Consider the following 65,353-nt stretch of genomic DNA (forward strand, 5'->3'; position numbering starts at 1 on the left):
TTCCTTGTCTGGAGGTAGACGACCCAGGGTACCCGTATGATTTTCCTTGTCTGGAGATCGACGACCCAAGGTACCCGTATGACTTTCCTTGTCTTGAAATCGACAACCCATGGTACCCATATGACTTGCCTTGTCTGGAGATCGATGACCCATGGTACCCGTATGACTTTCCTCGTCGGGAAATCGATGACCCAGGGAACCCGTGTGACTTTCTTCGTCTGGAGATGAACACCCATTGTACCCGTATGACTTTCCTTTTTGGAGGTCGATGACCCTGGGTACCCATATGACTTTCCTTGTCTGGAGATCGATGACCCAGGGAACCCATATGACTTTCCTTGTCTGGAGATCGATGACCCAGGGTACCCATATGACTTTCCTTGTCAGGAGATCGATGACCCATGGTACCCGTATGACTTTCCTTGTCTGGAAATCGATGACCCAGGGTACCCGTATGACTTTCCTCGTCTGGAGGTCGATGACCCAGGGAACCCGTATGACTTTCCTTGTCTGGAGATTGACAACCCAGGGAACCCGTATGACTTTCCTTGTCTGGAGGTAGACGACCCAGGGTACCCGTATGATTTTCCTTGTCTGGAGATCGACGACCCAAGGTACCCGTATGACTTTCCTTGTCTTGAAATCGACAACCCAGGGTACCCGTTTGACTTTCCTTGTCTGGAGGTCGAAGACCCAGGGTACCCATATGACTTTCATAGTCTGGAAATCGATCACCCAGGGTACCCATATGACTTTCCTTGTCTGGAAATTGACAACCCAGGGAACCCGTATGACTTTCCTTGTCTGGAGATCGACAACCCAGGGAACCCGTATGACTTTCCTTGTCTGGAGGTAGACGACCCAGGGTACCCGTATGACTTTCCTTGTCTGGACATCGATGACCCAGGGTACCCGTATGACTTTCCTCGTCTGGAAATCGATGACCCAGGGAACCCGTGTGACTTTCCTTGTCTGGAGATCAACACTCCGCGTACCCGTATGACTTTCCTTGTCTGGAGGTCGATGACCCAGGGAAACCATATGACTTTCCTTGTCTGGAGATCGATGACCCATGGTACCCGTATGACTTTCCTTGTCTGGAGATCGACAACCCAGGGAACTCGTATGACTTTCCTTGTCTTGAGATCGACAACCCAGGGAACTCGTAGCACTTTCCTTGTCTGGACATCGATGACCCAGGGTACCCATATGACATTCCTTGTCTGGAAGTCGATGACCGAGGGAACCCATATGACTTTCCTTGTCTGGAGGTCGACGACCCAGGGTAGCCGTATGACTTTCCTTGTCTGGAGATCGACAACCCATGGTACCCGTATGACTTTCCTTGTCTGGAGATCGATGACCCATGGTACCCGTATGACTTTCCTCGTCTGGAGGTCGATGACCAAGGGAACCCGTATGACTTTCCTTGTCTGGAGATCGACAACCCAGGGAACCCGTATGATTTTCCTTGTCTGGAGGTAGACGACCCAGGGAACCCGTATGACTTTCCTTGTCTGGAGATCGACGACCTAGGGTACCCATATGACTTTCCTTGTCTGGAGATCGACAACCCAGGGTACCCGTATGACTTTCCTTGTCTGGAGATCGATGACCCAGGGTACCCGTATGATTTTCCTTGTCTGGAGATCGACAACCCAGGGAACCCGTATGACTTTCCTTGTCTGGAGATCGATGACCCATGGTACCCATATGACTTTCCTCGTCTGGAAATCGATGACCCAGGGAACCCGTGTGACTTTCCTTGTCTGGAGATGAACACCCATGGTACACGTATGACTTTCCTTGTCTGGAGGTCGATGACCAAGGGTACCCGTATGATTTTCCTTGTCTGGAGATCGACAACCCAGGGAACCCGTATGACTTTCCTTGTCTGGAGATCGATGACCCATGGTACCAGTATGACTTTCCTCGTCTGGAAATCGATGACCCAGGGAACCCGTGTGACTTTCCTTGTCTGGAAATCAACACCCATGGTACCCGTATGACTTTCCTTGTCTGGAGGTAGACGACCCAGGGTACCCGTATTACTTTCCTTGTCTGGAGATCGACCACCCAGGGTACCCGTATGACTTTCCTTGTCTGGAGATCGACAACCCAGGGTAGTCATATGACTTTCTTTGTCTGGAGATCGATGACCCAGGGTACCCGTATGATTTTCCTTGTCTGGAGATCGACAACCCATGGTACCCGTATGACTTTCCTTGTCTGGAGGTCGATGACCCAGGGAACCCGTGTGACTTTTCTTGTCTGGAGATCGACATCCCAGGGTACCCGTATGACTTTCCTTGTCTGGAGATCGATGACCCAGGGTACCCGTATGACTTTCCTTGTCTGGAGATCGATGACCCAGGTAACTCATACCTTCTTCTGGAGTCACGGTTTTAAATTGAACATTTCATGATTTATTCCGTAGTTAAATATTAATATTGTTGAAGTAATAAAAGTATATAAAAAATCTTATGACTACACTGTAGAAAACCAAAAACATTATGGAGCTATTTTCAAAATATATATACTAGTATATCACAAACCGTATGTTAGTGAATCTATTAAGGAATATTAATACAGGTTTTCACTCTTCCCATGAAAGGTAAATCAATAAAATAAATTCATTAACAACGTTATCATTTTTGTAAGGATCCAAAGTTCACTGATCCCTGATATTTAAGAAAAAAAAGTACTTTTTGATGAAGAAATCAAATAAATAATCTAGTTATGAAAATGTTACCAATGGGTGATATATAAATAAATTAAACATATTTCATTAATTAAATTTAAGTGAATTGATTAAATAATTCAAAATTCATATACAGTCAGAATTATGGTGCTACTCAGAGCTCATGTGCATAATTATTTCCAGACAATTACTTTTCAAGGAAAGTATCTCAGCAGAACTGCATGAGTGAGTGAGTCCTTTCACTCGTCGATCTTTCAACCTTGTATTTCTACAAAAGTAACATTGACGTAAACGTCATATGTGATGAAAGCAATCGTCGCATAATGATATACAGTATTGGAATGACAACCCATGTAGGAATGGCTCAGTTTCATGTATTTTTTTATACCTTCATGGATGTACCACCTCCTTCTAGTATAACATGTAATATCAGGATTAGGTGTCTCAGAATCGTAGAGTGCATGCTTTGCTGCACCGTCTACCATTGTATTAAACGATTTCAAAATGGCGGTTTAACCAACAAAAGGAGATTCACTTTAGAGCTTTTAAATTGCATTTGTTTCTTCTTTGAAACTGTAATCTGGTAGCCGAGATGAGATCGTGTTGGATTCACTGACCATCCTTGGGTCCATCTGCGAATATTGATGTGTAACTGTCGTATGTGCTTCACAAGTGAGTATTTCCTGGAATGTATCACCTATGTTAACGATACATGGGCTTCACAAGTGAGTATTTCCTGTAATGTATTACCTATGGTAAGGATACATGGGCTTCACAAGTGAGTATATTTCCTGGAATGTATCACCTATGTTAACGATACATGTGCTTCACAAGTGAGTATTTCCTGTAATGTATCACCTATGTTAACGATACATGTGTTTCACAAGTGAGTATTTCCTGTAATGTATCGTCTATGTTAACGATACATGTGCTTCACAGGTGAGTATTTCCTGTAATGTATCGTCTATCTTAACGGTACATGTGCTTCACAAGTGAGTATTCCCTGTAATGTACCACCTATTCTAATGATACATGTGCTTCACAGGTGAGTATTTCCTGTAATGTATCACCAATGTTAACGGTACATGTGCTTCACTGGTGAGCATTTCCTGTAATGTATCACATATGTTAACGATACATGTGCTTCACAGGTGAGTATTTCCTGTAATGTACCACCTATGTTAACGATACATGTGCTTCACAAGTGAGTATTTCCTGTAATGTACCACCTTTGTTAACGATACATGTGCTTCACAAGTGAGTATTTCCTGTAATGTACCGTCTATGTTAACGGTACATGTGCTTCACAGCTGAGTATTTCCTGTAATGTACCACCTATGTTAACGGTACATGTGCTTCACTGGTGAGCAGTTCCTGTAATGTACCACCTATGTTAAGGATACATGTGCTTCACAGGTGAGTATTTCCTGTAATGTACCACCTATGTTAACGATACATGGGCTTCACAAGTGAGCATTTCCTGTAATGTATCACCTATGTTAAGGATACATGTGCTTCACAGACGAGTATTTCCTGTAATGTATCACCTATGTTAATGATACATGTGCTCCACTGGTGAGCATTTCCTGTAATGTATCACCTATTCTAACGATACATGTGCTTCACAGGTGGGTATTTCCTGTAATGTATCACCTATGTTAAGGATACATGTGCTTCACAAGTGAGTATTTCCTGTAATGTATCACCTATGTTAACGATACATGTGCTTCACAAGTGAGTATTTCCTGTAGTGTACCACCTATGTTAACGATACATGTGCTTCACAAGTGAGTATTTCCTGTAGTGTACCACCTATGTTAACGATACATGTGCTTCACAAGTGAGTATTCCCTGTAATGTATCACCTATGTTAAGGATACATGTGCTTCACAAGTGAGTGTTTCCTGTAATGTACCACCTATGTTAAGGATACATGTGCTTCACAAGTGAGTATTTCCTGTAGTGTATCGTCTATGATAAGGATACATGTGCTTCACAGGTGAGTGTTTCCTGTAATGTACCACCTATGTTAAGGATACATGTGCTTCACAAGTGAGTATTTCCTGTAATGTACCGCCTATTATAACGATACATGTGCTTCACAAGTGAGTATTTCCTGTAATGTACCACCTATTCTAACGATACATGTGCTTCACAGGTGAGTATTTCCTGTAATGTACCACCTATTATAACGATACATGTGCTTCACAAGTGAGTATTTCCTGTAATGTACCACCTTTGTTAACGATACATGTGCTTCACAGGTGAGTATTTCCTGTAATGTACCACCTATGTTAACGGTACATGTGCTTTACTGGTGAGCTTTTTCCTGTAATGTACCGCCTATGCTAACGGTACATGTGCTTCACTGGTGAGCATTTCCTGTAATGTATCACCTGTGTAAACGGTACATGTGCTTTACTGGTGAGCTTTTTCCTGTAATGTACCACCTATTCTAACGATACATGTGGTTCACAAGTGAGTATTTCCTGTAATGTATCACCTATATTAAGGATACATGTGCTTCACAAGTGAGTATTTCCTGTAATGTATCATCTATGTTAACGATACATGTGCTTCACAAGTGAGTATTTCCTGTAATGTATCACCTATGTTAACGATACATGTACTTTGTGCATGTCCCGTCTACCCTGATCTGCTGTCAGTTGGTTGTCGGGAGACAATGTGCTTGACAGGTGAGTATTTCCTGTAATGTATCACCTATGTTAACGATACATGTACTTTGTGCATGTCCCGTCTACCCTGATCTGCTGTCAGTTGGTTGTCGGGAGACAATGTGCTTGACAGGTGAGTATTTCCTGTAATGTATCAGCTATGTTAAGGATACATGTGCTTCACAAGTGAGTATTTCCTGTAATGTATCACCTATGTTAACGATACATGTACTTTGTGCATGTCCCGTCTACCCTGATCTGCTGTCAGCTGGTTGTCGGGAGACAATGTGCTTGACAGGTGAGTATTTCCTGTAGTGTATCAGCTATGTTGACGATACATGTGGTTCACAAGTGAGTATTTCCTGTAATGTATCAGCTATGTTAAGGATACATGTGCTTCACAAGTGAGTATTTCCTGTAATGTATCACCTATGTTAACGATACATGTGCTTCACAAGTGAGTATTTCCTGTAATGTATCACCTATGTTAACGATACATGTACTTTGTGCATGTCCCGTCTACCCTGATCTGCTGTCAGCTGGTTGTCGGGAGACAATGTGCTTGACAGGTGAGTATTTCCTGTAATGTATCACCTATGTTAACGATACATGTGCTTCACAAGTGAGTATTTCCTGTATTGTATCAGCTATGTTAACGATACATGTGCTTGACAGGTGAGTATTTCCTGTAATGTATCAGCTATGTTAAGGATACATGTGCTTCACAAGTGAGTATTTCCTGTAATGTATCACCTATGTTAACGATACATGTACTTTGTGCATGACCCGTCTACCCTGATCTGCTGTCAGCTGGTTGTCGGGAGACAATGTGCTTGACAGGTGAGTATTTCCTGTAATGTATCAGCTATGTTAAGGATACATGTGCTTCACAAGTGAGTATTTCCTGTAATGTATCACCTATGTTAACGATACATGTACTTTGTGCATGTCCCGTCTACCCTGATCTGCTGTCAGTTGGTTGTCGGGAGACAATGTGCTTGACAGGTGAGTATTTCCTGTAATGTATCACCTATGTTAACGATACATGTACTTTGTGCATGTCCCGTCTACCCTGATCTGCTGTCAGTTGGTTGTCGGGAGACAATGTGCTTGACAGGTGAGTATTTCCTGTAATGTATCAGCTATGTTAAGGATACATGTGCTTCACAAGTGAGTATTTCCTGTAATGTATCACCTATGTTAACGATACATGTACTTTGTGCATGTCCCGTCTACCCTGATCTGCTGTCAGCTGGTTGTCGGGAGACAATGTGCTTGACAGGTGAGTATTTCCTGTAATGTATCACCTATGTTAAGGATACATGTGCTTCACAAGGGAGTATTTCCTGTAGTGTATCAGCTATGTTAACGATACATGTGCTTGACAGGTGAGTATTTCCTGTAATGTATCAGCTATGTTAAGGATACATGTGCTTCACAAGTGAGTATTTCCTGTAATGTATCACCTATGTTAACGATACATGTACTTTGTGCATGACCCGTCTACCCTGATCTGCTGTCAGCTGGTTGTCGGGAGACAATGTGCTTGACAGGTGAGTATTTCCTGTAATGTATCAGCTATGTTAAGGATACATGTGCTTCACAAGTGAGTATTTCCTGTAATGTATCACCTATGTTAACGATACATGTACTTTGTGCATGTCCCGTCTACCCTGATCTGCTGTCAGTTGGTTGTCGGGAGACAATGTGCTTGACAGGTGAGTATTTCCTGTAATGTATCACCTATGTTAACGATACATGTACTTTGTGCATGTCCCGTCTACCCTGATCTGCTGTCAGTTGGTTGTCGGGAGACAATGTGCTTGACAGGTGAGTATTTCCTGTAATGTATCAGCTATGTTAAGGATACATGTGCTTCACAAGTGAGTATTTCCTGTAATGTATCACCTATGTTAACGATACATGTACTTTGTGCATGTCCCGTCTACCCTGATCTGCTGTCAGCTGGTTGTCGGGAGAAAACAGCAGGCGGTGAGATATTGCAGCATAAATAAAAGATTATATACTTATTCAAAGACATGGACTAACTGACGACGTTTTCCCGTAAAGGTCCTCGTAAAACGTTTGAAAGCGCAATGGTAAGCTGGATTTGTGTTATGGGAATGTAACTTTGTCATATTACTAAATGATAATGTAATGCGGCGTTGCTTCCACTGTAAATACAAAGTACTGTACACGAAGTTCTGAGGGATTGAGGACATTATCTTATTCCTTGATGGTGAAGTGAAAACACGTCGTTCGTCATCCTCATCTGGATATCACTGAGTCATATCGGTCGGGAAATTCAGGACCTCTGGAGGGTTTATTAATTAGATATCCCAGTCCCCACCAGCGAGGCCTTCGGACACAAAATGCAGCTATGGAAATATTGTTCGGAAAATACCCGAAAACGTGGTGCGAGATGTCCTTTTCAATGGAAATAGGATACACAAATATGGCAAAATATAAGCCATTAGTTGACACCTTATTGTAATATAGCCAGTATTTACTGTTGATGTGAACATCAAATCAAGAACCCGATACAAGCCATAAAAACATATATATTGTGTAAGTTTGATATGTTTTTAATACATACATCCTCAGAACTAAGAACTGTTTTTCAGTATTGAATGGTGTCTGACGTGTGCTGTATGGCTATGTACAGCGATATGTACAGGACGGGCGTCGGTGTGTTCATCTTTCTGCACTCGGAAATGAAGCTGGCTAAACTCGACACAAGATGTCATTTTCTAGCAGATTTCAGGGAAGAGCGAGCATACTTGTACAAGTGATGACTGTTGAATGCTTAGGTTAAAACATATGACGTTAGAACAGAGGTGTTTGGGAAACATTTGGTGTTTAGCAAGATGGGCGTACATGAGTTGTCCCCCTTTAGCTGTAGAACACTGTCGTACAACTGAAAACTTCTGATTATTTGATCGGCATTCTTGGCGAGTCAAAACTGAAGCATACAACGTTTGTGGATGACAACGTTTCGAGGTAGATTCTCATACCGTTATCTAGCTGAACTTTTAGCTTGATAACGGTGTAAGAATCTACATCGAAACGTTGCTCTATGCAGTAAACAAGAAGTTGTCATCATCCATAAACGTAGTTTGTCTCACAGCCCCTGAACCACATTAGTTTCCCTACAGCTTAGCCCTCCCTGCAGTGCTAAATCCCTAAATGAAGCAAGTCTAGATTTCCTCAGGTTCTGAATCTATGGTCTTCAATTTAAATGGGTTTATTTGTTACAATCAAATTTATATATATTCCGAGATTAAGCGTTAGTCTACCACAGACGTTGTATGCTTCATTTTTGTAAACTTCTGTGTTGCGCCACATTAATTACAATTTCTGTCCCTGTGTTATGTGGGAGACTACATCACAAGTGAGGTCAAACAAATTGCCCTGTGTGGTTCTTGCAAGTGTGTAAATAGGTTTATCTGTCATATAATTAACCTTCGATAGTATGATCATGACTATCACGTGTAACAAAATCCGTGGATGAACACAGGGAAATATGGGAAATTCTAAGATGCCTAGCGGTTAGAACAATCGAAAAAAACAAACATTATCAGACTATAAAGGTATAGTTCTTTTGATGACGTAACAATTAAATGACGTTATCCCGTCACTTCGCCATTCTAGTGTGCCCCCTCGTAATCGAACCATTTTACATTACGTCACAATGTAAGCAACGTCACGATGCATGTCAGTGGTCATCGCCTCGTACGGCCTCCTACAGTAAACTACTCCGTTGCATCCCGTTTCTTGTTTTGCAGTTGCTTCACGCAGCTCACATCACTGGTGGAAACATTACGTTTATGTTTTACGACGGTTAAAATGAGTCAATTCGACTCACAAGTTTTCAGCGACACGGTAGCGTTCGCAATGTTTACATTCCCACAATGCAATGGTGGAATGTCGCTTGATTCCTCAGCTTCATCTGAATGTACTGATCTTAACTTACGTTGGTAGTAGAAATGCGACGTTCATATTGCCCCATATGGTTTACGTTAATGACAGATGTAATTAAAATAATTCAGAGAAGATATTTAATCCGAACGTAAACCGTCATCAAGCTGTTATCATTTGGTTTTTTTTCTGGTAACGTTCGTCTTAACGTTGGGGGGCAGACACATCAATAGAACAGCGCAACAGTTAGCCCTGTGCGAGGATTCTTAATTTAGGTCACCGACACCGTCGTTTGTTGTCTGCCTTAAATTAATCGTAATTATCCTTAGAAAGTATTAAATTTGGCATCTTAGAAAAGAAATACAGTTCGCTCTACCACCATGTATAGTGTAATAAAACACACTTTCGCCCTGAACTATTATAACGTTAAAGCACTCGGACGCAAGCGTCCTCGAACTTTTAACGTTATAATAGTTCAGGACGAAAGTGAGTTTTATTACACTATACATGGTGGTAGAGCGAACCGTTTTTCTTAATTTCACTTTGAAGTTCAGATGTGATCGATAAGAATATATAGAACGTTTATGTTGTGTCTGTCGTTCGACCATCTTTCCTTTGAAACCATATCTTCAAATTAATACGTGCTGTAACTTTACATTGACGATCTTAGTATGCAAACCCGCCTGCATTAACACCACGGCATTCTAAACACACTGTCAGTCAGGTTAAACAAACCGTCAAGATCCGGGATAGAACTGGTCTCCAACCAGTACTTGTTGTCAGAGATGATAAGCAGTATCGGGTGGTCAGGCTCGCTGACAGTTGATGTAATGTATCGTGTCCCAATCACCTAGATCGATGCGTGTGATGTCAATCACCGGATTATATGACCCAGATTCAATAACTGGAACATTGATGAGTGTGGCGTTAAACACCAAACTGGTAAACTGAACTAAATCTTCAAATGACCTCATGTCCTTGCGACTTCTGCTCTGAAACTCAGGTGCCTTTATAGAATTTGTTCCAAGAACTTACAATCTAAGTTCAGGAACTGGTTTCGTGTGTATCACGTGTAGCGGTGTTCTCCCAAACTATCACGTGTAGCGGTGTTGTCACATCTATCAGGTGTGCCGGTGTTGTCACAGTTATCATGTGTACCGGTGTTGTCCCAACCTATCACGTGTACCGGTGTTGTCACATCTATCACGCGTACCGGTGTTGTCACATCTATTACGCGTACCGGTGTTGTCACATCTATCACGTTTACCGGTGTTGTCCCAACCTATCACATGTACCGGTGTTGTCCCAACATATCACATGTACCGGTGTTGTCACATTTATCACGTGTACCGGTGTTGTCCCAACCTATCACATGTAACGGTGTTGTCCAAACCTATCACGTGTACCGGTGTTGTCACATCTATCACGTGTACCGGTGTTGTCACATCTATCACGTGTACCAGTGTTGTCACATCTATCACGTGTACCGGTGTTGTCACATCTCTCATGTGTACCGGTGTTGTCACATCTATCACGTGTACCGGTGTTGTCACATCTCTCACGTGTACCGGTGTTGTCCCAACCTATCACGTGTACCGGTGTTGTCACAGCTATCATGTGTACCGGTGTTGTCACATCTATCACGTGTACCGGTGTTGTCACATCTATCACCTACTCCAAGGGGTAGTTGTTAAATACTCTTTCCGAAACTCTGAAGAGAGACAATGGTGTTTCAATTATACTCTCCAAAAGAAGAGAGGATATTCGTAGCAGAGGGTTACATACATACACAGAGGTATCAGGTGATGGTTATGGAATGATAAAAAATGGATTGACATCGTCTAACCTGACAATCGGTGTAATGTTGGGTGCAAACAGCCAAGAACGAACTTTTGAACTGCCTTGGTCAGTAATGGGTCATGGCCCTCCCAAATGACCCACTATCTATTTTGACATGTCCGAATGAATCTTTTAATGTCACTCCTGTTCACTCCTCTTGCAGCGCCTGACCCAGTTCGGGCGTACATGTCTCCCGAGTACATCCTAGGTAGGTTCCATGACGAAGAGAAGATCATGGCTTACGGCTGGCCATTGCATATCCTGGTGGTGTTTGTTACTGGAACCAGCCATGCATGTCCACAGTGGCAGGAGCATCAAGGTCATGGATGATGAAAATGTCCAGCATGTCCCGCAAACAACTATTACGAGTAGTAGTACCCAGCAATCTTTCCATGCATAATACACAGATGCGTCCATACAGTCATCTTGATCCCACCCCTCATTGTTGCCTTACACTGTTTGCACGTTGTTGTGTCTGTCTAGGGAATCAAGACTGCTTTATCAAGCATATCTTAAATCATTTCATCGGCGATTCCCCCAGTTTCTACACTTTAAACGCCATTAGCGTCTGGCTGGAATGTGTCGATTTGTTACCGTTGGTAAAACATGAGGTCGCCAAGCATGCACGTTAGCTGCAGGCAGACGATCTCCTACTCCGTGGGCTGGCACAAGTAAACAGCGATTCTTTCAGCCCTGCTTATGATTAATCGACCCTGGTGTTGTGTTGTTGATCTAAAACGATCTATGTGCTAACTACCATTAACATTGTTTTTGCAGGGACCTTTTCCAAAGTCTACAAAGTCATAGACTGAACACGCTGAAGGTATTGGGTTCTACCAGATTGGAGCATGCCAAGGGCCCTTAGACGTTCATCACATATATAGCACATTCCCAGTCGGATCACAAATACACATTCAACAAAACTGATGACTTGACGACCATTTGACGACCTTTAGGTAAAGTGTCAAAATCAAGAATGACTCTTTATCCACTTGCACTTAAGAATTATTTCATGATGTTTCTTCCGACGATCGATCATAACATTCATATTTATATGTTTTGAGACTATATATGTATGTACCGGCAGTACTGGGTGGCAGGCGAAGATGAGATTTGCCAGTATCTGTAGTGCAAGACCCTCGTCATATTAATGTTTCCCTTTACAACATGAATAACATATATCTAAGTTTTAGCAGCGCAGTAGAACAGGTATACACTTATATAACACACATCTCATTGATAAATGCACTCTTGATGTGCACCATCCTCGGCCTTTTTAAAGGCAACTGATGTGTTTTTCCAAGTTTAGATGTGCGTGATTACAACCCTAGCACGTATGACGATCTATTTAGGTTTCACTGGATTTTATCTTTCAACGCCTTGTTCCTCTGCGTGTCACTTTGATCTGTACCTCATAACTGACCTCCGAGGGTGACCTGAACGCTGCAAGCTGACCCAGGGAAGAATGATGACGTCTGTTGGTCTGCAGGGTAGACAAAAACATGCATGCTCACAAAGTAAAAGTAAGAAAAACAATGGAATAAATACTGATGACAACACATGCACTGAAGTTTCCCTGGAAACATGTTCAAGATGCTGCAGATGTGGTGAGACGTTCAGTGTTCGCCTGCTTGCTTGTGGATATCTCTTTCATGTATACCCTGTTAAAGTTTATCGCGAATTGTCGGTTTTTATCTTGAGATGGCGCGCAGCCTAGGACATGAAGAAACATACGTGAAATGAACCACATGCTGCCCCAAGAATGGTGTTACGACATCGTGCACTGTGTGGTGTCGTCTGCCTGACGTGTTCATCACCACCGGGAGACTGGGTGGAAATATCTCCTACACACTCACGCATCACTACGTAGGTAAAACGGTGGAGAATTGAAGCTATTTCTGTTCGTACCATCCGTACAGAAATGGCTTGGGACAGCCATATATAATCTTTTTTACAGGGCAATGGTATTTACTGCCAAAAACTTTCGTTCCATCTGTTATAATCAAATGTTATATGAAATTAAATAATGCAAACCAACACTTGCACATTAACAGATGCAAATCCTCTATGTAATCCTATCATTTGCTTTACCTTGAGTGAAGGCAGTTGAAAATGACGATAAAGAGACACAGGGCTGTGATGCACGGCCTGATGATGTCATCAGCTCTCACAGAGAGAGCGCTAGAATTTGAATTTGTAAGCAGTTACTGCAGTTTGTTAATACAACATGTCCCATCTCAAAGTTATTGGTAAGATACTAGTTTGAACTTGAATATTCCACTACCCGCATTTTCAGAGCCAAACACTACACCTAAAGACACAAAATGAGTTAGTTTTCAATATAGTCCTTTCCTACGTTGAGTGACGTTTGGATGATGTACGGAGATTATCCTAGTAAAGTACGGAAGAAGTTCAAAGCCACTCTCGTTGATTGTAGGGCAATGACTGACTTGTGCATTCCTGATGGAAAAGAATACCTTTTCTCAGACTTCCGTGTGTAATTTGTATTTCCTCCTGTAATGCATTGCCTAACAGGTGAAGGATGATATGCTACGGTCTAGTCTTTTAAGTAATGGTCTACTATGATTATACCTGTTGTGATTGTTGTTTAGGCTCAAGCTGTAACTGGAGTATGCTGGTTTCAGCCACAGACACAAGTCACTGCAAGAACCTTTCTTGGTCAGCTTCAAACAGCTAGACTTTCATGAGACATGCTGTGCCTACTGAGTTTTTCATCAGATATCAGAAGCTTTTCAACCCGACGATACGCATTGTCAAAGCGTTTGTCATAACGGAATGAACTGACTCCGTGAAGCTTAAACAATACTGACCACCATCACTTTACGGAGGCAAAGGGTGTGGTGTTGTATTTAGGTTGTACAGTGCTGTACCCATAACTTCATGGATGACTATTTCCTGTAAGTATTTGACAGGTGCGCGCTCCTCCATCTTCCAAAGATCACCACGCCCTACATTTTTACTGACTTTTCCCTCCAGTTTTGTGGATACACCAGATCTACGCAGTTCCTTCAACGTGGGCTCAGAATTTCTCAGTCAGCCCTCGTTTATCACGTCGGCTTGTAAACACTCGAGTCAGGGTCAAGACGCCCAGTGGTTGACTCTATGAGGTAGCTACGATGTCCGCCTGCAGCTATCCTCAGTAGTCGTATATGGATAGCACTGCGTACTGGGGGCCTGCTCTGCTCCGAATTACCCTCGGGGTACTATGCATTCAGCAGCCTGTATCTAACATGAAATGCAATCCCACTTGCATGTGAAGATAAGCGTTTAACATGGTGTAAACTCAAGGAGACCCGTGATAGCCAAACCGACAGAGACAGATATAGCTCCTGTGTGAACATTTCTCTGTAAACAGTAATTAAATATCTCGTTAACAGGTCAAACATGCTTTCTGAGACGCATCTGGGATTTGAATCCTGGACCAGCTGATAATGGCAACGTTTTACACACTCCATCATATTGCTGGTGTCTCAAACCGATATGTTTCTGATTCGCTCGTCTCGATGAGGGACGTAGTTCGATTCCTCAATGTGTGAAGTCCATTTCTGTGGTGTTGTTGGAATATTGTTATAAGCAGCGTAAACCAAGTCACTCCTTATTGTTCTGGAGTCACCCGTCATCATTTGTCGCCGTTCCCGTCCAGATTACCTAACCACGTCCTCATGTAGATGGAACAAGCATTGTCACTAAGGTGACATAATTATCAAATCAAACTTAAAAAGTAATGAAAGTGAAGGATGTAGTCTAAGATGAAGTTAAATGTCAACAAAAGCCTGACTAGTCAACCTGCACCTTCCCTAGATGAAGCTTGGTGTCAAATACGAAAACATCCAGTGAATGGGTCTTGAGGTATCTCGCTGACGAGCTTAACATGCAGGTTAACATGCTGAAATCTTCAAAGTGTCGCTGTGACCTTGAAAACTGCATGAAGGTCACCAAAATCGACTGGGACCTGGGTATGGGTTCTTGAGATACCTGGCTGACAAGCTTAACATGCAGGTTTACATGATGAAATCGTCAGAGTGTAGCTGTGACCTTGACAATTAAGTGAATGTCACAAACATCGACTGGGCCCTGGATGAAACTTGGTGTTGAATATGAAGAAAATCCAGGAAGGGTTCTTCAGATATCTCGCTGACAAGGGTAAAACGTTAAAGTCTCCTTGTGACCTTGAAATGAAGGTCAAGAAAACCAAACCTGACTGGGACCTTTTGCATATTGTGATCAACCTAAGACCAAATATGAAAAGAATCAAGTTAACGATATTTAAGATATTCCAATTTGTACGGACGTACGGACGGAGCCTAATACTACTAGTATATCCCCTGCTTCACACTAAACGCCTAATACTACTAGTATATCCCTGCTTCGCGCTAAACGCCTAATACTACTAGCATATCCCTGCTTCGCGCTAAACGCCTAATACTACTAGTATATCCCCTGCTTCGCGCTAAACGCCCAATACTATTAGTATATCCCTGCTTCGCGCTAAACGCCTAATACTACTAGTTTATCCCTGCTTCGCGCTAAACGCCTAATACTACTAGTGTATCCCCTGCTTCGCGCTTAACGCCTAATACTACTAGTATATCCCCTGCTTCGCGCTAAACGCCTAATACTACTAGTATATCACCTGCTTCGCGCTAAACGCCTAATACTTCTAGTATATCCCCTGCTTCGCGCTAAACGCCTAATACTACTAGTATATCCCCTGCTTCGCGCTAAACGCCTAATACTACTAGTATATCCCTGCTTCGCGCTAAACGCCTAATACTTCTAGTGTATCCCCTGCTTCGCGCTAAACGCCAAATACTACTAGTGTATCCCCTGCTTCGCGCTAAACGCCTAATACTACTACTATATCCCTGCTTCGCGCTAAACGCCTAATACTACTAGTATATCCCCTGCTTCGCGCTAAACGCCTAATACTACTAGCATATCCCTGCTTCGCGCTAAACGCCTAATACTAATAGTATATCCCTGCTTCGCGCTAAACGCCTAATACTACTAGTATATCCCTGCTTCGCGCTAAACGCCTAATACTACTAGTATATCCCTGCTTCGCGCTAAACGCCTAATACTACTAGTATACCCCTGCTTCGCGCTTAACGCCTAATACTACTAGTATATCCCCTGCTTCGCGCTAAACGCCTAATACTACTAGTATATCCTATGCTTCGCGCTAAACGCCTAATACTACTAGTATATCCCCTGCTTCGCGCTAAACGCCTAATACTACTAGTATATCCCTGCTTCGCGCTAAACGCCTAATACTACTAGTATACCCCTGCTTCGCGCTTAACGCCTAATACTACTAGTATATCCCCCTGCTTCGCGCTAAACGCCTAATACTACTAGTATATCCCCTGCTTCGCGCTAAACGCCTAATACTACTAGTATATCCCCTGCTTCGCGCTAAACGCCTAATACTACTGAAGTATATCCCTGCTTCGCGCTAAACGCCTAATACTTCTAGTGTATCCCCTGCTTCGCGCTAAACGCCAAATACTACTAGTGTATCCCTGCTTCGCGCTAAACGCCTAATACTACTACTATATCCCTGCTTCGCGCTAAACGCCTAATACTACTAGTAACATATCCCTGCTTCGCGCTAAACGCCTAATACTAATAGTATATCCCTGCTTCGCGCTAAACGCCTAATACTACTAGTATATCCTATGCTTCGCGCTAAACGCCTAATACTACTAGTATATCCCCTGCTTCGCGCTAAACGCCTAATACTACTAGTATATCCCTGCTTCGCGCTAAACGCCTAATACTTCTAGTGTATCCCCTGCTTCGCGCTAAACGCCAAATACTACTAGTGTATCCCCTGCTTCGCGCTAAACGCCTAATACTACTACTATATCCCTGCTTCGCGCTAAACGCCTAATACTACTAGTATATCCCCTGCTTCGCGCTAAACGCCTAATACTACTAGCATATCCCTGCTTCGCGCTAAACGCCTAATACTAATAGTATATCCCTGCTTCGCGCTAAACGCCTAATACTACTAGTATATCCCTGCTTCGCGCTAAACGCCTAATACTACTAGTATATCCCTGCTTCGCGCTAAACGCCTAATACTACTAGTATACCCCTGCTTAACGCCTAATACTACTAGTATATCCCCTGCTTCGCGCTAAACGCCTAATACTACTAGTATATCCCTGCTTCGCGCTAAACGCCTAATACTACTAGTATATCCCCTGCTTCGCGCTAAACGCCTAATACTACTAGTATATCCCCTGCTTCGCGCTAAACGCCTAATACTACTAGTATACCCCTGCTTCGCGCTTAACGCCTAATACTACTAGTATATCCCTGCTTCGCGCTAAACGCCTAATACTACTAGTATATCCCCTGCTTCGCGCTAAACGCCTAATACTACTAGTATATCCCTGCTTCGCGCTAAACGCCTAATACTACTAGTATATCCCTGCTTCGCGCTAAACGCCTAATACTACTAGTATATCCCTGCTTCGCGCTAAACGCCTAATACTTCTAGTGTATCCCCTGCTTCGCGCTAAACGCCAAATACTACTAGTGTATCCCCTGCTTCGCGCTAAACGCCTAATACTACTACTACTATATCCCTGCTTCGCGCTAAACGCCTAATACTACTAGCATATCCCTGCTTCGCGCTAAACGCCTAATACTAATAGTATATCCCTGCTTCGCGCTAAACGCCTAATACTACTAGTATATCCTATGCTTCGCGCTAAACGCCTAATACTACTAGTATATCCCCTGCTTCGCGCTAAACGCCTAATACTACTAGTATATCCCTGCTTCGCGCTAAACGCCTAATACTTCTAGTGTATCCCTGCTTCGCGCTAAACGCCAAATACTACTAGTGTATCCCTGCTTCGCGCTAAACGCCTAATACTACTACTATATCCCTGCTTCGCGCTAAACGCCTAATACTACTAGTATATCCCCTGCTTCGCGCTAAACGCCTAATACTACTAGCATATCCCTGCTTCGCGCTAAACGCCTAATACTAATAGTATATCCCTGCTTCGCGCTAAACGCCTAATACTACTAGTATATCCCTGCTTCGCGCTAAACGCCTAATACTACTAGTATATCCCTGCTTCGCGCTAAACGCCTAATACTACTAGTATACCCCCTGCTTCGCGCTTAACGCCTAATACTACTAGTATATCCCCTGCTTCGCGCTAAACGCCTAATACTACTAGTATATCCTATGCTTCGCGCTAAACGCCTAATACTACTTGTATATCCCCTGCTTCGCGCTAAACGCCTAATACTACTAGTATATCCCCTGCTTCGCGCTAAACGCCTAATACTACTAGTATACCCCTGCTTCGCGCTTAACGCCTAATACTACTAGTATATCCCCTGCTTCGCGCTAAACGCCTAATACTACTAGTATATCCCCTGCTTCGCGCTAAACGCCTAATACTACTAGTATATCCCTGCTTCGCGCTAAACGCCTAATACTACTAGTATATCCCTGCTTCGCGCTAAACGCCTAATACTACTAGTATACCCCCTGCTTCGCGCTTAACGCCTAATACTACTAGTATATCCCCTGCTTCGCGCTAAACGCCTAATACTACTAGTATATCCTATGCTTCGCGCTAAACGCCTAATACTACTAGTATATCCCCTGCTTCGCGCTAAACGCCTAATACTACTAGTATATCCCCTGCTTCGCGCTAAACGCCTAATACTTCTAGTGTATCCCCTGCTTCGCGCTAAACGCCAAATACTACTAGTGTATCCCCTGCTTCGCGCTAAACGCCTAATACTACTACTATATCCCCTGCTTCGCGCTAAACGCCTAATACTACTAGCATATCCCTGCTTCGCGCTAAACGCCTAATACTAATAGTATATCCCTGCTTCGCGCTAAACGCCTAATACTACTAGTATATCCTATGCTTCGCGCTAAACGCCTAATACTACTAGTATATCCCCTGCTTCGCGCTAAACGCCTAATACTACTAGTATATCCCTGCTTCGCGCTAAACGCCTAATACTTCTAGTGTATCCCCTTCGCGCGCTAAACGCCAAATACTACTAGTGTATCCCTGCTTGCGCTAAACGCCTAATACTACTACTATATCCCTGCTTCGCGCTAAACGCCTAATACTACTAGTATATCCCCTGCTTCGCGCTAAACGCCTAATACTACTAGCATATCCCTGCTGCGCTAAACGCCTAATACTAATAGTATATCCCTGCTTCGCGCTAAACGCCTAATACTACTAGTATATCCCTGCTTCGCGCTAAACGCCTAATACTACTAGTATATCCCCTGCTTCGCGCTAAACGCCTAATACTACTAGTATATCCCCTGCTTCGCGCTTAACGCCTAATACTACTAGTATATCCCCTGCTTCGCGCTAAACGCCTAATACTACTAGTATATCCTATGCTTCGCGCTAAACGCCTAATACTACTAGTATATCCCCTGCTTCGCTAAACGCCTAATACTACTAGTATATCCCCTGCTTCGCGCTAAACCCCTAATACTACTAGTATATCCCTGCTTCGCGCTAAACGCCTAATACTACTAGTATATCCCTGCTTCGCGCTAAACGCCTAATACTACTATCCCTGCTTCGCGCTACGTATACTCCCTGCTTCGCGCTAAACGCCTAATACTACTAGTATATCCCCTGCTTCGCGCTAAACGCCTAATACTACTAGTATACCCCTGCTTCGCGCTAAACGCCTAATGCTACTACTACTATTAGATCCCCCTGCTAAACGCCTAAACTACCTATATACTACTAGTAAACGCCTAATACTACTAGTATATCCCCTGCTTCGTGCTAAACGCCTAATACTACTAGTATATCCCCTGCTTCGCGCTAAACGCCTAATACTACTAGTATATCCCCTGCTTCGCACTAAACGCCTAATACTACTAGTATATCCCTGCTTCGCGCTAAACGCGCGGCGGGGGATAATAAAAACAAACAAAACATTACCCGTGGAAACGTTACCAATAATCGGCTTACATGTGATTCCCAAACGTGGGGTTAGGAGTCCAACTAAAGCCTTTCATTATGTAATACAATTTGTAGTTCAAATGATAAATAAAAAAAAGTAGAAGGGATCTTTATTATACAGTGTCAACTCTACAGGTGTCGAGGCCTATTGCGTGGAATTACATTTTTGTTCTAGGTTCAAACGGAAACGTGGCCAGAGAAGGGTAAAAGTATGTATGACCGTATATGTAGCTTGGTTGACATACATCACGGCTTACGGGGAACTGTCTGTCGTATACTTTCTATGTTGAAAGCTGTTTGTCGTCGAAGGCGATTATCAGAATATGATTCAACCGTTATGTAAGGCAATGGACAAGCTTAACATGTTACATAATATTGTATTGATAAATTTACTGTCCGTTTGACCCGTCCCAGCACTTGGGTCAGCTGTGGCGATTCATCACTGTTGATACATAACACATAGGCACGTGTCCCAAGTCACTTACTTTCATATGAAGTCAACAGAACCACTGTCCATAATCATGATTAATAAAAAAATATCACTATTAGGAAAAATGTGACACAACATCGGCATAAAAATGGACAACAGAGGAGCGTTTTGCATGTCGGGCGTTAATTCCCGCCAGGCTACGCTCCAACCCCAGGTAAATCACGTGCCGTCATGCAGAGCAGCAGATCCACTGACCAAGCCCTTGAGTGACCGACTGGGCACATATAGCAGCAGACCACATGAGCAATGGGGTCATCCTGTAGTTATTCTGCCTATTCCTGACTGCGTTGACTGGAACAGACGCATCGGGATGACGTCTACAAAGACGTGGTGTTCCAGGCAATGTCAGCAGCAGCCTTGACGGTCGTCAGTGCGTCACGGTGTTCTGGCAGTTGGCTCATCCGTTGCGCCCATTTCGGCTACAACGAGAAAAATAGTTTCGAATAATCGGGACATATATGAAGTAATGGGTTGTCGACAAATAACAAACAGTGTCCTGCTCCAATACGTAACGTTCAATATGAAACTTACAGTCTAGATCAGCTTGAAGCATTACGACATTGCAACAAAATTAAACTGTAAGTTTGTAACCGCAGTCTGTGAAACTATCAGCTTGTTGCAGAATCAATCTGTGAAACTATCAGTCTTTAACACAATCAATCTGTGAAACTATCAGTCTTTAACACAATCAGTCTATGATATTATCAGTCTTTAACACAATCAGTCTGTGATACCTTCAGTCTTTAACACAATCAATCTGTGAAAGTATCAGTCTTTAACACAATCAGTCTGTGAAAGTATCAGTCTTTAACACAATCAATCTGTGAAACTATCAGTCCTTAACACAATCAGTCTGTTAAAGTATCAGTCTTTAACACAATCAGTCTGTGAAAGTATCAGTCTTTAACACAATCAGTCTGTGAAAGTATCAGTCTATAACACAGTCAATCTGTGAAACTATCAGTCTATAACACAATCAGTCTATGATATTATCAGTCTTTAACACAATCAGTCTGTGATACCTTCAGTCTGTAACACAATCAGTCTGTGATACCTTCAGTCTGTAACACAATCAGTCTGTGATACCTTCAGTCTGTAACACAATCAGTCTGTGATACCTTCAGTCTGTGATACGTTCAGTCTTTAACACAATCAATCTGTGAAACTATCAGTCTATAACACAATCAGTCTATGATATTATCAGTCTTTAACACAATCAGTCTGTGATACCTTCAGTCTGTAACACAATCAGTCTGTGATACCTTCAGTCTGTAACACAATCAGTCTGTGATACCTTCAGTCTGTAACACAATCAGTCTGTGATACCTTCAGTCTGTAACACAATCAGTCTGTGATACCTTCAGTCTGTGATACGTTCAGTCTTTAACACAATCAGTCTGTGATACGTTCAGTCTATAACACAATCAGTCTGTGATACGTACAGTCTTTAACACAATCAGTCTGTGATACGTTCAGTCTTTAACACAATCAGTCTGTGATACGTTCAGTCTATAACACAATCAGTCTATGATACGTTCAGTCTATAACACAATCAGTCTATGGTACGTTCAGTCTGTAACACAATCAGTCTATGATACGTTCAGTCTCTGACATGATCAGTCTGGGCCCTGATCCATAGGCGGATCCAGAGGGGGGCAGGGACAGTCTGTAGCACAATCAGTCCAACACTATCATATTGTAGTACTGCCAGTCTGTAGCACAATCGCTCTGTAACAGAATCAGTCTGTCGTACTACCTGTCTGCAGCGCAGTCCATCAGTCTGTAATCAGCTTGCAGCACTGACGCTATATGTTACATAGGAGTGAAGACCACCATTACAACTAGGTGTTACTTACATGGAGCCCATCCCCACCCACCTTCAACACTACAGCTTCGGCACACACACCCTCCCAGCGTGGTGAAGAATCCGTTCATTGTACCCCCTGAGGGACAGTCCAGGGACACCACGCGGAGGCTTTGCACCTGTCCTACACAACACTTGCATGTCTGGTTGATGTGGGGTGTGGGGGTAGAGGCTGTGGACGACATGTTGGTAGCCGCCAGGACGAGGAGGGGGGTAAACTCGCTGCGGCCGCACGATCCCATGCAGTAGGTGATCTTGACGGGTTGTGATGTCTTGCAACCATACACGCTGTCATATAGGTACTCCTTGCGAATGTGCAACGCGCACTTTGGTTCAAATGGTAATTCCTCGCCTGCAAGGGTAAGGGGAAGGGTTTGTGTGTCAGTGATGTACTTATATACCACTGACTTTCTGGTGTCACTTATATGGACACACAAGTCTACCCTGATTTAGGATTACACGGGATTTCTACTTCTGACCATCAGTGAGATCACAACTGTAAACTTCGTGGTCAAGCTGGCATCTCACGATGTAACAGAAACACTGTTAAAAGCAGTGTTCGATATAGCCACTGGCCCGCAAGCCCGTGGCTAGTAAAAATCCAGTCGGGCCAGTAAATCGCCACAGTCACTGGCCCGACTGGCGAGTGACTTTTCATGGGGTCATTTGTAAATGTATCACTCTCGCCGACTTATTAAGTTAATACACTTTTAAATCATGCAAGATTATGGCCTGATAAAAATGTTCATCATATAAGCAGCTTAATGATGAAACCCATGTCTACATTCAAATTTCGGGCTTGTGAATAATTTTGTGGGCTAGTAACTTTCACGCATAGCTAGGTCGAATGCCTAGCAAATTTTGGAAACTATTTCGCACACTGGTTAAAAGCGACATTAAACTAAACTTACTCACTGGAGAATGTATCATACAAGCACTGTAATACGTCATAATGTATATAGTAGCGTCCCTTGGGCGGGGTATGATTCATTGATCGTGGGTTCGAATCTGACATTTGCACTAGTTATGATCCACGGTTTGTCTGTACCATACGTGCCTCCTCGGTTTCATGGTGAAAGAGGAACAATGTCTGTACTACTTGGGACTTGGTTGATGAGGATACATCTCAAAACAGTATGAAATAGAACTTACTCTCTGGAATCAATGAATACATATCCCTTTCTGAAGAAATGATTATTCAAAGAGTCCATACACTCACACATGGTACATAACACAACTAACATAACCAATGGCACTCAAAAAACATATTTCAAACACACATAAAACAAGGTCTGTTTAACAATTTACCAACAATGACGTAATTTATCGCCTTTATGATCACATCTGCTTCAATCCACAATTGTTATTTGCGCCACCTACGTTTAACTCCGAACTGATTGTGCCTCGACAACAGGCTGATATATAGGTAACCTGGGTACCACCAACCTCCATCGACAGCCCTGATAACCTGGGTACCACCAACCCCTACTGACAGCCCTGATAACCACCAACCCCTACTGACAGCCCTGATAACCACCAACCCCTACTGGCAGCCCTGATAACCTGGGTACCACCAACCCCTACTGACAGCCCTGATAACCTGGGTACCACCAACCCCTACTGACAGCCCTGATAATCTGGGTACCACCAACCCTACTGACAGCCCTGATAACCCGGGTACCACCAACCCCTACTGACAGCCCTGATAACCTGGGTACCACCAACCCCTACTGACAGCCCTGATAACCTGGGGAACCACCAACCCCTACTGACAGCCCTGATAATCTGGGTACCACCAACCCCTACTGACAGCCCTGATAACCTGGGTACCACCAACCCCTACTGACAGCCCTGATAATCTGGGTACCACCAACCCTACTGACAGCCCTGATAACCTGGGTACCACCAACCCCTACTGACAGCCCTGATAACCTGGGTACCACCAACCCCTACTGACAGCCCTGATAACCTGGGGAACCACCAACCCCTACTGACAGCCCTGATAATCTGGGTACCACCAACCCCTCCTGACAGCCCTGATAATCTGGGTACCACCAACCCCTACTGACAGCCCTGATAACCTGGGTACCACCAACCCCTACTGACAGCCCTGATAACCTGGGTACCACCAACCCCTACTGACAGCCCTGATAACCTGGGTACCACCAACCCCTACTGACAGCCCTAATAAACTCAGGCTGCACCCACAAGACAATGGAATCGGGAAGATATATCCATGGGCCCCTCCATATGCCTCAAATCCACAAAGCTGCATGGTAATGTATAAAGTTATGTCTTGGGAATAATGTCCGGTACTGTGTAACTATGTGTGTGACGACTGACAAGGCTGGAATCCGTGTGTATTCAACTTCTGTTTGGGTAACGCACCTTCTCGTATAACATCTAGTTTAGCTGTGAGCTGGCGACTGGACATCTTATTTTTGATGGTACACGTGTATAAGCCGATGTCATCCTTGGTCACTCGGTCAAGCACGAACATCTCGGCACGTCTACTGGCACTAGGTTTCTGAAATATGGAACTTTGATTTCCAAAATGACCTTTCATTTGAGAATATTGCTTAGGTCTAGTTATTGATAATGATATCAAGATAAGCTCATAACACAAAGGTTGCAGTCAATATCCACGATTGCTTAGTTACAAGATCGACAGTGGTGCTTGTTTACATGATCGACACTGGTGCTTGTTTCTACAGTCGAGCCTGTTGCTAATCGTGTGCAATGTAAAGGGTACCTGCAGGATGTCCACCCGAGGACTGTTCCCCTTCTTCCGCGACCACTCTATAGTGGGCCTGGGGAAACTGTCCGTACTGCAGCCGAACACCACCGTGTCTCCTATCTTAGCGGTCTGGTTTCTGGGTCTTTCCTTGACAGTGATCTCAGACATATCGTGGGTCGACCCTGCAACATAAACACGACATATTCAAGTGCCACTGTATAGATGTTCACTATGTGGGGCAGCAACAACTATTGGAGAGATGGTTGTAATCCTAGAAGATTTGTAATACATGAGAGGTTATGGGTTTGAACTTATGTACTTATCATGTTTTTACCAGCTGTACTAGTTGACTATAATGGAGCAGATCCCTTGTGGCGAATGCAATATTCAATAAGAAGTGTTCACCTAATACCCTCAGCGTAAACGTCCCGTTGAGAGATCCGAGTGAGTTGTAGACGATGCACGTGTACTGTCCGGAGTCGGCCATCTGAAGCGAGTTGATGGTCAGGCGGAACGACCTGCGCCGGTACTGGAATACACAGTGCTTAATGGTACACACAGTTCAACACATGTGTTAATACATGTGTGTATATATGTGTTTGTATGCGCGTGTGTGAGCTTGTGTGTCTGCAGGTGTGTGCGTATGTGTGTATACCTGCGTGTATATGTGTCTATGTGGGCGTGAATGTGTGGGTTTGAGTGTGTTTCACAGTGCAGTTCTTGTCCTGCCATCGAGTGTTACAAATATCTTTGTCTTGTCTACAAAGCTAGGCCGCATGCAGTGATCTACCGTATCCTAACTAGTAATTCAGCCAGTATGTTGTTGATATGAATTGTAGCTAAATATTCAGCGTAACGGAACGCCAACGTAGGTGTCAGAGGAGTTGCCCAGTTTGAGACAAAGGTGCGATAACCCACAAATGTCATGTCTACCATAGTTACTTGGTAAAAGGGCGATAACCCACAATTCTCTGTTTGCAGAGATCATTACCCACATGTACACCGTCTTTACTTAGGGACCGTTCATAATGTATGGCTAGGGGTGGGTGGGGGTGGTGATGATGATGATGTTTATGGAGAAGCATGTACAATGTGAAATTTATGCACAAAGTAAGTGACCCCCCCCCCCTGCATGTCATGTACAAAGTCAATGACCCCCTCCTTCATTCCATATTTTTAAATCATAATATTTAAATATTCGTATGTACAAAATTGCTGATCCCCCCTAGAAACATGTGTACAAAATTGCTGACCCCCCCTACCTCCCCAGAACAAAATGGGTGAAACGGCCCCTTAGGAGAAAGGCCACAAGCAACACCTTCTCTACTGAAACTAACTGGATGTTATATCCACATGGTCTCGTCTTACAGGTCATAGCGTACATTGTGTGAAGTCAGTGGGACATACATTGACCAACCTTTTTGGACTTCTTGGTATTAAGAAGGTTGCCGTCTCTGTACCACCTATAGCGAGGTCTGGGATTAGCTCGCGCCTGACACTTTAACACCACCGTGGCCAGCTCTCGCTCCACAAGCACAGTCTCCTTCCTGCGACGTCGCCAGCGAGGGGGCCCTGGGTCGCCAAGATGTAGCAAATAAACAATGAACACTACTGCAAACGTACTTTTGAAAACCAAGTACAGGTGGATGTGCGTTTTACACTTATTATCATTCTTCCTGACAAATTACAAACAGCTCCGGCGACATGGAAATGGGCGTCCTTCCATTATGTGTGAGTTGTATTGGTCGAGGGGTTCGGCATCTTTATCAGTCTTCTAGCGACAACAGTCAAGTCATTAAACCTACTCCCTCTGATGACATCTGATGAAACAATTGGGCCACAAATATACCTGGGAGACAGTTTGGGTAATCACAAAGTTCATATTAACGTTGACGTAGCTCGTAATTACACATATAAATAGCAACTACAAAATGGTTAGATCCGGATTCAGGGTTAGCCGATTGTCTTAACCATGACCAGCAATATTTTGTTGTCTTACCAACTGGTGCCTTTTCACATTTCTTCCCGCCCTTTTTCTTCCTACATTTCCCGTCCGCACTTGCAACAAGCATCACCAGCAGGCAGAGCACCAGCAGTGCGGCCCTAAGGCGCATGCTCACACTTCGGGTCGCCCTTTAACCTTTGACATTAGGCTCGCTAGGTTGAACACGCAACTGAGAACACAATATTGTACACATGTTATATTCATGAACACGGCCGTTCGATTTAGCAATTCACAGAACGCACCAATAAATGCAGTGTGGTAAACAAGACAGTCCTGGACCAATGGTTTGAGAGAAGTCTTCAGTCTACTCACAGCTATCTCAGTCACAACAAAGTCAACGGAAACAGCAGCCAATTTTGGAAGCATAAGAGGGGTAGGCCGAATTAAGAGGCGCTGCATTGACAGTTGACGAACAGATTCAGCCACCCTTTCAATCTATGTCGTGAAAGGCGTCATTAAGACATATCGTAATTTAGGAAAGACCCAAGAAACCGAAGTCCTTCAGCATTTTCACATTCAAGGTTTATTTCCTTACATACACAAGTACACAAACATGCCCTCCAACAAACACTTGGTTTTGCACTTGTTGATATTCCTTGATATTGACACTTAACATAGATGTTGTTGGCATCTGTACATAGAGGAGCGTCCTTCATCAACGTGTCATGCATCACGAATGTGTGATCTGATGCTATCATCATCATCATCATCGTTATTTCTTAAAAACCCACGAACGGTAGTAAATGCAAATGAATACAATAAATACCAAGATAGCAAGGATGTACAAAATGACATCGACGTCATTTATAATAGACATAAAAAGATATATTATAACTAATTGAAAAAGCGTAAATGTTACTAATTAGACTTTTTTTTTATAGCTTTTTGGAAACAATATATTTTGCCTAGTTACGTAAAGTGTTTGTTTTTTGGGATTTGAGAAGGTTCACCATTTTTGAGAGATTCGGCCATTGTAGAAATTGATTTGGGATAAAAATGGATCTTTCGGAAATGAAGGTTTTCACATTTAAAAAATAATGGAACTCATCTGCAACTGCTGTGAGCTGCAGTGAGGGCAAAGTCGCTCTTCTCTGGGAACTCCACTCCAGCGGCCAATCTCAACCGGAAGGTTATGGTTAGATGTTCGGAATATCAAAAGTTGCTGTGATATAGCTTTAGGAAGGTGAACATATATTTCTAAATCAGGGGAGTGTTCGTAGCATCGATAATAAATGCCTTTTGAATAAACTGATCTTTAAGGATTCGTTCAGCATTTGAGACTAACCATGGAGTGGAATACCCAAGTGGATTGTTTAGAACATGACTTAGTCCAAGATTATTTTGGATATGCCTGATTGAATTGAGCCAGGGATAATCGTTACAATTGATATGAGGGTCCAATGTGATAAAATTATAAATTACTTGGGATAATTTTATTACATCATTTGGAAGATTCAAATTATGCCAGAACGCTATCATACGTTTGTATATATATATAACGGTTGTCTTCCAAGTTCGCCATATACCATAAAACATGGCTTAGAGTTTCAAAAACATAGGGGAATCCGTTCAATTAAGTCGAGATTTTCAAAACCCCATACCTCTGATCAATGACTTCCCGGTCAGTGCCAAAGTGTACCGGTGTTAGGCTGTTGCTGTTGCATCTATACATATATTTTATAACTGTCGTCTAAATAAAACATAAGTTTTCATTACACGACGTAAGAGAACAGGCTCAAAACCTACCAACTGAAGTTTCCAACGTCTCATACGTCTCCCTAATTTCGTGTCAAAGTTATGGCGGTTTAATCACTTGCATTTGGGAAAATACATGGTCAGTACAGTACAGTTTCCAATCATAAACTTCAAGGCTCCTACTGCCTCAATATGCATGTTGCGAGTGCTTCCGGTTTAATAAGCTGACTTGCTGCTTGGGAGAAAACGTCGCTAATGCAGTACAGCATCGAAACAGCAATCTCCATGCCCTAGCTACCTTAATGACGAAGTACACACGCAGTTTCAGGTTTAATAAAATCACTTGTGTTTGGGAACAAGTACTGCAGTGCATTTCTGAAACAGAAAAGATGACGCCCATAATTAGCGTTATAACAAAGGTACGATTATATAACATTCACTTGCATTTTGACAAATGGCCAATGTTGGATAACCTTCAAACCTTCAAAAGTTTTCTGTACTTCCGGTTAAATGACATTGACATTCAATTCAGCCGCAAACCGCTTAGAGATGATGCACATTATGTTTGATCAAATAGTCATCATGAATGGTCATGATAAAGTGTACATTGGGCATCTACTTCACACCGACTGACCTTGACCTTCAACATCATCCAGTCACGTGCGTAAGCATTACTTCTTACAAAATACGGTTGTTACAAACAAACAGTCTCCATACCATGCTAACACTTCCGGCTTGAAACAATTTAGAAGCCATCCATTGGTGACTGACCTTTCAATACCAAAACAGAAGCCAGAGGTACAGATACGCTGCGTATCTGCGTAAATTACGAAAATATTTATGTGAAAACTCAATTCCTATTAAACCTATTGCGTACAAGTACGCTTGAAGTTTTGTAAATACTCAATACATTTCATCTTAAATGCGTACACACAAAATGGTCAAATCTTAGCTTGTGTACCGGTGGATAGATAAAATAACTGAGGTATATTGAGAGATTCTATTTTTAAACACATGAACTTGCAGTCTTTCTTATCGTTTCTCATATTACAGATCAAATATATATAACCAACACGTAAACCAACATTTAAACTTCATATTTTTACAATTGATAGAAAATGGCAAAATACCCAATTGAGTTTGAGTGAGGTGGGTATAATTTATTTGGTTACTAAAAGAAAAATTAGGATACGCAATTGAGATGAACACAAGCAAGTACATAATTCAATCACCCAAAAAGTTATCTGTAGGTCTGGAAGCAATCATGACGTAGGATAGGACCTGGTGTTCATTATTCGGAGTCAGTCATAAGTGATTGGAAAATACCCACTAGATTTTACTAGATTAGTTTTATAGCAAGATCACAATGTTCTCGATCTAATACTGAAGTCACTCAAGTGATGTTACGATCGAACCCCTTAGGATTATGACTCCACATCTCACAGGGTGTGATCGATAAAACCCCATCGCGAGGGAGGTGATCGAATTCGAGCACACATCGCACCTTCCAAAGGAAATCCTGCTTAAATATATTAATACTGATGTGAATATTGAAATCCCAGCTGTATATTATCGTGTATATATCGTGATTAAATGTCACTTCTACACTTCTCGTGACGCGCTTACATGAATGTCAACTCTGATACTCCTCTCGTGCATGATTTGCCGATTGTACTCCACTCGTGACATCTACATGCATGATTTGCAGGTTGTACTCCACTCGTGACATCTACATGCATGATTTGCCGGTTGTACTCCACTCGTGACACCTACATGCATGATTTGCCGGTTGTACTCAACTCGTGACACCTACATGCATGATTTGCCGGTTGTACTCCACTCGTGACATCTACATGCATGATTTGCCGGTTGTACTCCACTCGTGACATCTACATGCATGATTTGCCGGTTGTACTCCACTCGTGACATCTACATGCATGATTTCCCGGTTGTACTCCACTCGTGACATCTACATGCATGATTTGCCGGTTGTACTCCACTCGTGACACCTACATGCATGATTTGCCGGTTGTACTCCGCTCGTGACATCTACATGCATGATTTGCCGGTTGTACTCCACTCGTGACATCTACATGCATGATTTGCCGGTTGTACTCCGCTCGTGACACCTACATGCATGATTTGCCGGTTGTACTCCACTCGTGACATCTACATGCATGATTTGCCGGTTGTACTCCACTCGTGACATCTACATGCATGATTTGCCGGTTGTACTCCACTCGTGACATCTACATGCATGATTTCCCGGTTGTACTCCACTCGTGACATCTACATGCATGATTTGGCGGTTGTACTCCACTCGTGACACCTACATGCATGATTTGCCGGTTGTACTCCACTCGTGACACCTACATGCATGATTTGCCGGTTGTACTCCACTCGTGACACCTACATGCATGATTTGCCGGTTGTACTGCACTCGTGACACCTACATGCATGATTTGCCGGTTGTACTCCACTCGTGACACCTACATGCATGATTTGCCGGTTGTACTGCACTCGTGACATCTACATGCATGATTTCCCGGTTGTACTGCACTCGTGACATCTACATGCATGATTTCCCGGTTGTACTCCACTCGTGACATCTACATGCATGATTTGCCGGTTGTACTCCACTCGTGACATCTACATGCATGATTTGCCGGTTGTACTCCACTCGTGACATCTACATGCATGATTTGTCGGTTGTACTCCACTCGTGACATCTACATGCATGATTTGCCGGTTGTACTCCACTCGTGACACCTACATGCATGATTTGCCGGTTGTACTCCACTCGTGACATCTACATGCATGATTTGCCGGTTGTACTCCACTCGTGACATCTACATGCATGATTTGCCGGTTGTACTCCGCTCGTGACACCTACATGCATGATTTGCCGGTTGTACTCCACTCGTGACATCTACATGCATGATTTTGCCGGTTGTACTCCACTCGTGACATCTACATGCATGATTTGCCGGTTGTACTCCACTCGTGACATCTACATGCATGATTTGCCGGTTGTACTCCACTCGTGACATCTACATGCATGATTTGCCGGTTGTACTCCACTCGTGACACCTACATGCATGATTTGCCGGTTGTACTCCACTCGTGACACCTACATGCATGATTTGCCGGTTGTACTCCACTCGTGACACCTACATGCATGATTTGCCGGTTGTACTGCACTCGTGACACCTACATGCATGATTTGCCGGTTGTACTCCACTCGTGACACCTACATGCATGATTTGCCGGTTGTACTGCACTCGTGACATCTACATGCATGATTTCCCGGTTGTACTGCACTCGTGACATCTACATGCATGATTTGGCGGTTGTACTCCACTCGTGACATCTACATGCATGATTTGCCGGTTGTACTCCACTCGTGACATCTACATGCATGATTTGTCGGTTGTACTCCACTCGTGACATCTACATGCATGATTTGCCGGTTGAACTCCACTTCGACATCTGTGACACCTACATGCATGATTTGCCGGTTGTACTCCACTCGTGACACCTACATGCATGATTTGCCGGTTGTACTCCACTCGTGACACCTACATGCATGATTTGCCGGTTGTACTGCACTTGACACCTACATGCATGATTTCCCGGTTGTACTCCACTCGTGACATCTACATGCATGATTTGCCGGTTGTACTCCACTCGTGACATCTACATGCATGATTTGCCGGTTGTACTCTCGTGACATCTACATGCATGATTTGCCGGTTGTACTCCACTCGTGACATCTACATGCATGATTTGCCGGTTGTACTCCACTCGTGACATCTACATGCATGATTTGTCGGTTGTACTCCACTCGTGACATCTACATGCATGATTTGCCGGTTGAACTCCACTCGTGACATCTACATGCATGATTTGGCGGTTGTACTCCACTCGTGACACCTACATGCATGATTTGCCGGTTGTACTGCACTCGTGACACCTACATACATAATTTGCCGGTTGTACTGCACTCGTGACACCTACATGCATGATTTGCCGGTTGTACTCCACTCGTGACACCTACATGCATGATTTGCCGGTTGTACTCCACTCGAGTGTCTATTTTGCATGGTCAGGTAAAGCAGCTTGCAGGACAAATATGTTACAGGGATAAGACGTTTCCCCGATCCACCCACCGCGATATATACCAGCTGTTACGTGGACATGAACAATATCAGTTCCGTTCTTTCACAGTATGTCTTTAGTTAAAATACTTGTAACTGTTTTAGTTTTATCACTTAAACTGATAACTGTTGTCTTATTTCATTCTTCTCATTTCTAAGCAACCCAAATCCATTCCATCCTATTCTAAGATAAACGAAGCTCAAAAAGAGAATGCTTACAAATGCAGCAGTCAGACAACACCTTGCAGCGCCGACAGTCCACAGCTCCATGTGTTCAAGTACATCAGCTAAATGTCAACAGGGTCAATACTGATGATCAGCAGGGTTTCAAACTCTCTCAAATGTACAGTGAATTCTTAGACTAACGCTTAGTCTCTGACTATATATAATTTTGATAGCAACAAACAAACCCATTTAAATTGAAAAGGAGCCCTAGGGAGACCAGAGATTCACAACCCGAGGAAATCTAATTGTCTGATCGGCATTCTAGAAGTTGGTGACTCAAAAATGAAACATACAACTGTATGGATGACAAGTTCGTATTTATTGCAAAGAGCGACGTTCGATGTAGATTCTTACATCGCTATCAAGTTGTCATCCATAAAGTTGTATGTTTCATTTCTGAGGAAATCTAGCCTTGCTTCTTTTAGGACTTAACCTTTGCAGAGAGGGCTAGGCTGTAGGCAAAATAATAAGGTTCAGGGACTGTGACACAGACTGAATGAATTATGTGAGAGTAGTTTTACATAAGCAAACATGAAAAATACTGAAAACTATATTAGTTTCGCTTATTGGATGTAGCATAATACTGAAAGGTAAGACAACCTCGTGTTTCACACGGCTTTTACAGCGATACGATGTTGGATCTGACGACATGTACTGTAACATATGTTATATTTGGGAGTACAAATTCTAGTACTTTTAAAAAAAATATTTTTACTGTAGTTTGTTATTTAGCCCATCTGACACTTGCAGCATATGATTTGGATACTGGACATATTGTCCACAAAACACTGCAACTTTGTAACCATAACGTTTGATAATTTGTACAAAATTGTCATTGAACTGACGTATTGTCCATTATGATGTTTCATCGTAACGTTATACCTGTTGATAGAATTTAGACGCGTGGTCGAGTGCAATTGTCAACATTCAAATGTTTATCAAAAACAACCACGGAGCATATCCTTTACAGAATATTCAAAGAACATTCCATTACACTACGAACATGAAATGGTGATAAAATATTGCTTTTGCTATATAGTTCCCGTGCAGTTATCACACACATTCCACATTAGAAATAAGTTGGAATGGGTTTTGTCACATCTCGAAGTTTGGGGGCATTCTGTCAGAGATTTCCTCACACTCTGCCTCTAACCCTGCATCCACTTGCCTCTAACCCCTGCATCTCACACCTGCCTCTCACACTTGCCTCTAACCCCTGCATCTAACACTCTGCCTCTAACCCCTGCATCTCACACTCTTGCCTCTAACCCCCTGCATCTCACACTTGCCTCTAACCCCTGCATCTCACACCTGCCTCTAACCCCTGCATCTCACACCTGCCTCTAACCCCTGCATCTCACACTGCTGCCTCTAACCCCTGCATCTCATCACTCTGCCTCTAACCCTGCATCTCCACACTTGCCTCTAACCCCTGCATCTCACACTCTGCCTCTAACCCCTGCATTTCTACACTTGCCTCTAACCCCTGCATTTAACACACACCTGCCTCTAACCCCTGCATCTCACACTTGCCTCTAACCCCTGCATCTCACACTTGCCTCTAACCCCCCTGCATCTCTCACACTTGCCTCTAACCCTCTAACCCCTGCATCACACTCTGCCTCTAACCCCCTGCATCTAACACTTGCCTCTAACCCCTGCATCTCACCTGCCTCTAACCCCTGCATCTCACACTCTCTCACACTTGCCTCTAACCCCTGCATCTAACACTCCTGCCTCTAACCCCTGCATCTCACACCTGCCTCTAACCCTCTGCATCCTCACACTTCTCTCACACTCTGCCTCTAACCCCTGCATCTTCACACTTGCCTCTAACCCCTGTATCTCACACTCTGCCTCTAATCCCCCCTGCATTCTAACACTTGCCTCTAACCCCTGCATCTCTCACACCTGCCTCTCTAACCCCCTGCATCTCTAACACTCCTGCCTCTAACCCCCTGCATCTCACACTCTGCCTCTAACCCCTGCATCCACACACCTGCCTCTAACCCCTGCATCTCACACTCTGCCTCTAACCCCCTGCATCTCACACCTGCCTCTAACCCCTGCATCTCACACTCCTGCCTCTAACCCCTGCATTTCACACTGCCTCTAACCCCTGCCTCTAACCCCTGCATCTCACACTTGCCTCTAACCCCTGCATCTCACACCTGCCTCTAACCCCTGCATTTAACACTTGCCTCTAACCCCTGCATCTCACACCTGCCTCTAACCCCTGCATCTCACACCTGCCTCTAACCCCTGCATCTCACACCTGCCTCTAACCCCTGCATCTCACACCTGCCTCTAACCCCTGTATCTCACACTTGCCTCTAACCCCTGCATTTAACACCTGCCTCTAACCCCTGCATCTCACACTTGCCTCTAACCCCTGCATCTCACACCTGCCTCTAACCCCTGCATCTCACACCTGCCTCTAACCCTGCATCTCACACTTGCCTCTAACCCCTGTATCTCACACTTGCCTCTAACCCCTGCATCTCACACTTGCCTCTAACCCCTGCATCTAACACTTGCCTCTAACCCCTGCATCTCACACTTGCCTCTAACCCCTGCATCTCACACACTTGCCTCTAACCCTGCATTTCACACCTGCCTCTAACCCCTGCCTGTATCTCAACTTGCCTCTAACCCCTGCATCTCACATTTTGCCTGTAACCCTGCATCTCTCACCCTGTCCTCTAACCCTGCATCTCACACTTGCCTCTAACCCTTGTCTCACACCTGCCCTCTAACCCCTGCATTTCACTCCTCTTGCTCTAGTCCTCAACCCTGTGTCTCACACCTGTCCCTCACCCTTGTCCCTCACTCTTGTCCCTCACCCCCTGTCCTCACACCTGTCTCTAACCCCTGTCCTCACACTTGTCTCTCACCCTTGTCCCTCACTCTTGTCCTCACACCCCCTCCTAACCCCTGCATCTCACACTTGCCTTGTCCCCTCACACCCCTAACCCTCCCCTGTCTAATCACCCTTGTCCCTCACACCTTGTCTCTAACCCCTGTCCCTCCTCATTGTCACACCCTCCCTCACCCTTGTCCCCACCTTGTCCCTCACCCTCTTGTCCCTCACCCCTGTCCCTCATCTCTCACCCTGCCCCTCACTCTCCTCATCCCTGCACTCTTGTCCCTCACCTGCTCCCTCACCCCTGTCCCTCACCCTGCCCCTCACCCCTGTCCCTCACCCCTGTCATTCTCACACCTGCCTCCTCACCCCTGTCCCTCACCCTTGTCACTCACCCCTGTCCCTCACCCCCCCTGCACCCCAGTCACCCCTTCCCATTGTCCTCACCCCTGTCCCTCACCCCTGTCCCCTCACCCTTGCTTGCCCCCTCACTCTTGTCCCTCACACCTTGTCCCTCAACCTTGTCCCTCACCCTTAACCCCTAACCCTCACCCTTGCGTCATCCCTCACTCACCCTTGTCCCTCACCCCTTGTCCCTCACTCTTGTCCCCAATCCACCCTCGCTCCCCCGCCCCTGCCTCTAACCCTTGTCCCTGCATTTGTCCCTCCTCGTCCCTCACCCCTGTCCCCCACCCCCCTGTCCCTCAACCTTGTCCCTCACCTCACCCTTGTCCCTCAATCTTGTCCCTCACCCTTGTCCCTCACCCCTGTCCCTCACCCTTGTCCCTCACTGTTGTCCCTCACTCTTGTCCCTCACCCCTGCCCCTCACTCCTACTTCTAATCCCGAATATCAACTGGTCTGTCCCATACTGTAAATAAGATCGGTAAGGTAAGACATCGCAGATAAACACGTCGGACATGTTTCCTCTATGTAATCTCACAGAATTAAGGTGTTTACAAGTAATCAGTATTGATGAAATCACATAATTTATTAGCTATGATCTTGAAACGAACCCCATCCGTATTTGAAGTCGTACAAGTTGCCTTGTACCGTTCTTGCCTGGTGTGTATTCACATTGAACAACCAAGCAGCTAACATCTGAAGAAGAACTCATATATATCAACATCTGTAGTCAGAAATGATTGAGAATTTTAGGAATATGTTTAATCGGATTTTTAGTATAAACAACCTTGACCAGCTATCAAGTGCTTGGTTTCATTCAAGAGAGACAACTCCGTTAAAACTTTTTCATCAGATTGTGAAGAGTTATCCCCCTTTGTTTACTTGCTAGAACACGACATTTTCAGTGATCCTCAGTATGGATGATTTAGAGAAGAGGAAGTTGATTTTAGAGTATTATAACAAGGACATCAGATCAGCTAAAGTGATTTCAAGTAGAACAGGCATCCCTTTGTCCACTGTTTATCGTGTTTTGAAAAATATTGTAAATGGATATGGCACTGAGCACCAGGGAGGCGCAGGTAGGCCCAGAAAATTGACTGTCGGTGACAGGAGGAGGCTTGGTATTCTTGTTTCTAAAAACAAACGAAGTAGTTTAGAAAACTTAAGGCTGGATATGATTGATAGAGGAACTGTGGCTGTCTGTAAGGAGACAATTGGAACTGAGCTGTATGCAATGGGTTGGCAGAAACGATGAGGAATTCCATCACCGATCATGAAACCTGAACAAAAGGAGCGAAGGTTGAACTGGTGCTTACAGCATAAAAATTGTAACTGGGACCATGTGATTTTCTCAGATGAAAGTTCTGTGTGGCTGTTTCCTAATACACTGAAATTCTGGACCAAACAAACTGAAAAACCTTTGTATCAGCGCCCAAAGTACAGTCCGAAATTTAACGTGTGGGGTGCCATATCTGTGTTAGGGGCAACGCCCGTCTGTGTATTTGAAGGGAATATGAACAGTAAGCGATACACAGATATTCTCGAGGGACATTTACTTCCATCTGCTCACGTGTTCTATGGAAAGTTTTGGATATTCCAGCAGGACAACGACCCAAAACATCGTTCAAAGCATTCACAGGCCTGGTTTCGGACCCAAAATATGACATTATTAGATTGGCCAAGCTATAGTCCTGACCTAAATCCAATAGAAAATGTTTGGGGACTTACGAAAGAAAGTGTCAATAAGAAAAATGTGACAAATATTGCTGAAATGAAAGAAGAGGTGGTCCGATATTGGGACAGCATGGACCACGACTTTGATCAGTAGTATGCCCTGCCGCATTTAAGCCTGCATTGCTGCCCATGGTGACTTGACAAAATATTAACTGTTCACCTGTCTTTGAATCTGGAGTTATGTTTTGCTAATATTCACATTCAATACGTGAGTAATAAGTGAAAAAAAATAAATAATACAATCTTAATAATTTCTGGTTGTACTGTAGTCATAAGGCCATATTTCTATTTCTTATCACTTTGTTATCATTCTTCGATCGCATGGATTGTAACATTAGATTAATGACTTTTTGATTAGGATCCGGTATTGTAGCATGAGATTGTGGGACGAGTGGAAAGGAGACGCATGGGGTTGTGGAAGGAGTTTGACGGCGAATGGGAAGGAAACGCACGGAGTTGTGGAAGGAGTTTGGCAGCCAGTGGGAAGGAGACGCATGGAGTTGTGGAAGGAGTTTGGAGACGAGTGGGAAGGAGACGCATGGGGTTGTGGCAGGAGTTTGACGGCCAGTGGGAAGGAGACGCATAGGAGTTTGGAGACGAGTGGGAAGGAGACGCATGGGGTTGTGGCAGGAGTTTGACGGCCAGTGGGAAGGAGACGCATGGAGTTGTGGAAGGAGTTTGGCAGTCAGTGGAAAGGAGACGCATGGGGTTGTGGTAGGAGTTTGACGGCCAGTGGAAAGGAGACGCATGGAGTTGTGGAAGGAGTTTGACGGCGAATGGGAAGGAGACGCACGGAGTTGTGGAAGGAGTTTGGCAACCAGTGGGAAGGAGACGCATGGAGTTGTGGAAGGAGTTTGGAGGCGAGTGGGAAGGAGACGCATGGAGTTGTGGAAGGAGTTTGACGGCGAGTGGGAAGGAGACGCATGGAGTTGTGGAAGGAGTTTGGAGATGAGTGGGAAGGAGACGCATGGAGTTGTGGAAGGAGTTTGACGGCGAGTGGGAAGGAGACGCATGGAGTTGTGGAAGGAGTTTGGAGACGAGCGGGAAGAAGACGCATGGATTTGTGGAAGGAGTTTGACGGCCAGTGGAAAGGAGACGCATGGAGTTGTGGAAGGAGTCTGGAGATGAGTGGGAAGGAGACGCATGGGGTTGTGGCAGGAGTTTGACGGCCAGTGGGAAGGAGACGCATAGGAGTTTGGAGATGAGTGGGAAGGAGACGCATGGAGTTGTGGAAGGAGTTTGACGGCGAGTGGGAAGGAGACGCATGGAGTTGTGGAAGGAGTTTGGAGACGAGCGGGAAGAAGACGCATGGATTTGTGGAAGAAGTTTGACGGCCAGTGGAAAGGAGACGCATGGAGTTGTGGAAGGAGTCTGGAGATGAGTGGGAAGGAGACGCATGGGGTTGTGGCAGGAGTTTGACGGCCAGTGGGAAGGAGACGCATAGGAGTTTGGAGACGAGTGGGAAGGAGACGCATGGGGTTGTGGAAGGAGTTTGACGGCCAACGGGAAGGAGACTCATGGAGTTGTGGAAGGAGTTTGGCAGTCAGTGGAAAGGAGACGCATGGGGTTGTGGTAGGAGTTTGACGGCCAGTGGGAAGGAGACGCATGGAGTTGTGGAAGGAGATTGACGTCGAGTTGGAAGGAGACGCATGGAGTTGTGGATGGAGTTGTGGAAGGAGTTTGGCGGCCAGTGGGAAGGAGACGCATGGAGTTGTGGAAGGAGTTTGACAGCCAGTGGGAAGGAGACACATGGAGTTGTGGAAGGAGTTTGGCGGCCAGTGGGAAGGAGACGCATGGAGTTGTGGAAGGAGTTTGGCAGCCAGTGGGAAGGAGACGCATGAAGTTGTGGAAGGAGTTTGGCAGCCAGTGGGAAGGAGACGCATGAAGTTGTGGAAGGAGTCTGGCAGCCAGTGGGAAGGAGACGCATGGAGTTGTGTAAGGAGTCTGGCAGCCAGTGGGAAGGAGACGCATGGAGTTGTGGGAAGGAGTTTGGCGGCCAGTGGGAAGGAGACGCATGGAGTTGTGGAAGGAGTTTGGCAGCCAGTGGGAAGGAGACGCATGAAGTTGTGGAAGGAGTCTGGCAGCCAGTGGGAAGGAGACGCATGGAGTTGTGGAAGGAGTTTGGCAGCCAGTGGGAAGGAGACGCATGGAGTTGTAGAAGGAGTTTGGCAGCCAGTGGGAAGGAGACGCATGGAGTTGTGGATGGAGTTGTGGAAGGAGTTTGGCGGCCAGTGGGAAGGAGACGCATGGAGTTGTGGAAGGAGTTTGACAGCCAGTGGGAAGGAGACACATGGAGTTGTGGAAGGAGTTTGGCGGCCAGTGGGAAGGAGACGCATGGAGTTGTGGAAGGAGTTTGGCAGCCAGTGGGAAGGAGACGCATGAAGTTGTGGAAGGAGTTTGGCAGCCAGTGGGAAGGAGACGCATGAAGTTGTGGAAGGAGTCTGGCAGCCAGTGGGAAGGAGACGCATGGAGTTGTGTAAGGAGTCTGGCAGCCAGTGGGAAGGAGACGCATGGAGTTGTGGAAGGAGTTTGGCGGCCAGTGGGAAGGAGACGCATGGAGTTGTGGAAGGAGTTTGGCAGCCAGTGGGAAGGAGACGCATGAAGTTGTGGAAGGAGTCTGGCAGCCAGTGGGAAGGAGACGCATGGAGTTGTGGAAGGAGTTTGGCAGCCAGTGGGAAGGAGACGCATGGAGTTGTAGAAGGAGTTTGGCAGCCAGTGGGAAGGAGACGCATGGAGTTGTGGATGGAGTTGTGGAAGGAGTTTGGCGGCCAGTGGGAAGGAGACGCATGGAGTTGTGGAAGGAGTTTGACAGCCAGTGGGAAGGAGACACATGGAGTTGTGGAAGGAGTTTGGCGGCCAGTGGGAAGGAGACGCATGGAGTTGTGGAAGGAGTTTGGCAGCCAGTGGGAAGGAGACGCATGAAGTTGTGGAAGGAGTTTGGCAGCCAGTGGGAAGGAGACGCATGAAGTTGTGGAAGGAGTCTGGCAGCCAGTGGGAAGGAGACGCATGGAGTTGTGTAAGGAGTCTGGCAGCCAGTGGGAAGGAGACGCATGGAGTTGTGGAAGGAGTTTGGCGGCCAGTGGGAAGGAGACGCATGGAGTTGTGGAAGGAGTTTGGCAGCCAGTGGAAGGAGACGCATGAAGTTGTGGAAGGAGTCTGGCAGCCAGTGGGAAGGAGACGCATGGAGTTGTGGAAGGAGTTTGGCAGCCAGTGGGAAGGAGACGCATGGAGTTGTAGAAGGAGTTTGGCAGCCAGTGGGAAGGAGACGCATGGAGTTGTGGAAGGAGTCTGGCAGCCAGTGGGAAGGAGACGCATGAAGTTGTGGAAGGAGTCTGGCAGCCAGTGGGAAGAAGACGCATGGAGTTGTGGAAGGAGTCTGGCAGCCAGTGGGAAGGAGACGCATGGAGTTGTGGAAGGAGTTTGGCGGCCAGTGGGAAGGAGACGCATGGAGTTGTGGAAGGAGTTTGGCAGCCAGTGGGAAGGAGACGCATGAAGTTGTGGAAGGAGTCTGGCAGCCAGTGGGAAGAAGACGCATGAAGTTGTGGAAGGAGTTTGGCGGCCAGTGGGAAGGAGACGCATGGAGTTGTGGAAGGAGTTTGGCAGCCAGTGGGAAGGAGACGCATGAAGTTGTGGAAGGAGTTTGGCGGCCAGTGGGAAGGAGACGCATGGAGTTGTGGAAGGAGTTTGGCGGCCAGTGGGAAGGAGACGCATGGAGTTGTGGAAGGAGTTTGGCAGCCAGTGGGAAGGAGACGCATGAAGTTGTGGAAGGAGTTTGGCAACCAGTGGGAAGGAGACGCATGGAGTTGTAGAAGAAGTTTGGCGGCCAGTGGGAAGGAGACGCATGGAGTTGTGGAAGGAGTTTGGAGGCGAGTGGGAAGGAGACGCATGGGACAAAGTTCTTCACTGCAATCTTGGAAGTTAGATATTCGTGCCGCCCACAACAGAACACAGACCTGCTGTAACCATCGATACCCTTCTGTTTACGAGCCACAATGGAATAGCTTTGGGGCAGATTGATCAATTGATGGACACCGAACAATATCAAATAAACGGGATAGGATTAATATTATGTCAGCTATACAATGCGTTTGTCATAACTTTCAGAGCTGATATTGCAACATAAATTTATAAACGCGCGCTGTCAGATTGTACTCCTGTTTGAAAGCAACATTCTACCTACTTCGCGTGCAAGTTCTGAGCAGGATAACAGTTCGGATTAGAAGGTGGTTCAGTGTCTTGTGAACATTACACGGCCAGTGGGAAGATGCTGCTGCAATAGACAACCACCTCACACCTTTGTTACATAACTTAGTTCAATACACTCCACTTTAATACACATAGACAGCGAAACACACAGAAAAACGCCTTGACATAATCATGACTTTGAGATGTTGCCCACGGCCTTACACCAACAACGTACTGATATGTAGATGGTGTCCACGGCCTTACAGCAACAACGTGCTGATATGTAGATGGTGCCCACGGCCTTACAGCAACAACGTGCTGATATGTAGATGGTGCCCACGGCCTTACAGCAACAACGTGCTGATATGTAGATGGTGCCAACGGCCTTACAGCAACAACGTACTGATATGTAGATGGTGTCCACGGCCTTACAGCAACAACGAACTGATATGTAGATGGTGTCCACGGCCTTACAGCAACAACGTGCTGATATGTAGATGGTGCCCACGGCCTTACAGCAACAACGTGCTGATATGTAGATGGTGCCCACGGGCTTACAGCAACAACGTGCTTATATGTAGATGGTGCCCACAGGCTTAAAGCAACAACGTGCTGATATGTAGTCGGTGCCCACAGGCTTAAAGCAACAACGAACTGATGTGTAGACGGTGCCCTCGGGCTTACAGCAACAACATGCTGATATGTAGACGGTGCCCACGGCCTTACAGCAACAACGTGCTGATATGTAGACGGTGCCCACGGGCTTACAGCCACAACCTGCTGACATGTAGATGGTGCCCACGGGCTTACACCAACAACGTGCTTATATGTAGACGGTGCCCTCGGCCTTACAGCAACAACGTGCTGATATGTAGACGGTGCCCACGGCCTTACAGCAACAACGTGCTGATATGTAGACGGTGCCCACGGGCTTACACCAACAACGTGCTTATATGTAGACGGTGCCCTCGGCCTTACAGCAACAACGTGCTGATATGTAGATGGTGCCCACGGCCTTACAACAACAACGAGCTGATATGTAGATGGTGTCCTCGGCCTTACAGCAACAACGTGCTGATATGTAGATGGTGCCCACGGGCTTACAGCAACAACGTGCTGATATGTAGATGGTGCCCACGGCAATTTACAGAACGACTGGCCACGGGCCGTGCTGAAAGGCCGATCGCTGCCGCGCGAGACTGCGAACATTGTCGAGTTACATGTGAGCGTTTCTTGATTCGATTTAATCCCCCGTACATCCCTTTACATATTTAAAACCACTCTGTGGACTACACAGAGACATAGATAAACATTGTGGTGACTATGAGTGTAATGCCCATCCAAAATACAGAGTCCTCGATAACAAAGAGTGGTCTCCACTACCCTACTTAAACAGGATAATGTTATTTACGAGGAGATCTCTGAAATACTGCTGCAGTTATCACGATATTTTCAAATTAAAATATCAGCAGAAATATAGATAGTAGCGTCAACCATTTTGTTCAGTTGGCAGCCAATCACTACTCATAACATCCGGTGAGACTATCCGAGGATTCGTCTGGTGGAGGCAGAAGGCGAGATACCACTGCGGAGGAACATGATCATCACGGACTTGGCCAAGTCTTTTGGGTTAAGCACATGAAGCGTAGTAAAATCTCACATGCCATAAACGTAAAAAGCAGAGATTTAGGTGAGAGATAAGAAGGGATTTCCAGTAGCAAGTTCTGAGGGGCACATCGCAGTTAAATCGAACAAAACATGTTTTGGATAGGCCACCATTAGTAGGCAAGGGTAGACAGATGTGACGGTGTTTTCTAGTGAGAGCATATCGTCTATAACGTGTGTCAGAAAAAAAACATGACAAGGAAATATATATCGCATTTTGTCATGTAATTCATTACGGATTGTACATGGGCTCTGGTTCAATAACGAATTTATGACTTAGCATTCAAGAGTCAAAAGGAAATGATATATTCACCCGATCTGGTGAAATTTGGAAATGTGGCTGACGTGGACCCCACGTTTGGTTCACTGCCATTCAGTTCAGCGAATCGTTCATGTGTGGTGTGATTAGCCTTTATGAGAACCCATGATGCGACGTGTGACCACCCTTCATAAAAGGCCCTTTACGTGACGTGTGACCATCCTTCATGAGAATTCCTTCATGTAACTATCCTTTATAAGAATTCCTTCTTCTAACTATCCCTTATGAGAAACTCTTCAAGTAACTATCCTTTATGCGAATTCCTTCATGTAACTATCCTCCATGAGAATTCCTTCATGTAACTATCCTTTATGAGAATCCCTTCAAGTAACTATCCTTTATGAGAATTCCTTCACCTGACCATCCTTCATGAGAATTACTTCATGTAACTATCCTTTATCAGAATTCATTCTTGTAACTATCCTTTATGAGAATCCCTTCATGTAACTATCCTCCATGAGAATTCCTTCATGTAACTATCCTTTATGAGAATCCCTTCAAGTAACTATCCTTTATGAGAATTCCTTCACCTGACCATCCTTCATTAAAAATTACTTCATGTAACTATCCTTTATCAAAATTCATTCTTGTAACTATCCTTTATGAGAATCCCTTCATGTAACTATCCTTCATGAGAATTCCTTCATGTAACTATCATTTATGAAAATTCCTTCTTGTAACTATCATTTATGAGAATCCCTTCAAGTAACTATCCTTTATGAGAATTCCTTCAAGTAACTATCCTTTATGAGAATACCTTCATGTAACTATCCTTTATGAGAATCCCTTCAAGTAACTATCCTTTATGAGAATTCCTTCAAGTAACTATCCTGCATGTAACTATCAATGAGAATACCTTCATGTAACTATCCTTTATGAGTATCCCCTCATGTAACTATCATTTATGAGAATTCCTTCATGTAACTATCATTTATGAGAATCCCTTAAAGTAACTATCCTTTATGAGAATTCCTTCATGTAACTATCCTTTATGAGAATCACTTCATGTAACTATCCTTTATGAGAATTCCTTCATGTAACTATCCTTTATGAGTATCCCCTCATGTAACTATCATTTATGAGAATTCCTTCATGTAACTATCCTTTATGAGAATTCCTTCTTGTAACTATCATTTATGAGAATCCCTTAAAGTAACTATCCTTTATGAGAATTCCTTCATGTAACTATCCTTTATGAGAATCCCTTCATGTAACTATTATTTATGAGAATGCCTTCATGTAACTGTCCTTTATGAGAATCCCTTCATGTAACTATCCTTTATGAGAATTCCTTCATGTAACTATCTTTTATGAGAATCCCTTCATGTAACTGTCCTTCATGAGAATTCCTTCATGTAACTATCATTTATGAGAATTCCTTCTTGTAACTATCATTTATGAGAATCCCTTTAGGTAACTATCCTTTATGCTTATTCCTTCAAGTAACTATCCTTTATGAGAATATCTTCATGTAACTATCATTTATGAGAATTCTTTCATGTAACCATCATTTATGAGAATCCCTTCAAGTAACTATCCTTTATGAGAATTCCTTCAAGTAACTATCCTTTATGAGAATCACTTCATGTAACTATCATTTATGAGAATTCCTTCAAGTAACTATCCTTTATGAGAATTCCTTCAAGTAACTATCCTTTATGAGAATACCTTCATGTAACTATCATTTATGAGAATTCTTTCATGTAACCATCATTTATGAGAATCCCTTCATGTAACTGTCCTTTATGAGAATTCCTTCAAGTAACTATCCTTTATGAGAATCACTTCATGTAACTATCATTTATGAGAATTCCTTCATGTAACTATCCTTTATGAGTATCCCCTCATGTAACTATCATTTATGAGAATTCCTTCATGTAACTATCCTTTATGAGAATTCCTTCTTGTAACTATCATTTATGAGAATCCCTTAAAGTAACTATCCTTTATGAGAATTCCTTCAAGTAACTATCCTTTATGACAATCCCTTCATGTAACTATCATTTATGAGAATGCCTTCATGTAACTGTCCTTCATGAGAATCCCTTCATGTAACTATCCTTTATGAGAATTCCTTCATGTAACTATCTTTTATGAGAATCCCTTCATGTAACTATCCTTCATGAGAATTCCTTCATGTAACTATCATTTATGAGAATTCCTTCTTGTAACAATCATTTATGAGAATCCCTTCAAGTAACTATCCTTTATGCGAATTCCTTCAAGTAACTATCCTTTATGAGAATACTTTCATGTAACTATCATTTATGAGAATTCTTTCATGTAACCATCATTTATGAGAATCCCTTCAAGTAACTATCCTTTATGAGAATTCCTTCAAGTAACTATCCTTTATGAGAATCACTTCATGTAACTATCATTTATGAGAATTCCTTCATGTAACTATCCTTGATGAGAATCCCCTCATGTAACTATCCTTTATGAGAATTCCTTCATGTAACTATCCTTTGTGAGAATTCCTTCTTGTAACTATCATTTATGAGAATCCATTCAAGTAACTATCCTTTATGAGAATTCCTTCAAGTAACTATCCTTTATGAGAGTCCCTTCATGTAACTATCATTTATGAGAATTCCTTCATGTAACTATCCTTCATGAGAATCCCTTCATGTAACTATCCTTTATGAGAATTCCTTCATGTAACTATCATTTATGAGAATCCCTTCATGTAACTGTCTTTTATGAGAATTCCTTCATGTAACTATCCTTTATGAGAATTCCTTCATGTAACTATCATTTATGAGAATTCCTTCATGTAACTGTCCTTTATGAGAATTCCTTCATGTAACTATCCTTATGAGAATCCCTTCATGTAACTATCCTTTATGAGAATTCCTTCATGTAACTATCCTTCATGAGAATCCCTTCCTGTAACTATCCTTGATGAGAATTCCTTCATGTAACTATCATTTATGAGAATTCCTTCATGTAACTATCCTTTATGAGAATCCCTTCAAGTAACTATCATTTATGAGAATTCCTTCATGTAACTATCCTTTATGAGAATTCTTTCATGTAACTATCATTTATGAGAATTCCTTCATGTGACTATCCTTTATGAGAATTCCTTCATATAAATATCCTTTATGAGAATCCCTTCAAGTAACTTTCCTTTATGAGAATCCCTTCATGTAACTATCATTTATGAGAGTTCCTTCATGTAACTATCCTTTATGAGAATTCCTTCATGTAACCATAATTTATGAGAATTCCTTCATGTAACTATCCTTTATGAGAATCCCTTCATGTAACTATCCTTTATGAGAATTCCTTCATGTAACTATCCTTTATGAGAATTCCTTCATGTAACTATCCTTTATGAGAATTCCTTCATGTAACTATCCTTTATAAGAATCCCTTCAAGTAACTATGCCTTATGAGAATCCCTTCATGTAACTATCATTGATGAGAATTCCTTCATGTAACTATCTTTCATGATAATTCCTTTAATGTGCCTATCCTTCTTTCAAGTAGCTATCCTCCTTTATGAGAATCCCTTCATGTAACTATCCTTCATGAGAATTTCTTTCATGAAACAATCCTTTATGAGAATTCCTTCATGTGCCTATCTTTCATGAGAATTCATTCATGTAACTATCCTTTATGAGAATTCCTTCATGTAACTATCCTTCATGTAACTATCCTTCATGAGAATCCCTTCTTGTGCCTATCCTCCATGAGAATTCCTTGATGTGACTTATGACTATCATTAATGAGAACCTTTCATGTGACGTGTGCCTATCCATCAACAAAAAGCCATTCATGAAAAACCCTTCATATGACGTGACTATCCACAAGAAGCCCTTCATGGGACGTGACTATGTATAAGAAGCCCTTCCTGTGACGTGACTATCTATGAGAAACCCTTCATGTGACGAGACTATCCACAAGAAGCCCTTCCTGTGACGTGAATATCTATAAGAAGCCCTTCATGTGACGTGACTATCCATGAGAAGCCCTTCATGTGACGTGACTATCCACGAGAAGCCCTTCATGTGACGAGACTATCCACAAGAAGCCCTTCGTGTGACGTGACTATCCATGAGAAGCCCTTCATGTGATGTCACCATCTATGAGAAGCCCTTTATGTGACGTGACTATCCATGAGAAGCCCTTCATGTGACGTGACTATCCACGAGAAGCCCTTCATGTGATGTCACCATCTATGAGAAGCCCTTCATGTGACGTGACTATCCATGAGAAGCCCTTCATGTGACGTGACTATCCACGAGAAGCCCTTCATGTGATGTCACCATCTATGAGAAGCCCTTCATGTGACGTGACTATCCATGAGAAGCCCTTCAAGTGACGAGACTATCCACAAGAAGCCCTTCCTGTGACGTGACTATCCACGAGAAACCCTTCATGTGATGTCACTATCTATGAGAAGCCCTTTATGTGACGTGACTATCCATGAGAAGCCCTTTATGTGACGTGACTATTCATGAGAAGCCCTTCATGTGACGTGACTATCCATGAGAAGCCCTTTATGTGACGTGAGTCTCCAGTGGCCTGTAACTACGCCTGTAACCAACAGTACGAGTCTGACCTATGGAAGGTAATCTAGCGCTCTCGAAACAACGCCATACACAATAGACTGTTATGATATCATATGGCACAATCGGCAGTGGTGCGCACTCAAATAACCCCGGCTGTAGTACACCACTCCCCTCCACCCGTCGCCTCCCCTACCCAGTCACCCACACACTAAACGGGGGCCCAGGAAACAGTTACGAGAGGATACAATAGCTTCAGCCACTATAAGCTAGATCTAGATCCACGCTAAGAGGAAATCAAGGTTTAAAATGTTCCTCAAATTACAAGGTGTGTACTATATAACTGATCACTTAATGCAACAAAAGAGCAGTGGCAACATTATAGTTTCTCCGGCCACCTATGGTGACTTACGACGCTTTGCAGGTGCCACATACTCGACAGTGTTAATCACACCTGCGACAAGCAGTAATAAAAGAATGGTGGTAGGATCGGCAGCAACAGGAACCGCCGTTATGCAGGAATTTATAACCTGCTTATTGATGTCATCAACTATTCAACAAAATCAGCACGTTTCCGCCATCTGCACCAAGCTGCATCACAAACAATTATAACAATTAAATTTGTTTTACGCTGTAGGCTATAAACTTTAGAACTGGATATAAACGCTTTGTGGTGTACAAACACACGGCAGCTCTATCGTACAATAGCTCACACGCACACACAGTAAGTCTACCGACTTTGAGTTGTTACATTAATATAAGTATACGAGACAACAATAGCTATCGACGGTGTATAAAACAGTGCTTGTAACAGGGAGCATGACGAGATGATCCCATGGGGAGCACGGTGAGACGATCTCTACTACTTTACTATAGCAGGGCAGCAAACAGCAGCAGCAGCAGACACAGGTGGTTTTAGCATGAAGAGATCTGTAGAACAAACTCTTACCTGTATGATGACTCACATTATCTACTGGGGGGCTTTTCAGGAACCTCAGAAAATAATCCGGAAATCACAGAACTGAATTTCTTGCCTTGAATGAGCGAAAGACAGAAGTTGTGGTATTGGAGACTTCCGACAATCAGTGTTCCATTGCACGAACTCGTCGGGGCTGTGAAAGCGGGCGAAATTCGCTACCGGTCTGAGTTTCCTACTTATAGTCTGTTTTAACATCTGTTGTGACTGGAACCTGGCTGCTGACACCGTCAAACATCTCCCTCCTGCCACACGGCCCTCCCTCCTGCCACACGGCCCTCCCTCCTACCACACGGATTGTGTATCGATATTCAATGGCAGGCTCCAACAAACAGATACGTTTGGAACATGCCCGAATTACAAGATGGATTATAACTTAACATAATACGTCAGACAGCTCGACATACCACAATATACAACATCACACAATACGTCAGACAGACATACTACAACATATGATATTACACAATACGCCAGACAGACATACTACAATATACAATATCACACAATACGCCAGACAGACATACTGCAATACACAATATCACACAATACGCCAGACAGACATACTGCAATATATAATATCACACAATACGTCAGACAGACATACTGCAATACACAATATCACACAATACGCCAGACAGACATACTGCATTACACAATATCACACAATGCGTCAGACAGACATACTGCAATATACAATATCACACAATACGTTAGACAGACGTACGACAGACATACTGAAATATACAATATCACACAATACGTCAGACAAACATACTGCAATACACAATGTCACACAATACGCCAGACAGACATACTGCAATATACAATATCACACAATACGTCAGACAGACATACTCCAATTTACAATATCACACAATACGTCAGGCAAACACAGTACAATATAAAATATCACACAATACGTCAGACAGACAAACTACAATATACAATATCACATAATACGTCAGACAGACATACTGCAATATACAATATCACACAATACCTCAGACAGACATACTGCAATACACAATGTCACACCAAACGTCAGATAGACATACTGCAATACACAATGTCACACAATACGCTAGACAGACATACTGCAATATACAATATCACACAATACGTCAGACAGACATACTGCAATATACAATATCACACAATACGTCTTACAGACATACTGCAATATACAATGTCACACAATACGTCAGACAGACATACTGCAATATACAATATCACACAATACGTCAGACAGACATACTGCAATATACAATATCACACAATACGTCAGACAGACATACATGCAATATACAATATCACACAATACCTCAGACAGACATAGTGCAATTTACAATATCACTCAATACGCCAGACAGACATACTGCAATATACAATATCACACAATACATCAGACAGACATACTGCAATCACACAATGTCACACATATACACAGCCACAGACATACTGCAATATACAATATCACACAATACGTCAGACAGACATACTGCAATACACAACATCACAATAACGTACAGACAGACATACTGCAATATACAATATCACACAATACGCCAGACAGACATACTGCAATATATAATATCACACAATACGTCAGACAGACATACTGCAATACAACAATATCACACACAATACGCCAGACAGACATACTGCATTACACAATATCACACAATGCGTCAGACAGACATACTGCATCATTACAATATCACACAATGCGTCAGACAGACATACTGCAATATACAATATCACATACAATATAATACGTCAGACAGACATACTCGCAATAATAATATCACACAATACGTCAGACAGACATACTGCAATACACAATATCACACAATGCGTCAGACAATATGCACAATCACACAATGCGTCACAATATATACTGCAATATATAATATCACACAATACGTTAGACAGACGTACTCAATATACATAATATCAATAATACGTCAGACAGACATACTGCAATATACAATATCACACAATATACAATATATCACACAATACGTCAGACAGACATACTGCAATATACAATATCACAAAATACCAGACAGACAGACATACTGCAATATACAATATCACAAAATACACCAGACAGACATCTGACATAACATCACACAATACGTCAGACATACATACTGTCAACACAATACGCCAGACAGACATACTGCAATATACAATATCACACAATAGGTCAGACAGACATACTGCAATTTACAATATGACACAATACGTCAGGCAAACACAGTACAATATAAAATATCACACAATACGTCAGACAGACAAACTACAATATACAATATCACATAATACGTCAGACAGACATACTGCAATATACAATATCACACAATACCTCAGACAGACATACTGCAATACACAATGTCACACCAAACGTCAGATAGACATACTGCAATACACAATATCACACAATACGCTAGACAGACATACTGCAATATACAATATCACACAATACGCCAGACAGACATACTGCATTACACAATATCACACAATGCGTCAGACAGACATACTGCAATATACAATATCACACAATACGTTAGACAGACGTACTCCAATATACAATATCACACAATACGTCAGACAGATGTACTGCAATATACAATATCACACAATACGTCAGACAGACATACTGCAATATACAATATCACAAAATACACCAGACAGACATACTGGAATATACAATATCACACAATACGTCAGACAAACATACTGCAATACACAATGTCACACAATACGCCAGACAGACATACATGCAATATACAATATCACACAATAGGTCAGACAGACATAGTGCAATTTACAATATGACACAATACGTCAGGCAAACACAGTACAATATAAAATATCACACAATACGTCAGACAGACAAACTACAATATACAATATCACATAATACGTCAGACAGACATACTGCAATATACAATATCACACAATACCTCAGACAGACATACTGCAATACACAATGTCACACCAAACGTCAGATAGACATACTGCAATACACAATATCACACAATACGCTAGACAGACATACTGCAATATACAATGTCACACAATACGTCAGACAGACATACTGCAATATACAATATCACACAATACGTCAGACAGACATACTGCAATATACAATATCACACAATACGTCAGACAGACATACTGCAATATACAATGTCACACAATACGTCAGACAGACATAGTGCAATTTACAATATCACTCAATACGCCAGACAGACATACTGCAATATACAATATCACACAATACCTCAGACAGACATACTGCAATACACAATGTCACACAATACGCCAGACAGACATACTGCAATATACAATATCACACAATACGTCAGACAGACATACTGCAATACACAACATCACACAATACGCCAGACAGACATACTGCAATATACAATATCACACAATACGCCAGACAGACATACTGCAATATACAATATCACACAATACGTCAGACAGACATACTGCAACATACAATATCACACAATACGTCAGACAGACATACTGCAATATACAATATCACACAATACGCCAGACAGACATACTGCAATATACAATATCACATAAATACACGCCAGACAGACATGCTGCAATATACAATATCACACAATACGCCAGACAGACATGCTGCAATATACAATATCACACGATACGCCAGACAGACATACTGCAATACACAATATCACACAATACATCAGACAGACATACTGCAATATACAATATCACACAATAGGTCAGACAGACGTACTGCAATATACAATATCACACAATACGTCAGACAGACATACTGCAATATACAATATCACAAAATACACCAGACAGACATACTGGAATATACAATATCACACAATACCTCAGACAAACATACTGCAATACACAATGTCACACAATACGCCAGACAGACATACTGCAATATACAATATCACACAATACGTCAGACAGACATACTGCAATATACAATATCACACAATACGTCAGGCAAACACACTACAATATAAAATATCACACAATACGTCAGACAGAGAAACTACAATATACAATATCACATAATACGTCAGACAGACATACTGCAATATACAATATCACACAATACCTCAGACAGACATACTGCAATACACAATGTCACACCAAACGTCAGATAGACATACTGCAATACACAATGTCACACAATACGCTAGACAGACATACTGCAATATACAATATCACACAATACGTCAGACAGACATACATGCAATATACAATATCACACAATATCTCAGACAGACATAGTGCAATTTACAATATCACTCAATACGCCAGACAGACATACTGCAATATACAATATCACACAATACCTCAGACAGACATACTGCAATACACAATGTCACACCAAACGTCAGATAGACATACTGCAATACACAATGTCACACAATACGCTAGACAGACATACTGAAATATACAATATCACACAATACGTCAGACAGACATACTGCAATATACAATATCACACAATACGTCAGACAGACATATGCAATATACAATATCACACAATACGCCAGACAGACATACTGCAATATACAAACATCACACAATACGTCAGACAGACATACTGCAATATACAATATCACACAATACGTCAGACAGACATACTGCAATATACAATATCACACAATACGTCAGACAGACATACTGCAATATACAATATCACACAATACGTCAGACAGACATACTGCAATATACAATATCACACAATACGTCAGACAGACATACTGCAATATAACAATATCACACAATACGTCAGACAGACATACTGCAATATACAATATCAATATCAATATACGTCAGACAGACATGCAATATACTGCATACGTCAGACAGACATACTGCAATATCAATATCACACAATACGTCAGACAGACATACTGCACAATATCACACAACAATACGTCAGACAGACATACATATGCAATATACAATATCACACAATACGTCAGACAGACATACTGCAATATACAATATCACACAATACGTCAGACAGACATACTGCAATATACAATATCACACAATACGTCAGACAGACATACTGCAATATACAATATCACACAATACGTCAGACAGACATACTGCAATATACAATATCACACAATACGTCAGACAGACATACATGCAATATACAATATCACACAAATGCCAGACAGACAGACATACTGCAATATACAATATCACACAATACGCCAGACAGACATACTGCAATATACAATATCACACAATACGTCAGACAGACATACTGCAATACACAATATCACACAATACATCAGACAGACATACTGCAATATACAATATCACACAATACGTCAGACAGACATACTGCAATATACAATATCATCACACAGACATATGCCAGACAGACATACTGCAATATACAATATCACACAATACGTCAGACACAGACAGACATACTGCAATATACAATATCACACAATACGTCAGACAGACATACTGCAATATACAATATCACACAATACGTCAGACAGACATACTGCAATATACAATATCACACAATACGTCAGACAGACATACTGCAATATACAATATCACACAATACGTCAGACAGACATACTGCAATATACAATATCACACAATACGTCAGACAGACATACTGCAATATACAATATCACACAATACGTCAGACAGACATACTGCAATATACAATATCACACAATACGTCAGACAGACATACTGCAATATACAATATCACAATACGTCAGACAGACATACTGCAATATACAATATCACACAATACACACAGACAGACATACTGCAATATACAATATCACACAATACGTCAGACAGACATACTGCAATATACAATATCACACAATACGTCAGACAGACATACTGCAATATACAATATCACACAATACGTCAGACAGACATACTGCAATATACAATATCACACAATACGTCAGACAGACATACTGCAATATACAATATCACACAATACGTCAGACAGACATACTGCAATATACAATATCACACAATACGTCAGACAGACATACTGCAATATACAATATCACACAATACGTCAGACAGACATACTGCAATATACAATATCACACAATACGTCAGACAGACATACTGCAATATACAATATCACACAATACGTCAGACAGACATACTGCAATATACAATATCACACAATACCTCAGACAGACATACTGCAATACACAATGTCACACAATACGCCAGACAGACATACTGCAATATACAATATCACACAATACGTCAGACAGACATACTGCAATATACAATATCACACAATACGCCAGAGACATACTGCAATATACAATATCACAATACGTCAGACAGACATACTGCAATATACAATATCACACAATACGTCAGACAGACATACACATACTGCAATATACAATATCACACAATACTGCAATATCACAACATCACCAGACAGACATACTGCAATATACAATATCACACAATACGTCAGACAGACATACTGCAATATACAATATCACACAATACGTCGAGACAGACATACTGCAATATACAATATCACACAATACGTCAGACAGACATACTGCAATACACAATATCACACAATACGTCAGACAGACATACTGCAATATACAATATCACACAATACGTCAGACAGACATACTGCAATATACAATATCACACAATACGTCAGACAGACATACTGCAATATACAATATCACACAATACGTCAGACAGACACTGCAATATACAATATCACACAATACGTCAGACAGACATACTGCAATACACAATATCACACAATACGTCAGACAGACATACTGCAATATACAATATCACACAATACGTCAGACAGACATACTGCAATATACAATATCACACAATACGTCAGACAGACATACTGCAATATACAATATCACACAATACGTCAGACAGACATACTGCAATATACAATATCACACAATACGTCAGACAGACATACTGCAATATACAATATCACACAATACGTCAGACAGACATACTGCAATATACAATATCACACAATACGTCAGACAGACATACTGCAATATACAATATCACACAATACGTCAGACAGACATACTGCAATATACAATATCACACAATACGCCAGACAGACATACTGCAATATACAATATCACACAATACGTCAGACAGACATACTGCAATACACAATATCACACAATACGCCAGACAGACATACTGCAATATACAATATCACACAATACGCCAGACAGACATACTGCAATATCACAATATCACACAATACGCTCAGACAGACATACTGCAATATACAATATCACACAATACGTCAGACAGACATACTGCAATATACAATATCACACAATACGTCAGACAGACAGACAATATACAATATCACACAATACGTCAGACAGACATACTGCAATATACAATATCACACAATACGTCAGACAGACATACTGCAATATACAATATCACACAATACGCCAGACAGACATACTGCAATATACAATATCACACAATACGTCAGACAGACATACTGCAATACACAATATCACACAATACGCCAGACAGACATACTGCAATATACAATATCACACAATACGTCAGACAGACATACTGCAATATACAATATCACACAATACGTCAGACAGACATACTGCAATATACAATATCACACAATACGTCAGACAGACATACTGCAATATACAATATCACACAATACGTCAGACAGACATACTGCAATATACAATATCACACAATACGTCAGACAGACATACTGCAATATACAATATCACACAATACGTCAGACAGACATACTGCAATATACAATATCACACAATACGTCAGACAGACATGCTGCAATATACAATATCACACAATACGTCAGACAGACATACTGCAATATACAATATCACACAATACGTCAGACAGACATACTGCAATATACAATATCACACAATACGCCAGACAGACATACTGCAATATACAATATCACACAATACGTCAGACAGACATACTGCAATATACAATATCACACAATACGTCAGACAGACATACTGCAATATACAATATCACACAATACGTCAGACAGACATACTGCAATACACAATGTCACACAATACGCCAGACAGACATACTGCAATATACAATATCACACAATACGCCAGACAGACATACTGCAATACACAATATCACACAATACATCAGACAGACATACTGCAATATACAATATCACACAATACGTCAGACAGACATACTGCAATATACAATATCACACAATACGCCAGACAGACATACTGCAATATACAATATCACACAATACGTCAGACAGACATACTGCAATATACAATATCACACAATACGTCAGACAGACATACTGCAATATACAATATCACACAATACGTCAGACAGACATACTGCAATATACAATATCACACAATACGTCAGACAGACATACTGCAATACACAATGTCACACAATACGTCTAGACAGACATACTGCAATATACAATATCACACAATACGTCAGACAGACATACTGCAATATACAATATCACACAATACGTCAGACAGACATACTGCAATATACAATATCACACAATACGTCAGACAGACATACTGCAATATACAATATCACACAATACGTCAGACAGACATACTGCAATATACAATATCACACAATACGTCAGACAGACATACTGCAATATATAATATCACACAATACGTCAGACAGACATACTGCAATACACAATATCACACAATACGCCAGACAGACATACTGCAATATACAATATCACTCAATACGTCAGACAGACATACTGCAATAAACAACATCACACAATACGCCAGACAGACATACTGCAATATATAATATCAAACAATACCTCAGACAGACATACTGCAATACACAATGTCACACAATACGCCAGACAGACATACAGACAATATACAATATCACACAATACGCCAGACAGACATACTGCAATACACAATATCACACAATACATCAGACAGACATACTGCAATATACAACATCACACAATACGCCAGACAGACATACTGCAATATACAATATCACACAATACGCCAGACAGACATACTGCAATATACAATATCACACAATACGTCAGACAGACATACTGCAATATACAATATCACACAATACGTCAGACAGACATACTGCAATATACAATATCACTCAATACGCCAGACAGACATACTGCAATATACAATATCACACAATACCTCAGACAGACATACTGCAATACACAATGTCACACAATACGTCAGACAGACGTACTCCAATATACAATATCACACAATACGTCAGACAGACATACATGCAATATACAATATCACACAATACGTCAGACAGACATACTGCAATTTACAATATCACACAATACGTCAGACATACATACTGCAATATATAATATCAAACAATACCTCAGACAGACATACTGCAATATACAATATCACACAATACGTCAGACAGACATACTGCAATATACAATATCACACAATACGCCAGACAGACATACTGCAATATACAATATCACACAATACGCCAGACAGACATACTGCAATATACAATATCACACAATACGTCAGACAGACATACTGCAATATACAATATCACACAATACGTCAGACAGACATACTGCAATATACAATATCACACAATACGTCAGACAGACATACTGCAATATACAATATCACACAATACCTCAGACAGACATACTGCAATATACAATGTCACACAATACGTCAGACAGACATACTGCAATATACAATATCACACAATACGCCAGACAGACATGCTGCAATATACAATATCACACAATACGCCAGACAGACATGCTGCAATATACAATATCACACAATACGTCAGACAGACATACTGCAATACACAATATCACACAATACGCCAGACAGACATACTGCAATATACAATATCACACAATAGGTCAGACAGACATACTGCAATATACAATATCACACAATACGTCAGACAGACATACTGCAATATACAATATCACACAATACGTCAGACAGACATACTGCAATATACAATGTCACACAATACGTCAGACAGACATACTGCAATATACAATATCACACAATACGTCAGACAGACATACTGCAATATACAATATCACACGATACGTCAGACAGACATACATGCAATATACAATATCACACAATACCTAAGACAGACATGCTGCAATATACAATATCACTCAATACGCCAGACAGACATACATGCAATATATAATATCACACAATAGCTCAGACAGACATACTGCAATACACAATGTCACACAATACGCCAGACAGACATACTGCAATATACAATATCACACAATACGTCAGACAGACATACTGCAATATACAATATCACACAATACGTCAGACAGACATACTGCAATATATAATATCAAACAATACCTCAGACAGACATACTGCAATACACAATGTCACACAATACGCCAGACAGACATACTACAATATACAATATCACACAATACGCCAGACAGACATACTGCAATACACAATATCACACAATACATCAGACAGACATACTGCAATATACAATATCACACAATACGCCAGACAGACATACTGCAATATACAATATCACACAATACGCCAGACAGACATACTGCAATATACAATATCACACAATATCAGACAGAATATGCAACACACAATATCACACAATACGTCAGACAGACATACTGCAATATACAATATCACACAATACGTCAGACAGACATACTGCAATATACAATATCACACAATACGCCAGACAGACATACTGCAATATACAATATCACACAATACGTCAGACAGACATACTGCAATACACAATGTCACACAATACGTCAGACAGACATACTGCAATATACAATATCACACAATACGTCAGACAGACATACATGCAATATACAATATCACACAATACGTCAGACAGACATACTGCAATATACAATATCACACAATACGTCAGACAGACATACTGCAATATACAATATCACACAATACGTCAGACAGACATACTGCAATATACAATATCACACAATACGTCAGACAGACATACTGCAATATACAATATCACACAATACGTCAGACAGACATACTGCAATACACAATATCACACAATACGTCAGACAGACATACTGCAATATACAATATCACTCAATACGTCAGACAGACATACTGCAATCACAACATCACACAATACGCCAGACAGACATACTGCAATATATAATATCAAACAATACCTCAGACAGACATACTGCAATACACAATGTCACACAATACGCCAGACAGACATACTGCAATATACAATATCACACAATACGCCAGACAGACATACTGCAATACACAATATCACACAATACATCAGACAGACATACTGCAATATACAACATCACACAATACGCCAGACAGACATACTGCAATATACAATATCACACAATACGCCAGACAGACATACTGCAATATACAATATCACACAATACGTCAGACAGACATACTGCAATACAATACAATATCACACAATACGTCAGACAGACATACTGCAATATACAATATCACACAATACGCCAGACAGACATACTGCAATATACAATATCACACAATACGTCAGACAGACATACTGCAATATACAATATCACACAATACGTCAGACAGACATACTGCAATATACAATATCACACAATACGTCAGACAGACATACTGCAATATACAATATCACACAATACGTGCAGACAGACATACAATGCAATACACAATATCAATATCAAACAATACGTCAGACAGACATACTGCAATATACAATATCACACAATACGTCAGACAGACATACTGCAATATACAATATCACACAATACGTCAGACAGACATACTGCAATATACAATATCACACAATACGTCAGACAGACATACTGCAATATACAATATCACACAATACGTCAGACAGACATACTGCAATATACAATATCACACAATACGTCAGACAGACATACTGCAATATACAATATCACACAATACGTCAGACAGACATACTGCAATATACAATATCACACAATACGTCAGACAGACATACTGCAATATACAATATCACACAATCAATACGTCAGACAGACATACTGCAATATACAATATCACACAATACGTCAGACAGACATACTGCAATATACAATATCACACAATACGTCAGACAGACATACTGCAATTTACAATATCACACAATACGTCAGACATACATACTGCAATATATAATATCAAACAATACATCAGACAGACATACTGCAATACACAATGTCACACAATACGCCAGACAGACATACTGCAATATACAATATCACACAATACGCCAGACAGACATACTGCAATACACAATATCACACAATACATCAGACAGACATACTGCAATATACAACATCACACAATACCCCAGACAGACATACTGCAATATACAACATCACATAATACGTCAGACAGACATACTGCAATATACAATATCACACAATACGTCAGACAGACATACTGCAATACACAATATCACACAATACGCCAGACAGACATACTGCAATATACAATATCACACAATACCTCAGACAGACATACTGCAATACACAATGTCACACAATACGCCAGACAGACATACTGCAATATACAATATCACAAAATACGTCAGACAGACATACTGCAATATACAATATCACACAATACGTCAGACAGACATACTGCAATATACAATATCACACAATACGTCAGACAGACATACTGCAATATACAATATCACACAATACGTCAGACAGACATACTGCAATATACAATATCACACAATACGCCAGACAGACATACTGCAATATACAATATCACACAATACGCCAGACAGACATACTGCAATATACAATATCACACAATACGCCAGACAGACATGCTGCAATATACAATATCACACAATACGTCAGACAGACATACTGCAATATACAATATCACACAATACGTCAGACAGACATACTGCAATATACAATATCACACAATACGTCAGACAGACATACTGCAATATACAATATCACACAATACGTCAGGCAGACACACTACAATATAAAATATCACACAATACGTCAGACAGACATACTACAATATACAATATCACATAATACGTCAGACAGACATACTGCAATATACAATATCACACAATACGTCAGACAGACATACTGCAATACACAATGTCACACCAAACGTCAGATAGACATACCGCAATACACAATGTCATACAATACGCTAGACAGACATACTGCAATACACAATATCACACAATACGCCAGACAGACATACTGCAATATACAATATCACACAATACGTCAGACAGACATACTGCAATATACAATATCACACAATACATCAGACAGACATACTGCAATATACAATATCACACAATACGTCTTACAGACATACTGCAATATACAATGTCACACAATACGTCAGACAGACATACTGCAATATACAATATCACACAATACGTCAGACAGACATACTGCAATATACAATATCACACAATACGTCAGACAGACATACATGCAATATACAATATCACACAATACGTCAGACAGACATAGTGCAATTTACAATATCACTCAATACGCCAGACAGACATACTGCAATATACAATATCACACAATACCTCAGACAGACATACTGCAATACACAATGTCACACAATACGCCAGACAGACATACTGCAATATACAATATCACACAATACGCCAGACAGACATACTGCAATATACAATATCACACAATACGCCAGACAGACATACTGCAATATACAATATCACACAATACGTCAGACAGACATACTGCAATATACAATATCACACAATACGCCAGACAGACATACTGCAATATACAATATCACACAATAGGTCAGACAGACATACTGCAATATACAATATCACACAATACGTCAGACAGACATACTGCAATATACAATATCACACAATACGTCAGACAGACATACTGCAATATACAATATCACACAATACGTCAGACAGACATACTGCAATATACAATATCACACAATACGTCAGACAGACATACTGCAATATACAATATCACACCAAACGTCAGATAGACATACCGCAATACACAATGTCACACAATACGCTCAGACAGACATACTGCAATACACAATATCACACAATACGCCAGACAGACATACTGCAATATACAATATCACACAATACGTCAGACAGACATACTGCAATACACAATATCACACAATACATCAGACAGATACATGCTGCAATATACAATATCACACAATACGTCTTACAGACATACCGCTGCAATAATATACGTCAGACAGACAATGTCACACAATACGTCAGACAGACATACTGCAATATACAATATCACACAATACGTCAGACAGACATACTGCAATATACAATATCACACAATACGTCAGACAGACATACATGCAATATACAATATCACACAATACGTCAGACAGACATACAGTGCAATATACAATATCACATCAATACGTCAGACAGACATACTGCAATATACAATATCACACAATACCTCAGACAGACATACTGCAATACACAATGTCACACAATACATCAGACAGACATACTGCAATATACAATATCACACAATACGCATACGTCAGACAGACATACTGCAATATACAATATCACACAATACGCCAGACAGACATGCTGCAATATACAATATCACACAATACGTCAGACAGACATACTGCAATACACAATATCACAACATGCCAGACAGACATACTGCAATATACAATATCACACAATAGGTCAGACAGACATACTGCAATATACAATATCACACAATACGTCAGACAGACATACTGCAATATACAATATCACACAATACGTCTTACAGACATACTGCAATATACAATGTCACACAATACGTCAGACAGACATACTGCAATATACAATATCACACAATACGTCAGACAGACATACTGCAATATACAATATCACACGATACGTCAGACAGACATACATGCAATATACAATATCACACAACACCTCAGACAGACATGCTGCAATATACAATATCACTCAATACGCCAGACAGACATACTGCAACATATAATATCACACAATACATCAGACAGACATACTGCAATACACAATGTCACACAATACGCCAGACAGACATACTGCAATATACAATATCACACAATACGTCAGACAGACATACTGCAATATACAATATCACACAATACGTCAGACAGACATACTGCAATATACAATGTCACACAATACGTCAGAC

The 65,353-nt window shown here is 42.1% G+C and overlaps 1 protein-coding gene across 3 annotated transcripts; it reads right to left on the reverse strand.

Moving 5' to 3' along the window:
- Positions 1 to 20,236: 20,236 nt before the first annotated feature.
- Positions 20,237 to 50,160, reverse strand: LOC124279722 (fibroblast growth factor receptor 3-like). 3 transcript variants are annotated; one of them, XM_046715584.1, is made up of 8 exons: positions 49,967 to 50,160; positions 27,232 to 27,406; positions 26,650 to 26,804; positions 25,638 to 25,761; positions 25,248 to 25,414; positions 24,884 to 25,022; positions 22,488 to 22,847; positions 20,237 to 21,050 (listed from the first exon to the last, which is right to left on the reverse strand). In XM_046715584.1, exons 2-8 carry the CDS (start codon positions 27,344 to 27,346, stop codon positions 21,007 to 21,009), a joined length of 1,104 nt encoding a protein of 367 aa, XP_046571540.1. In that variant the 5' UTR covers positions 27,347 to 27,406; positions 49,967 to 50,160; the 3' UTR covers positions 20,237 to 21,006. The 3 variants fall into 3 exon arrangements, with proteins under 3 accessions (XP_046571540.1, XP_046571541.1, XP_046571539.1); XM_046715585.1 differs by having other exon boundaries at positions 22,509 to 22,847; positions 49,951 to 50,159; XM_046715583.1 differs by having other exon boundaries at positions 49,951 to 50,159.
- Between the last annotated feature and the right edge of the window lie 15,193 nt (positions 50,161 to 65,353).

The sequence above is a fragment of the Haliotis rubra genome, unplaced genomic scaffold (assembly GCF_003918875.1).
Source record: "Haliotis rubra isolate DU_JTF1 unplaced genomic scaffold, ASM391887v1 Scf255, whole genome shotgun sequence".
In the NCBI taxonomy this organism is placed as follows: Eukaryota; Metazoa; Mollusca; class Gastropoda; order Lepetellida; family Haliotidae; genus Haliotis; species Haliotis rubra.

Coding starts and splice junctions, on each gene's coding strand:
- LOC124279722 (XM_046715584.1), bottom strand. CDS start 27,346: ATGCGCCTTAGGGCCGCACTGCTGGTGCTCTGCCTGCTGGTGATGCTT. Junction 26,805..27,231: donor ATGTGAAAAGGCACCAGTTG/GTAAGACAACAA, acceptor TTGGCGACCCAG/GGCCCCCTCGCTGGCGACGT. Junction 25,023..25,247: donor CTCGGGTGGACATCCTGCAG/GTACCCTTTACA, acceptor TCCATATTTCAG/AAACCTAGTGCCAGTAGACG.